A 72,089-nucleotide genomic window follows, 5' to 3' on the forward strand; every position below is an offset into this window, starting at 1 on the left:
TAGAAACATATTTCTCTTTTACAAAAGTATATGGTAAAATAAACTATTTGTGTTTCCACTGAAGTAGCGCATGTTATTTGTAAGTGAGAAGTTGCTTCTTTCTTATTAAGATTCTCTTTTTGCTTTTGGCTTTTATAGTTCAATCATGAGATGTCTAGGTACATATCTCTTCGAGTTTATCCAACTTGGAGTTTGTTGAGTTCAGTGTTCAACTATTGATTGGACAGAGATTTTGGGTATGAGATTTTGGAGGGCTCCAAACCCATTCTGGGCTTCCCAGATGACTCCGTGGGTAAAGAATCCACCTGCAGTGCAGAGATGCAGGTGACACAGGATCAATCCCTGGGTCAGGAAGATCCCCTGGAGGAAGGCATGGCAACCCTCTCCAGTATTCTGGCCTGGAGAATCCCTGGACAGAGAAACTACCGTCCATGGGGTCTCAGAGTTGGACATGTCTGAAGCAACTGCATGCACCCACGCACACAAACCCATTCTGCCTTCACTCCTGGGTGCTAAGCTGTGGTTTTCACAGTTATGAGATGATCCATTTTCAAGGTGATTGTCGATCTGGGGAGAGGGAGCTAGGAATAGGTCAAGTTAAAATGTCACAAAGCCTTAAGAGTCAGTTATTTTTCTTAAATAAATGCTCCTTGGATAGCTGCAATCCTTTGATTAATTTCTAGAGTACTGAAAAAGTGATTTTGACCCTTTTTGCTAGTGTTCTTGTTACTTTTACGAAGGAATGGACTTTTGATGGTCCTTACTCTGTTATTTCAGAAATGCTTCTCTTGTGTTATTTTTGATGTGACAACCGGTGAGAATGCAGATCCCTTCAGTTTTGCACCTGCCATGTGTTTTTAATTCTGTTCTCTCTTAGTTTATATAAACACAGAGAAGCAGAGCAGCAATCCCAATCCCATATGGCCACCAGACTGGGAAATGGCATGTCAAGTCCTCTGTCTTGGAAGTTCTCAGTCTCTGCAATCAGTACATGTGGGAGTCTCCTTCACTTAACTTCGGGTGAATGTGGAAAGTGAAAGTGAAAGTCACTCAGTCATGTCTGCCTCTTTGTGACCCCGTGGACTGTATAGTCCTGAATTCTCCAGGCCAGAATACTGGAGTGGGTAGCCTTTCCCTTCTCCAGGGGATCTTCCCAACCCAGGGATCGAGCCCAGGTCTCCCGCATTGCAGGTGGATTCTTTACCAGCTGAGCCACCAGCGAAGCTCTTGGGTAAATGTGGGAGGAAGTGTTAGTCTTCCTCCACTTAAAGGGAAGCAGGGAAGGAAAAGCTGAAGCATTCTCCATTAAGCCAATGATTAAGATGATCTTACAATTTATCATCTGAACTAGGGTACTTTTGATAGTGAGAAAGATTACTAAAATAATTTAATATATGTATGTGTATAAAAAGGGAGGGAGGGAGGGAGAGAGACATATACCCAACTGCTCATGTAAACACACACACACACACACACAAACATACACTGAGAATTATTGACCTCCAAACTAATTTTTACCACATTGTTGCATCTGAAGATGGTTCTATTAAAAAACAAATTTTGAAACTTTTGAAAGCAAGTTTTGTATAAAATAAAAAGTATCCACATACATTAAAGCAAACAGGGCTTTTTGATATAGATATCTGAACTAAGAAAAAGCCGAATAACCACTCTTGGTACATATTCATGTATGTTAATTGCCTTCCTAAAATTATATTTGTTTAATACCATGTCCCTGTATTTTCAAAAGATATCAGCATTTAATAAGGTCTAATTATTTCATCTTCTGTGTGTACTATTATATTTTTAATTCAGAAAATACTCTCTCTAGAGGTGCTGAGGGACCTGGTAAACTCAGAGCAAATTTTGCTAAGTGTGAAAATCCTCACTACTATTTAAAAAATATTGACATTAAAAATATTTCAGGCCAATATTTTTGTAGTTATTGCCCATTTCTTCCACTCAGGGGGCCTTTTGTTGACAAATACTTTTACAGAGCAAAACTCAGCAAAGAAGTTGTTTCTATTGATGATTTTTAAAAATATGTTTTGTTAAATTTTTATGCTGCAGAATCACAGAGCCTCTCAATTTTGTGTTATTGTGATAAAATATAAATTTATCCAATTAAAAAATAGATTCTTCATAAGCTTCCTACCAGTTGAGAAAATTCCATGAAAATTATGGAATTTCCAATCACATCCTCCACTTGAACTCTCATCATTCAATATGTTGAATGCTTCCTGTGCTTTCTTGGCTGCCCTGCATGGCATGTGGGATCCCAGACCATGGATGGAACTCTTGCCCCCTGCAGTGGAAGCTCAGAATCTTAACCACTGGACTGCTAGGGAAGTCCCATGCTTTGCCTTTTTAAGGATACATTTCAATGAACCTCCTGGTTTTAAGCTTTTTTCTCAATAATTTGAAGTTGCCAAAGCTTGCAATTATATAAAATATGGTTGCAATTATATAAAATAAGGTTAAACACTCTATTTGGCTCTGTTTGTGGAATAATCTGATCAAATCTTACAACTGGTTTTGAACAGACTATAACCAGAATTTAGAAAAATTTGAGAAGTGTTTATTCCAGTATTGATTAGAAACAAGATAGTAAAACGTGTTTTGTGGGCCATGCAAATCAAGAATACTGGAGACCGTGGGTAAGTGCTGGGGCTCTTGTCCATGGAAAATGCATGACTTTGAAGCACAAATGCTGTGCTGGTGACCCCAGCTTCCAGTGTCTTCTGCTTGCTTCCTGAGTCTCATATGAGTTCGGGTAGAGAGAGAAGTTGCCCACCTTTGTTCATTCTATAATCCCTTTAGTTGGCTCTCTGGTCATTTGCTGCAGCCCTTCTGTGGCTGTCCAAAGAGGCACCTTGTCTTCTCATGAAGTGTTAGTGATGTGGCCATCAATTCAAACAGATGGGTACAGGTTGTATCTGGAAATGGTATCTTGGCTGGACGAATGCTGCCTATCACCAAGATTATGGATTTCTTTTAAGCTGTATCTCTGCTTCTTATTTATAAGGTGAAGTGAAGTGAAAGTTGCTCAGTCGTGTCCGACTCCTTGTCACCCCATGGACTATACAGTCCATGGAATTCTCCAGGCCAGAATACTGGAGTGGGTAGCCTTTCCCTTCTCCAGGGGATCTTCCCAGCCCAGGGATCAAACCCAGGTCTCTCGCATTGCAGGTGGATTCTTTACCAGCTGAGCCACAAGGGAAGCCCAATTTATAAGGTGTGTCTAGTATTATTCACAGCTCATAACTCAACGAAACAATTGAAAAGAAAATTTAGAGAAAGCCCAACTTTAACTGCACATCATGGACTCATAGGTTGCTATGTTTATCCCTCAAGTTTACCACTTTAAATGCTGAAATAAAACACTTATAAAAGAATGTGAGATTTGACTGTAAATTTGGAGGTTTAGAGTGGCTCTGCCCAAAGAATTAAAAAATGTTGGGTGTAGTGTGTTGTTGGCATTGTTCACTGGCTACACTAACAGGCATTACTTTGAATAAAGTTTCCATTGTGTATTTTTCAGTGGTAAAACAAGTTTACATGCCCATGAAGATGAATTCACTCCTGAAAAAAATACACAAAGGATATTGAAAACTTAAAAAATTTTAAAGTCAATGAGCTTCATTTTTTTCTTATTCCTCAAGTGACATATTTTGATGTATTATTTCTGGAATTCTGCATAATGGATGAATTCCAGAGTGTGATGGAAGAGGATTCGGAGGATACCCACCTCTGTGGGATACACACTCTGGTGAGCTCGCCGGCAGATTGCAGTGCCTGGAAGCAATTCCTTCTTTTATTTTTATTGAAAAAGATATGACTGATGAAAACTCAGAATTTTTCAGGCAACACTGATTTGGGGCATGTTTTCATGTTTTCCCGGAAGTTTTTACAAAAGATGCTCTTCTGTGATGCTTCCCGCAGACCAGAGCACAGGCAACGAAGAGCCTGCGGCATCCTTTCCCAGGGCAGGATCCACTGCCTGTGCCCCCGAGGGGAGGATGCGGCCAGCCCATCACCTGATTGCTCCTGGTGCTCTGGTCCCCTGCCCTGGAGGGCATCCTCTCCGATGTCGATGTCGCAGGTGCGGAGCACACACCGTCATGCAGGTGTCACTCTGGTGTGCCTCTTTGCTTGAGGGGTTGAGGACACAGGGCAGAGTGTGAACCGGGCTTCTCTGGTGGGAAGGGGGTGGGGAGGAGAGCGGCCGTAGGGCTGAGCCAGACCTGGCGGGACTGCATCTCCACGCACTCTGACCTACTGGTTTCCCATGGTGCACCTCCACGCACTCTGACCTGCTGGTTTCCCATGGTGCACCTTCACGCACTCTGACCTGCTGGTTTCCCATGGTGCACCTCCACGCACTCTGACCTGCTGGTTTCCCATGGTGCACCTCCACGCACGCTGACCGGCTGGTTTCCCACGGTGCACCTTCACGCACTCTGACCTGCTGGTTTCCCACGGTGTGGATTCCCATTGTTTCCCATTGTTCTCGGTGAGGATTCCAGGTTGGCCCATCTCCCCCCATACTCTTGGGGTTCATGTGAGTTCACTCGAATTTTCGATGACTTTTTTCCTATCTAGCTTAGTGCCCAAGATTGCTAGTTCTGATGTTCAATCTGCCATTTGATACCAGAGGTGTGAGTTGTCAACACAAACAATAAATTGACAGGAGGAGGAGCTGGCTCACGTCTCTGGAGAAAGTTTTCAGACGTTTATTGCTGCATGAATCTGCATCCAGACTGAACAGCAGGTGACAGTAAATCCTGCTGTTCCGCCTAAGCTTTTCTACCTTCTTGCAGTGACTGCAGAGGCGGGGTAAAGAGTATTTCCAGAGGAAATAACTTACAAGAACAGTTCCCCATGATTTCCTAGGTGGGATTCGGAATTATGAGTCTCCCTGGGTTACTAAAGTATTGATTACTCTGAGCCTTCGTTGTGGTAGCAAGCTTCATACGGTGTTTCCTTGGATGTTGCCGTCCACTGCAGCAAGGAGGAAGCCAGAAAGATTCTCTGGTAGTGGCAAATCAGCCCTTTGTTATTGGTCATTGTAAAATATCACAATGTGCAAATAGTTATTCTGTGTTCAGTCGCTCAGTGGTGTCCAATTCTTTGCGACCCTATGGACTATAGCCTGCCAGGCTCCTCTGTCCATAGGAGTCTCCAGGCAAGAAATACTGGCGTGGGTTGCTATTTCCTTCTCCAGGGAGGAGGAATTTTCCCGACCCAGGGATTGAACCTATGTCTCTATGTCTCCGGCATTGGCAGGTGGCTCCCACCACTAGCACCATCTGGGAAGCCCAGTTAATCAATCTAGACCTTTAGGAAAGTCAGATCAGAAAGTCAAAGAAGTCTACAAATAAATCCATCCTTTAAGCTGTTCTGTACGCATGCCTAGTTTTGCTAATGGAAAGTATTCTGAAAAAATTTACCTCTGATAACTTACTGGCCATGGTCTGAAGTAGGTCATTTATGTCTATCTGCCCCTTCTCTTCCTTCCTTTGAGCGTTCACTGTATTTATAGTGAGGGGATGTGTTGAGATGCTCATGTTTAATGCCTAAAGGAGTGACCTTAGCCAGCCAGAAATGAAATCTCGCTTGTTGAGAGCAATCCAGAATGCTGGCATTCTCAGAGTCGGTGGCGGCTGTCTGGGTGCAGCTGAGGCTGATCAGTTTTGGATTTTCATGAGGTCAGAGTCATGTGGGCAGAGGCTACATTCAACTCTTGTTGTTGTTCAGTCCATAAGTCATGTCCGACTCTTTGTGACCCCATGGACTGCAGCACGTCAGGCTTCCCTGTCCTCCACTATCTCTTGGAGTTTGCTTAAATTCATGTCCATAGAGTCGGTGATGCCATCCAACCATCTCATCCTCTGTCATCCCCCTCTCCTTTTATCTTCAGTCTTTCCCAGCATCAGGGCCTTTCCCAATGACACGTTTCAACTCTATGTAGCACATAATACAAGAATCTCCATTCTCTCTGGCAGATCCCCCCGAGCTCCTTGTCATCAGACTCAGGTAGGGGACAGATTCCTTGACTGGTCTTTCTGAGGCCCTTGGGTGCATTCCCTGAGGCGGTACCTGCAGGGGAGATGCTGAGGCCGTGGTGAAGGAAGAATGCAGGTGATCACCCAAGGCATAGGGCGATGGACAGGAGAAAATCTAATTTAATCTGTATATATGGGAACCTCACATAGTCAAGAGGGTCAGACATGGAAAGGTAAAGTGGGGTTTGCACAGCATCCTGAGCTTAGGAATAGGCTGGGCCTAGGGCTGTCAGGGTTGGAGGGCCATTGCCTGGACAACACAGGGAACGGCAGGTGCTAGGTGATGAGATGCCAGCCGTGTCACACAAGCAGGGCCACGTGCACAGAATCAGACTGCAGCTGTCACTTCTCTTGGGAAAACCCACAACTGAAATTCTTTTAGGTAGTTAAGGGAGGGGCACACGAATTTTTCTTGAACCTGCAGGGTCTTGACTGCCTTAAGTTCAGAATAACACTCCTGCCCGAGGGCACATCTTGGGGAGGCCTGTTCTAAACCCTACGTGCTCCTCCAGCCAACTGGAGCATTTGAGCCAGCATTTTCTCATTTGAAGAGTGAGGACGATATTTTGTCTCTGAGATCCTCTGGCTGGTTAGTAAGTCTGTGTTAACAAAGACATATTTAAGTGTGAGATGAAGGTGGCACATGGCATGCGGGATAGTAAACTCGTCATTCCCAGGAGGAACCCCTGGGCTCCTCCCAGAGTCGCTGAAGCTTGGCCGCCGTCCAGCCCTGTCCGTCCTCTGGAGCGTGACCTCGGAGTCCACTGCTCATCTGGGGACGGGGTTCCAATGGGCCCTGCTGAGGTGCTGGGTTCCGATAAGCTGGGAATGCCAGTAGGCCTGGCACGTCCCTGGCTTTGCCGTGGTATTGCCAGAAGCAGCCAGAAGGGACCCTGGTGGGCTGTGCAGGTGGCCATGAAGGGTCTGTGACGCGATTCCAGGAACTGTGACAGCCAAGGAAACCAGTAGGGGTTCCCACGCCGTGCTTTATAGGCATCCTTTTGGATTCTCGATAGAGAAAAAAGCACGGTCACATGTGGGTAATGAAAGCAATGTCTCTCCCCTTTGCTGTCCACCTGAAACTATCATCACACTGTCAATCTGCTGTACTTCAGTGTAAGATAGAAAGTTTAAAAAAGAAAAGAAAAGAAAGAAATGCTTCTAAACACTCAAGGGCCCCCAATCCTCCGTTATATAAGGACATAGATGCATATAAATATACAGATACACTTTGAGTTGTAGGATAAAGGCGAGCTCAGAGTTCCCCGATATGCTGACTGGTCGGGAAATGACTGCCTGCCCTGGTAGGGGCAGTGGTCCCCTTGTGCGTACAGGTGCCTCCCTGCTGTCATACAGACACTGAAAATGGACCCTGCTCAGGTGAGAACAGAACAGGCTAGTCCTTTCAACTCCAGGGCAGAAGGAACTTCTCTCAAATCTGAAGACCTGCCCTCCTCTGCCGGCCTCCCATCCTCTGGTCCTCCTGGTCTCAGCGGCGGGTGCGGCCTCTCTGAGGTCTTGGATCTGAACTCTGGGTTTCTAGGAGTTGGTGGCGGCTGCCTGGGTGCAGCTGAGGCTGATCACAGGATGGCTACTGAGGAATGTAATGGAATATGAATGTTTATGCTAGAAATGGCCCATTTACTCAAACTTTTGAATTAAAGAATGCCAGAATATAAGACAAAAGGAGAACTGTTTTATGGGGAATTGGACTCGAATAACCAGGCACTTGTCCAGGTTTCAAAGTAGTTATACCAGTGGCCAAGTTAATTTGATAACTTGAGTTAAGTGGGTGTGGAGAGGGTTTCCCTTTGTAGATTATAAAAGTCATGGGCACGCAGTTTGGTTTCTAGAAAATGAATTAGGCAGCTGCTTTACCTTCTGGCACAATCGTGACCTGGACTGTGGGCACTGCGTGTCCATCCTGCTTGCTGGGGTCTGGCCTTGGCTGTGCGCAGCCCCACTCAGTCTTTCCTCCCGGCTCAGTAGGCCCCCCTGGCCTGGCCCACTGCACCCACTTTGTGTCTGTTTCAACCTTCCTGGACGTTCAGTTCGTCATCGCTTCCACCTGCACCCCATCAACTCTTCCTGCCCTACCCACTTCACCATCAGCAGCATGAGGAAGCAGGTGCTTAGGTTCCAGATGTGTTCTGAGTAATTGGAAAAGTGAGCTAAAGGTATCTCTCAGTGAGTTGAGGAATGTTTTCCAGGCTGAAAGTGGGGGTAAACTGACAGGAATACAGCTCTTCGTGTTGAAGCAACTGAGAAAAACACACGGAGAAGAAGTAAAACAATATAAAATATAGCCGGGACTTGCAAATGATAAGCAATTTATTTTCCTTTCACACCATATTGGATCACAGAGAAGAGTGATGTCATTATTTTATTATTTATAGCTACTGGGACTTAGCCATCTGAGACTTGGCTGGGGTATCTGGATTTCAGACCATTTGTTTTCTGCTTTTATCATTAATCATCCCTTCAGCCAAACACTGGAGCTACAGAAATGCAGAGATCCCGAGCTCCCAGCTGTTGTGAGTGTGGAAGACTTACTGTGAAACAGCGTGTTTGCACGTGCATCCTTCGGGCCAAAGACGGTGGAAATACACATCTGTGTGCAGTGCTAACATTACAAACACTGTCAGCGGTCACCCCCACCCGCCCATCCTCCCGAGTGGGCAGGGCAGCAGGATATGGTGAGGACCAGGAAAAAGAGCCCTGTGTCCTAAATGCCTGCCTTTGAGTAACACACAAGCTCCCAGCCTACTTCCTTGTTTGCAAAACCCTCCCCTCACCGTCCTCCCCCTCCCCATCACTGTGGTACCCCCTTTCTGACAGGTGCACTCTCAAGATGCACATGGTTACACGTACATCATTCCCTAGTGGTTGACCCGGCCACTCGGCCTCCCCAATCCTGGGTGTCCAGCCACTGATGTCCAAAGATGGCACGAGTCTCTCACCTCAAAAGAGCGTGACCTTCGATGGCTGCCGTGACACTGCAGTGCCCAGCGTGGCAGCCACTGGCCACACATCACCATCGGGAACCTGAAACACGGCTCTTCCAAACTGAGACCTGTAAACACAAAGCACACACTGGACTTGAAGTGAAGTGTCTCACTCATATCGGTTGACATGGAAGAGAGAATATTCTGGTCTATGAAGCTCAACACGATTCGAACTATTAAAATTAACTGTGTACCTGTTTTGTTTTACTTCCTTTAATGTGACTGCTGGAAGACTTGGAATTGTACACGTGGCTCCCATCCGTGGCTTCCACATTCTCTTCCCCTTGGACGGCGCTGTTCTAACTTCCTGCCCTGCCCAGCTGCTGGGTGGTGCGGGAGTTGCACTGCCGTGCTCACTGCGAGACAGCGGGCCTGGAGGAAGAGGTGGCCTGTCCAGAGCAGCTGCACTCTTGATTTCAGTCTTAGTGGCACCTTCATGTATCAGTAAGATCTCAGGGGACTTCCCTGGTGGCTCAGTGGTAAAGAATCTGCCTGCCAATGCAGCAGATGGGGGTTCAATCCCTGGTCCAGGAAGATCCCACATGCTGCAGAGCAATGAAACCCATGGGCCACAACAGATTGTAAAACTAGGAGGAGTTTCTGGTCATCAGAGCCCAGGAGGTGGGTACCCCTGTACTTCCAGATCTCTGGAAGGTGATCTAGGGATGAGATCTCTAGAAGGTGATCTGGGGATGAGGTCTCTGGAAGGTGATCTGGAGATGAGGTCTCTGAAAGGTGAGTCTGGGGATGGCACAGCTTAGCGTGGGAACTGTAGTCAGGTGGACTCCATCTCACTATCTACTTGAGTCTGGTTGAAACAGCTCATCAGACACAGGGGCTGTTTTAAAAAGGCCTTAATGTCCTCTGGATTCCTAAGTGCAATGCTCAGTCATTCCCCAATTCATGCGCACACCTGAGTTCGTTAAATACTCCCAAGTGCTGGGCTTGGGCCAGGTTTGGGGGAATCAGATACAAATAAGAAAGCGTTTTTTGTTTTTGTTTTTGTCTTCAAAGATGAATAATTCTTTTGGATGAAACGCACAATAAATACAACTGATAACCGACCACTGAACAATGAAGGAATTGTGGGGAAAACCAAGCTGGTCCTAAGTATCTGAGCTTCTGCATCTGTGGATTCAACCAGCTGCTTCCCTGATGAATGCACTGTAATAGCCACGTGTGAGTGGGCCCACGCCATTCAGTCCCTGTTATTCAAGGTCAACTGAACGTATTTTTGGACCTGACAGCCTAAGGGTGGTAGGAAAAGTGCAGGCACAGTGCAGAGCTCCGAGTGCGCTGGCTCTGGCCGTCTGCACGACGGCTGAGCCTGTCCAGCTCTCACACCCTCTCTAAGATGATGCGGGGGCCGCGTGTCCACCTGAAACCTGGGCCGCGGTCCCCTGCTCCTGGCGCCTTCCCTACCGCGGCGTGTGTCAGGGATGGAAAACACCCCTTCCTGGGCCACTTCTCAAGGCACTGAGAGGATACAGGGTTATAAAGAGGAGGTGACTTTCTGGGCTATGAAAACAACTTTCTGTTATTTTTTGTTAACCTCCATTGTTCTTAACTCTGAGGCAGTTAAAGTGAGTACCTCCCAGGCTTCCTGTGGGGGGTTGTGTGAGGGATTCAGACAAGCATAAGCCCACATCCCGGGGGTGGAGGACCCGCGTCTCCAGGATTCCCATCCCCTGTGGTGCCCACCAGAGCCCTGGTCCTTTGTTGGAGAGCAAATACTCTTTGCACGTGTAGGCAGAATCCTGAGAAACTCCCAAGCTGGGGGCAACTTTCCCAACCTTTTGTTGGTGGGATCCAGGTTTGATGGAAGAGACCTGGAGAAACAGAAGTTTTTGATAGAGGTAAAGGCTGGTGGGTCTTCCCAGGAGGCACTAGTGGTAAAGAATCCACTTGCTAGTGTCAGAGACAAAAGAGACTTGGGCTTGATCCTTGGGTCGGGAAGATCCCGGAGAAGGAAATGGCACCCCCCCCCCCCCACTCCAGCATTCGTGCCTGGAGAATTCCATCGACAGAGGAGGCTGGTGGGCTACAGTCCACAGGGTCACAAAGAATCGGACATGACTGAGTGACTGAGCATACGCTCACACGCACACACACACAAAGACTGATTCCTTACTTGATGAATTATTTTGAAATGAATCCCTGATCAGTGTTCCTAATACTTTGCCTGCTGTTTTGGTTTGATGTGAAATGGAGCAGGACCTCATGGTCCTTGCTCTCCACCCCTGTGTCCTCAGCCTGCCTTTTGCTTGTGGAAAAACTTTAGCCAAAGAATAAGTTTAGTCAAAGAACTGAGAACATGCAGAAACAAAGGGAAAGAGTCAAACAAGACCAAAGATGCCGCACGTCCACCTGAAATCCATGGCTAAATAATAACAGTTTAGTCATTACACAAAGATGCTGCGGGGGCCGCACGTCCACCTGAAATCCATGGCTAAATAATAACAGTTTAGTCATTACACAAAGTCAAGGACCTTTCGTTCCTCCTATAGATAATATTCAGGGCCGAGTTCCTGCTGGGAGGTGCCGACTGTAATGAGGGATTCAGACACAGTTTTACACCCTGTCTGATTCGGTCCCACAACCAGGGAGGGAGGTCTGCTGTGTTCATGGTGAGTGCTGTTTACTCGTGACCCAGGAGAGCAGCAGAATGGTTAGCTTATTATGTAAAGAATCAGAAATGCCAGAAGCTGTCATCTGAGTTCTTCTCAATATTGTATTTCTTAAATATAAGACTGTCCTTAAATACAACTCAGAACCACTACCTCTGCAATATTAGTGGCTGAGGCCTCTTCCTCTTTCTAGGCTGCTGCTGCTGCTGCTAAGTCGCTTCAGTTGTGTCCGACTCTGTGCGACCCCATAGACGGCAGCCCACTAGGCTCCCCCATCCCTGGGATTCTCCAGGCAAGAACACTGGAGTGGGTTTCCTTCTCCAGTGCATGAAAGTGAAAAGTGAAAGTGAAGCCGCTCAGTCGTGAGTCATGTAATTAAAAAAGAAAGTGCCCAGAGATTTCTGTGTATAAGTGTTATATTTTGCAACGTTGCTGAGTTCATTGCTGAGATCTAGTAATCTTCTGGCGGCATCTTTAGGATTTTCTCTGTATAGTATCATGTCTTCTGCAAACAGTGACGGTTTTACTTCTTTTCCGAGTTGGATTTCTTTTATTTCTTTTCTTTTCTGATTGCTGGGACTAGGACTTCCAAAACTATTTTGAATAAAAGTGGTGAGAATAGGCACCGCTGTCTTACTCCTGATCTCAGAGATAATGCTTTCAGCTTTCCGTGTGCTGTTAGCTGTGGGCTTGTCGTATATGTGGCCTTGATTATGTTGACGTATGTTCCCTCTATGTGCTCTTTCTGGAGAGTTTTTTTTTTTTTTTAAATCACAAATGGGTATCAGATGTTGTCAGAAGCCTTTTCTGCATCTATTGAGATGATGATATGGTTTTTATTCTTTAATTTGGTAATGTGGTGTATTGTATCACATTGACTGATGTGCAGATGCTGAAAAATCCTTGCACCCTTGGGGTAAACCCCACTTGACCATGGTGTGTGGTCTTTTTAATGTAATGTTGGATTCAGTTTGAGAGTATTTGTTGAGGGTGGGTGGGACTTGCAGCCTGCAGTGAGGCAGGTGATTAGCAGAGTACCCGCTCCTCCTTTGTCGTGTGTATTGGTCGTCTCTCCTTTCAGAGGGACGTGTCCAAAGGCCCTTCAGCGCTGAGGTTAGAACTTCTGCCGTCAGAACTTGCCTGCATTTGACTGCAAGGAGCTCCCCTCCACGAAGATGGAAGTTTGGTTAATCTTACTCGAGCTCTAAGTTCTTTGAGCAGAGCTAATGCTGTTGGAATTTAGGATATAGTGTCATTATTTCAGCGAGGGTTTTTAACACAAGAGCTTCACACTGTTGGCATCAGGCAGAGACAAAGCCGTGTGGGACTTACTGGCTTTCTTAGGAAAAAAGGAAGATAAATGAAACTCCCCAGGACTAGAAGGCATGGGGATCTGGTCCTGCGGCAAGGCAGGCCTGGGAGACAAAAGCCACTGTACCCGCAGACTTGTCCATCATGGGCCCTGGGAGAGACAGCAGACACTAATTAAATCAGCAAAGAGGAAAGATACATAAACCGAACCCCTTTACTGAGAGATGTTGTGAAGAAGCAGAAGAGAGCTGAGGAGGACCTCAGGGGTGTGTCTTACCCCAGCACATAGGAGGCCAGTCTTGAGAAGCTCTGCTCAGACTCTCAGGGACGAGCGGTCACCTCAGCCGCTCAGACACAGGCCTGAGTGAGTACGGGTCCTATCGCCCTGTGGTTAGGCAAAGAGGCAGCCTTTCACATTTCTAGTAAGATCTGTGATCCAGTTCAAATAGAGCCAGTATTACAGGTTCAGGAAAAAGGATTTTGTTCACGAAAAAGGAGATGGCTCAGCTCAGAAGCAGCACCTGGGTTTCATCTAACATGTCACGATTCTCCAGGGGTTTGCGTCCGGAGAGAGCCAAGACTCTGTCACCTGGGCTGGGCCCACGTGATCTCCAAGCGCATGGACGTGACTTTTCCTGACTGAGGGGCCACAAGTGAGAAACCCGTTGGGGTTCAAGACTTGTCGGGAGAAAGAGGTGTAAAGGAGCTGGTCAGTAATTTCTGCATTGACTTCATGTTTACATGACTGTGTTTCTATATGTATCAGGTTAAGCAAACCCTCCCGTCAAAGTGAACTCCACCTCTTACCCTGCTTTGCTCCTACGACACTAGGAAGGCACCTGCGGCTCACGGGGCGTCTCCACAGACGGCCGCTCCAGGGGCCCTCGCTGGTTTGGATGCAAAGCCTCGGGTCCTGGATGTGTCTCTCCTCCTCCTTCCCCCCACCATTCTCCTCCTCGCTTCTCCCTCCCTCCCCTCTTCCCTCCTTCTCTCTCTCATCCACCCTCCCCCACTTTCTTCTCTTCACCCTGGCTCTTAACTCATGCTAAGTGGACAGAACTGAATCAACGTCGTTGCTTATAAATCTCAACATTTCCCAGCAGGAGTGCTGCTGGGAGGACCTTCCCAGTGCTGGGACTTAGCCTGGTCTGATGGGAGGGGTGTGGAGAGGGCTGGGGGGGTTGGCAGGGGGCTGGCCAGCAGAAGAGCCCCCATCCTCATGGTCCACCTGCTCGCTTCTTCACAGGTGGTCTGCTCTCAGCTAACCCTCCTGGGTGTCACTGGACCCCGTATCAGACTTCCTTGTCACACACTTATTACAGAAGTTTTAGGAATTTCAAGGTAACAACGACAGCATTAGCTCCGTGCTTGTATCCTGGGTCAGCTGTTAACATTTTGCCTTTGAATTCAAACTGAATGAACACAAAACAGGGGCAGAAAGACTTGTGATTGACTGGGGAGGTGGGTTATTCCTCCACTGATCAGTTGACTTGAATTTTTTTTCATTTTCTTTTTTTAAATTTTATTTTTACTTTTTATTTATTATTATTTTTATTATTATTTAATAATAATATTATTATTATATTATTATTTAATAATAATATTATTATTATATTATTATTTAATAATAATATTATTATTGTATTATTATTTAATAATACAATAATAATATTATTATATTATTATTATTATTATTTTTTACAATATTGTATTGGTTTTGTCACAATCAACATGAAGCCTCCACAGCTGTACACGTGTTCCCAATCCCGAACCCCCCTCCAACCTCCCCCTGTTGTGTATCAAGCTGTCTGAAGTTTATGGAATCCTTCAGTTGGGGTTTTGATATTCTGGAATTCCCAAAATCTGTGTGAGAGTTGCATTGTGGGTCCAGGACTTACTGGCCCAGAAGACGGTAAACTCCTTACCAGCAAAGAGAATATACTTTCCCAGTGATGCTTGTAGCTCATAGCATTGTTCCTGGTGAGAGCTGGGTGCTGAGTGAATGTTGGTTGAAGTGCAACTGCAGTTCGATCTGAGTAGCTCATTACAGTAATGCACACACCTACGTCTCTTCTACTGTCGACTTCTCTGAAAGAGTCAGGGGTGATGGGCAGCATGTGACCCCAGCACTCCGTTTAAATGGCCATGCAGAATAGAAGCCAGCAGATTTGCATGTGATGTTTGATGAGACACCCCTGTGACTTCTTACCAGTTTTATCTGAGCATAATGTGCCCAGCAAAAGAACGCCTGGAAACAGACTCCTGCCTCATCATCGTATTGCAAACCACAGGCATGAAATCCCAGGAGGCGTCAGTAAGCAAGATGGATTGGGGAAATGAACCATGAGATGAAAACAGAAACCCAGAACCTCCTCTCACAGTGGAAATTTGCTATTTAGTGTGAAAACTGAAATCATAAAGCAAGCCCTGGTTACAGAGCCCACCTCTGGCTTTGGGAAAGCAGTCCCTGGGAGATGGTTTAATGTGCCTAACAGAGTCAGTTCTCTGCACAGGGAGCCTAGAGCCCTGCCTGCCCCCAACCCCGCGGCCCTGACGGAACGTCTGCCCTACTCACTGACCCAGCACGTTGGCGGCAGTGACCTCCTCCCCTTCTCTTCCGGGGCCCCTCTCCTCATAGTCCATCGGCCCAATTACATTTTCCAAAATATAAATGGGTTTCCATTCATTTCACTCAATACACAGCTGTTTATAAGTGGGGGCCGTTCTTCCAAAGGTCACGACCTCCTCGGTAGACCGCATGACCTTTGGCGTTCTGCTGTCATTCCGATGTTAAGACCCCTGGGAGCTCAATGCCCAGTAAAGCGTGGTGACTTTCTAATCCCTAGAGAAAGCTTGGCTCCTTCCTTTTTTCTTTTCTTTCCCACTTTCCTTTCAGGCAGGATCACTGCATTGGAAGGGATACTGTGCTTTCTAAGTATCATTCTCTTTTTCTCAACATGAGCTGATTTTTTTTTTTTTCCAGTCCTTAGATTGATGTTCCATTTGCCACAGACATTTCTTAAAAGCATTCAGGTGCATCTGTGTAGTGTTAATTTTTGAAAAGGCTTTGCCCTTCTAGAACGCCCTTTCCTGTTCAATCAATAGGGCGACCTTGGCTCGAAGGCTTGGAATATTTATTTCTTTGGGGTCTTTGTAGAGAGTCCATCACATAACATGAGCATTTTGAAATCCAGTGTCATAATTTACTCTCATGATATGAGGTCTGTTCCAAGTTTAAAGATTCATCAGGACAGTGGATGCCAGCTCATGATTTTATGAGCATTCTAAATTGTAGCTGAAGGAAACATTTGATCATAAAACATGTTTAACTTATTTTTTACCAGTTACATTGGGATTGTGGTAGAACCTGGATGAAAATTGTGGGTCTGGTGTTGAATTCCTTTTCCTTTGGCCTGATTTTCCTGATATATATTATGTTGGTAATTCCTTGTTTGTGAATGAGGGGGATAATTTTTTTTTTTCTTCACCCTTTCTTAGAGAGCAGTTTTCCAGCCTGGTGAAGTGAATTAATGAGGGTCTGACCTCCATCAAATCTGAATTTATGTGCACTCAAATGTAAAGATGTTGGAAAAAGATGTAACAATGATTCCGCACACCAAGGCATGCCAGAAAATCAAAAGGCTTGGGTTATTTCTTCTAAAAAAGATAGATCAGGACTCTGAAATTTAATCCCGTACAAACAGAGCATGACACTAATTTCCACTCTCTCTGCTTTTCCCAACTCGGTGGCTCCAAAAGTTACCTGTCAAAAACAGATTTTAAGTTGATTTTTCTTGTACCTCTGCTTCCATCAGATTAAAATATGGCACCTTCACTGCCAACATTCTAGCTTCTTTTGGGACCAAATCATGTATTGTCATTAGGGTCTCAGTTGAGAGCAAAGAGCAGAAACTTCTTGTCAAGCGTGATGTGGATCAAGGGTAAGGTTATTTAGCACTGGAAATCTTTTCGTAATCCAATCATTCCAGTTACTGGAAGGGTGGAAGAAAATGTGATCATGAAGTGGGCTACTTAATATCCAAGCATTAAAATGCCAGCTTGAAAAATTAGTATAAAAACTTGTTATATAGTTTAATTTCATGCTTGTAATGGCGTGAAAAATAAATCAGTGAGCGGTCGGTGATGCAATTGCAGGCGGGGTGCCTGGATGTAGACAGGGCATAAGGTGCTGCACTCTTTCCCCTCCGTCTCTCAAATGTCCCTTCGTATTTTGTTTATGGAATTAAAAGTGTTAGTCTGCACTGACATCTCCTCGTCTTGCAAATGCAATTACCAAGGCATTAGTGAGATTTTAGAGGAATGGAAATATTTGACTAGAGCAAGTCTGTTCTGCGATTTGCTTGTGTAGCTGTGTGTGCGTCTATAAACCTCTGAAGAGGTTTCCATGCAACTCTTACAACAAATGGCACAGTTCTGAGAAGAAAATAAGACTCTTCCCCTTTACACAATTCTTATCACCCTAGGCACTTGTGGGCCTTCACCTTTAATTAGAAGTGGCCATGAGCTTGTGAATGCAGCTGCCACTCATGATGACAAAATCACTTCACACACCCAGATCCTCGATGGTTTCAGACTGTGGTGCTGGAGAAGACTCTTGAGAGTCCCTTGGACTGCAAGGAGATCAAACCAGTCCATCCTAAAGAAAATCAGTCCTGAATATTCATTGGACGGACTGAGGCTGAAGCTGAAGCTCCAATGCTTTGGCCACCTGATGTGAAGAACTGACTCACTGGAAAAGACCCTGATGCTGGGAAAGACTGAGGGCAGGAGGAGAAGGGAGCGACAGAGGATGAGATGGTTGGATGGCATCACCGATTCAATGGACATGAACTTGAACAAACTCCAGGAGAGAGTAGAGGACATAGGAGCCTGGTGTGCTGCAGTTCTTGGGGTTGCAAAGAGTCTCACCCAACTTAGTGACTGAACAATGACAACAACTTACCCAATCCTGTTCACGCTTGTCTTTGTATCATCCCGTAGTTTATTCTTCATTGCTATTTTATTTATTAATTATTAATTTAACCTTTTTATTTTGTATTGGGGTATAGCTGATTAGCAATGTTGTGACAGTTTCAGGTGAATAGCAAAGTGCTTCAGCCATACACACCCTCCTGTTGGTTTTTAGATGAAACTGAGTGGTTCGCCTCACAAGGCTCCCATCATAATTAGTGTGGAGAAGAAGGAGTCTGCCGTGTCCCAGATTCACAGCACGGGAGTCGTGCAGTTATCTGCAGTTTCTTTAGTCGCTGAGTCTGCACACCTGCCCCTGCCAGGCAGGGCATCAGACACACCTGGGAGCAGGTGTGCCATGCCGGGCAGGACATCAGCCACGCACAGGGCCTGGTCTGGCCTGAGCTCCTGGGAGCGCAGGCTGGGTTAGCAGGATGAGGTGGGCTTATCTTGGAGAAACACACTAAATGTGTCTGGAGTCTGCCAGCCCTGGGAGGGGGAGGGAGGGCAGAGGCCAGAGCTGGATTTATGAATGGCTGGAGGGTGCCGGGGGGGATGAAGGGAAGCTGGGCTTTGCAGGGTTCCCTCTCCCCGGTTATCCCTCTCAGGGAACACCGTCTTGCATTGTCCAGTGCCGTAAATGCTCATTTCACACAGTTTGCTGGTTTTCCAGTTGTTTAGGACTGGAGTGTAGTTCTGGACCCTGCCGCTTTCTCATGATTGGAAGTGGGCATCTTGGTCTGGATCAAATAAAGGCATGCAGTTAAATTTGAATTTCGAATAAACAGCAAGTCATTTTTAGTATAAGTGTGTGTCCCATGTCGGCCATCTGTGTTCTCACCATGGGAAGTGCCAGGGGGCCCCGAGGGACCAACTCCTCGCTGTGCCTTTTCTGTACTGAAGGCTTTTTGGAGCAAATCAAAATCCCACAAAAAATTATTTTTCACATTAAGGGATTCTACATCCTTTGGGAAGACTTGGACAATTTCTAAAAGGAAAAGTAAGCAAATTGCTGAATGCTAGAATCAGAAGGGACATGGGTGACCCCTGGTTTCACCAGCAGGCTGGGGTCCAAAGATGAATTTTCAAGAAGCAGCTTGCCAACAGCACCCACCTTTGATGTCAGTGTCTCAAATGAGAGAATAATGAGGAAACAGCACCGAATAAGTGACATTTAAGCACTGGTTATAAAGTAATGCAAATTTGAGCTTGGAGTTGTTATTGTGATAATTCTGTAATTAGGAAAATGGCTAACAGCTTTTACTTAATGTGGGTATTATTGTAATTCTTTCAAACTTGACAAATTAAAAACGGGTTTTAATAGGAAAATTAATCTATGAAATGGAAATATGATACTTTTAATGATAGATTTTTGTTAAATGAAAATGTTTATTACCACCAATGGACATACAAGACAAAAATGCATCCCACAAGTGAAGATGAGAACTATTAATAGTCACTTTGTTTTGGGCCATCCCAACGAAAATTCCAGGGGGCTAGGGGAAATGCTCAACAAGAACTAAAGCAGTGCATGTGTGTTTGGGAGCCAGCGAAAAGGAAAACTTACCAGTGTGAAGGGTCCCAGAGAGTGAACTATGGTTGCAATAAGTTTCTTAATCAACATATTTAAATTTCCTTGCTTTATAAGTGTAGTGATTTGTTTTTAAAATGTCCTATAATACTGGGATGAAAGTGGCCAAAGTCAGGTTGACTTTTGATAGTTAAACCTTAAAACCAAAACAGAACGGATCAGATCAGGCACAGGCCCAGACACAGAAGAGTTACCCAAAGAAACTGCCCCAGCTGCCCCTGTTCTGCCCAGGGCGCTGGTGGCAGGACACTGCTGGCCCTCCGCTCCTGTGTCTGTGCATCCCCAGCTTTGTGGGCTGGTCCTCAGCAGCCCCTCCAGCATCTGCTCTGTTCTCCTGCCCACCTTTGGGTCTGGTTTTTACACTTCGAGATCCTGCCACCTTGAAATGGGAGGGGAGTTTGGGGGAGAATGTATACATGTGTGTGAACAGCTGGGTCCCTTCACTGTTCACCTGAAACTGTCACAACATTGCTTGTTAATCGGCTATACCCCCCCAAAAAATAAAAAGTTAAAAAGATTCTGTCATCTTAAGTTTGATCCTTAGGGGGGGTGGGGTGGTGTTTCATGCTTTTTGCACTGACTGAAGCTGGTCCCGAGGTTCCAGACCCTCAGTTCCAGAGATGGCGACGCTGAGCCCCTGGCCCAGGGTGTTTAGACTGTGATCACATTGGAATAGCTGATAAACAGGTGGCTGGTCACTGTGGAAACAGGAAAATAGGGCACACAGTTTTTTCTACTCTGTCTTCTAACTCTTTTACTGAATTTAAAAGTTTTCTGTTTTTATATTATTAATTAAAAGAGCTATTTTTGTTTTCCAAATCTTTCATTTGCCGCGTATTCCTAAAAAAAATTTCTTGAACGGCCTGCTTAATGAATGCACTCTCTTTTCATTTTCTCTGATACTGTTAATAAAACCATAGGGGATGTTTCCATATTAAAATATATATTTCATGTTAAAATATTTCTCAAACATTGGAGTGCCACTATGATGATGATAAGAGGCCTTTAGCTCCTGGGTGGCTTCACTGCAGGGTGGCCTTTGTGGCCAGTTTGGAGGGAACCCCACCATGGTGTTATGAAGTCGCCTTGGCTGGTCAGATTCTTCAGGCAGGTGTCTCCAGTCTGCTGCCCAGGGGGACGAAGATTAGATCTGAACACCTTTGGGAGGCTGAGCATAGAGACCATTATTCTATCACAGAAAATTTAGCGTTATTATAATGTAACTATTTAATGCATTTCTCCAGTTAATCCAATAATGTCCTTTAAGGCTGTCTGTAAAAAATCCAATTGAGGATCAGGTGCTATCATGTCTCTTTAAGTCTCTGTTAAGCTCGATAGCTTGTCTTTCCTGATGGACATTTTGAAGAGTGTGGGCTGGCTGATTGCAGAGTTCCCAACTTACTTTGAAAATTAAAAAATTGTTTTTAATAACCGATCCTATGATCAGAACTTAAGCCATGAAGCTGCTGGCATTTAAGTTTCAAGAGAAGACGGGCGTCATCCTAGAGGAACACGACCAGGCTGCACACAGTGCTCCCCGCCCCCCCAGGGTGGGAGATGTGAGCTCACGTGCAGGCGGTAGGTGAGTCAGGTGGGGGGCGGCTGCAGGCTGAGTCACAGCCCGGGTGCTTCTCCACGGGGGCTTCAGGGTCCCCTTGCCCCCTGAAACATTACATTGTCAAACAGCACTCCAACCACGGTTTTCAGGTCAGCCCCCGCCGCCACCCCACTACTATGCATTTTCACTGACAAACTAGTAATTTCTCCAAACTCACATGAAAAGCCGAGGAACCCATAAATTGACTGTTTTCACAATAATATCATGTTCTCTGTGTCTCCCTATTTCCCTATCTCCTTTTCTTGGCAACTTCTCCCGCTTTGGGGACTATCGGAGAGGATCATCCCTCTCTCATTTTCATTTCTGCGTATGGTTACAAGCATCATCCATGAACTCTTCATCTGGTTCCTTCAAACTGCAGACATATATATTAATATATATATCTGTAATATTTTGGTATGGGAAAATTATTTGTCCTCTTATGGTTGGGCCTCCCTTGTGGCTCAGTTGGTAAAGAATCCACCTGCAATGCAGGAGACCTGGGTTCTATCCCTGGGTTGGGAAGATCCCCTGGAGAAGGGAAAGGCTACCCCCTCCAGTATTCTGGCCTGAAGAATTCCATGACTGTATAGTCCATGGGGTCGCAAAGAGTCAGACCCGACTGAGTGACTTTCATTTCACTATGATTGTTTTTAACTTGTACTTTTCAGTGGCAAAGAGAGTGGAATTTTCCCATATTTTCCTTTCCAGGCTGTTTAGCTTAATAGACAATTAATGGTGAAGTGATCATTGGAATAGATTATTTAGATGAAAACTAGAAAGTGTAAATAATAGCTTATCTTCATTGCACCCCTACTCTGGAGCCAAGCACCGTGCTGGCATTTCACACGTTAATATCCTGTCCTTAGACTCTAAGAGGCTCCTGGTGAGTCCACCCATGAAACTTGTTTATTATGTGATAGAGCTGGCTTTCACAGGATTGATAACAACTGGCCTCTTCCCTTTTCAATCTGTTCATGGGGTTCTTGAGGCAAGAACACTGCGGTGGTTTGCCATTCCCTCCTCCAGGGCACCATGTTTTGTCAGAACTCTCCACTCTGACCCGTCTGTCTTGGGTGGCCCTGCACGGTATGGCTCGTAGTTTCATTGAGTTACTCAAGCCCTTTTGCCATGACAAGGCTGTGATCCATGAAGGCTGGGCCAAAGCAGAAAAGATGCTCAGCTTTGGATGTGTTTGGTGGTAAAAGTAGAGGCCCATGCTATAAAGATCAATATTGCATAGAAACCTGGAATGTTAGGTCCAGGTCTCGAGGTAAATAGGCTGGGAAAAATTGAGGACAGGAGGAGAAGGTGGCGACAGAGGATGAAATGGTTGGATGACATCACTGTCTAGATGGACGTGAGTTCGAGCAAACTCTGGGAGATGGTGGAGGACAGAGGAACCTGGCGTGCTACAATCCATGGAGTTGCAGTCAGACATGGCTTAGTGACTGAACAAAAACAGCAAGCCTCTTCCTTATGCCTGGAGGACCTGGGAGCTGTTTGAGTGTGAGGATGAAGAAGGCTGTGGTTCTAAGACGTCTTGTTTTCCTTTCGCAGTTGGGAGACGTTGCACCTGCTCAGACTCTGATGGAAGTGGTCTATTTGCAAACACGATGCTGTGTTTGAAGGAGAAAGGAGGGATAACTGAGTGTAAAGTTTAATTCTCCATAATTCTCATAGTTTCCTGGTGGATTTTTGAATATTGCTGTTTGGCAAAATTATTCCAATGACTAAATGAAAGTGCTTATTTTTGGCTCTTGCTATAATGTCTTATTTATAAGGTTAAAAATGACCATGGTGTTTGTCTCCTGCTTGAGCAAGTTCCTTCCAGGTTAGCGCCCGGGGCTCTGCGGCGCTTGCCAGGTACCCAGGGGAGCAGCACGCACGTACAGCCTTTGAAGTTGCGGTCAATGGTGCTTGAGTCAGATGCCAACACGCAGATTCTTAATCACTTGGTTATTCTGCAAACTCGTGGCCCCCGGACTTGAGGGCTCCTCTGCAAAGACGCTGGAGTGCTGGTTCTTCCCTTGTCCCTGCTGCCCCAGACACTTCTCTGGGGCGTCGGGTGGTGTAGACCAGCTGGATCTGATCAAATACAGTCGTAAGCTGTGAGCTGAGCTTCACGGCTTCAGAAAGGCAACTTTGATATTTGATTTAAAAAACCAAAAACTACAGGGCTTCCCTGGTGGCTCATTGGTAAAGAACACACATGTGTCAGTGCAGGAGACAGGGGTTCAATCCCTGGTCAGGGAAGATCCCATATGCCTCAGAGCAGTTAAGTCCATGCACCACAGCTACTGAGCCTATGCTCGAGAGCCCAGGAGCCACAAAACTGCTGAAACCCCCTAGAGCTTGTGCTCGGCAACAAGAGAAGCCATCTCAACGAGAAGCCCGCCTACCGCAACTGGAGAGCAGCCCCGGTCATGGCAGCTAGAGAAAGTCTACAATGCAACAAGGACCAGAAACCCCAAATAAATAAATGAAAGACATTAAAAGAGAATTTTCAAGGAACCAAAGAGTTACATTAAAAAAAAAAAAACAAACTCTCAATTGTAAAGAAAAAACCCCAAAACCATGGAAAAGAAAACATGTTATTCTTTATCTTGTGCCGTAGAAGTAGGAATATAGACATGTGTTCATAGGTTTTACCTTTAGAAAATGCACTTCAGCAAAAACACCTGATGGACACAGTATATTAACGTATATAGATAGAATTTAGAAAGATGGTAACGATGACCCTATATGCGAGACAGAAAAAGAGACACAGATATAAAGAACAGACTTTTGGACTCTGTGGGAGAAGGCGAGGGTGAGATGATAAAATGAGAGACTAGCATTGAAACACGTATATTACCATGTGTGAAATAGATCGCCAGTCCAGGTTTGATGCGTGAGACAGGGCGCTCAGGGCTGGTGCACTGGGATGACCAGCCCTGAGCTGATGGGATGGGATGTGGAGGTATATGTGTACCTTATATGCTCACACACCCACACACACCCCTGCTCATTCACATGCTATGCACTCTTACACACACACCACAACCCACAGCTGGGGACTCTTGAGAGATCACCTTCCGTGGGGAGAACCACCCGTCGGTCTTTACCGGCTCATCCACGTCCTCCCTGAGCCTCTGTGCTCCCAGGCCGAGAGCGGGGAATGCCTCCAACTCCTCCAGGAGGCGAGGTGTCCTCTCGTGGGGAGTCTGAAGAGGAAGGCTCAGTTGGCGGGTTGTACAGGTGTCACAGTAACTGTAGCAGAAACGAAAGCAGAGCTGAACCATTGCCGCTGGTCACGCCCAGGCTGCTCCAGCCTGTTTGATCCCATTCATGCTGAAGTTGTCACATGTCTTGAAACGGAGTGAAGGTTAACTGCTGATTTACGTGGACAAATAAAACAGACCAGGAGGGCTCAGACAAAACGGTTCTGCTCCGCTGGATGCATAATACACATTTACAAAAAAGATCCGACCCTCCATGTATACATGACAGACGGCAGTAATTTCAAGATCGCTGTTGCAGCCAGGCTCTCAGGTAGCTAATGTGCATTTTTAAAGTTTTGTAAATATGCACTCTGATGATGGATGGTCCCTGACACGTAAATAATCTCTGTTATGAAAGCCCTTAAATGCACTACATAAATTTGAAATTTGTGTTCTAGCATTCTGGAGCCAGCCCCGGGCACTTCCTGAGTCCTCTGCACTGAAACAATCGCCCCACTCAAACTTGTCAGAGCTGAGGTCCTGCGCTGTGGTGTTACAGGCTGGTTTATGACCTGCCTCTCAGAACAGACGCACCATTCTTCATGTGAATGCTGACTCACTCGGTGCTTCTATGAATAAAAGGCATATATCCGAACTCCATCCCTGTCAGATCAGGTTGTCCTGTGTGCACTGCAACAGGGCATCCAGAGGGCTGGCCAGGAGGAGGGGACGTTTTGTGTGTGCCTGGTTGCTCTGTGTGTCCGACCCTCTGCAACCCCATGGACTGTAGCCGGCTAGGCTCCTCTGTCTGTGGGATTTCCCAGGCAAGAATACTGTAAAGGGTTGTCATTTCCTTCCTGACTCAGGGGATCTTCCTGACCCAGGGATCAAACCCACATCTCTTGTGTCTCCTGCATTGGCAGGCAGATTCTTTTACCACTAACACCACCTGGGAAGCCCCTTGGGAGGTTTTGAAGCCCTTGTTGTTGTTGTTCAGGTGCTTAGTCGTGTCCACTTTTTGTGACCCCACGGACTGCAGCATGTCAGGCTTCCCTGTCCTTCACAATCTCCTGGAGATTGCTCAAACTTATGTCCATTGAGTTGGTGATGCCATCCAACCATCTTATCCTCTGGGGTCCTTTTCTCCTGCCTCTAATCTTTCCCAGCATCAGGGTCTTTTCTAATGAGTTGGCTTTTTGCATCAGGTGGCCAAAATATTGGAGCTTCAGCTTCAGTATCAGTCCTTCCAATTAATATTCAGGATTGATTCCCTTTAGGATTGACAGTTTTGATCTCCTTGCCATCCAAGGGACTCCCAAGAGTCTTCTGCAACACCACAGTTCAAAAGCACCAGTTCTTCTGCGTTCGCCTTCTTTATGGTCAAATTCTCACATCCATACATGACTCCTGGAAAAACCATAATTTTGACTATATGGACCTTTGTTGGCAAAGTATTGTCTCCGCTTTTTAATATGCTGTCTAGGTTGGTCATAGCTTTTCTTCCAAGGAGCAAACATCTTTTAATTTCATGACTGCAGTCATGACTTGCAGTGATTTTGGAGCCCAAGAAAATAAAGTCTGTCACTATTTCCATTTTTTCCCCATCTATTTGCCATGAAGTGATAGGACTGGATTCCTTGATCTTCATGTTTTGAATGTTGAGTTTTAAGCCAACTTTTTCACTCTCCTCTTTCACTTTCATCAAGAGGCTCTTTAGTTCTTCGCTTTCTGCCATAAGGGTGGTAACATTTGCATATCTGAGTTTATTGATGTTTCTCCCAGCAATCTTGATTCCAGCTTGTACTTCATCCAGCCCAGCATTTCACATGATGTACTCTACATATTAGTTAAATTTGAAGGCCTGGAAAAATAACATTCAATGATCTGATGTGGAAACAACCGTGGGAATAGCAACCAGGAAGTGTTTTATTGTGAATGCGTTTTCTTCTCTCACTCAAGACATACCCCAACCTCTCACCACAGCTCACCTCATGATGCCCTTACTGTGCGGAAAGCATCTGAAATACCGTCCAAAGGGCAGACCTCAGGGATTTTTTTTGTGATTTCTATCACATCTCATGGCAGAATCTAGCTTTCCCTCATGACAATGACAATGTGATTGCAGTCATCCGTTGTCCACGGTACCTCACACCTAACTTCATCTTTCCAATATTATGCTCATCACACCACACCTTTACCTAAAAGTTTCAGTGCAGATGAAGTTCACGCTCTTTCACTTGGCCTGCAAGACTTTCCAGAATTTGAGTCAACATGATTTTTCAAGCTCTTCTTTTTCTCCTCTTCCCTGAGCCATCTCACAGTCACACCCACCTGAGCCCTGGAAAAGAATTCATGTTTCCAGCATCCGGGTCTCAAAGCTTTTCTACATCCTCCAAGGGCTTGCCCAGATTCCTTTCTCCACTAATATTTATTTTGGACACCTGGGACGTCTATGATCTACCCAGCCACGCGGGGTGTATGGAAGACACATGGACAAGCATACACACACATGCGCCTCCATAGGGTTGAAAGGGAGGCAGACACAACCACTGCAGTTTAAATATGAAATATACTTGAGGCCTGGTGCGGACCCAGGGAGGAGTGGGCTAGTCTGTTTTCAGAGGTAAGGGATATTGTAGAGAGGGTTCTAAGGGATGAATAGAAGTTCGTGTGGAAGACAAAGGGAGTCACTCAAAGTGGGAGGGGAGGGATGAAGGTTTCCCCAGAAAAGCTGGGGCAGGGTCCCATCCTCAGGGCCTCTAGGCCAGGCTAAGTGGCTAGTCTCTATACATGACAAAAAAATGAGAGTGTTTGAGGTAGAAAAATGACCAGTTAGAACACCAGGTTATACAGCAGTGGGAGGGAGAATTGGGGGAGGGGGGGCTGGAAGCAAGGGTGGGTGAAATCCCAGTGACACAGGTCTTCCCATTCAACTCCCACACTGGGTTTTCCTTCCCTAAGTCCTAAGATCTGAGTGGCAGTACCGTTCACTTGGCAGTTAGTACTGCTCTCTCTGTCTTTATATATAGCAGTGAGATAATGAAGAACACGTGTTGGTCTCTGCCCCAACTCCTACACAAGCCTCCTGAGACTCTGGTGGCTTCCTGGGTGACAGGAGAGTCTTTTGTTCTAAAGAGCAGATCCTGGGTGGCTCCTGGATGGGAATGGTCACGGGAAACAACTGCCCACATTTAGAAGCTTGGCATCTTCATTTCTGCCCTCCACCTTCTCTTGAGAAGAGAGAGGGGCTGAAAATGGAGAGTTTATGATGGATCGTGCCTGTGTAGTGGAGCCTCCAGCCACCGCGCCCCCCCCCACCACCCCGCCCACTGCCCAGGGACAGGGTCTGGTACAGGAGCGCTTCAGAGCTGGTGGACCTGCGGAGGTGCTGAGAGAAAGGCCTGCCCGACAATGCAGGGGAGCTCGACTGCTCAGCCAGACCTCCCCAAGTGTCTCCTCCATCTGGGTGTTCATCTGTGTCCTTTGACACATGAGTAAACACAAGAAGCATTTCCCTGTGATCAGTGAGCTGCTCTTGCAAGTTAATGGAACCCGTGGCGGGGTTGTGGGAGCCTCTGATCTGTCGCTGGTTGGTCAGCAGTGTGGCCTGTACTTGCACTTGGCGTCCTGATTTGGAGGCGGCCGTTGAAACCTCCAAACTTGTAGCTGGTCAACCAGAAGCACAGGTGGTGACCCACATCTCAGGTGGTGAGAGGCAGTCCTGTATGGCTGAACCCCTAAGCCCTAGAATCTGGGGTCTGATGAAGTCTTTAGGATGACCACGTTAGAACTGAATTGAACGGCTGCATGCCCACTTGCTGTCCCAGAGAACTGACCACCTGGTGCCCAGACGTGTGGTGCTCTGGGTGAGGATGGTAGAAGGGAAGACGGGTTTTTTCCTGTGTAGGAGGGAAAAAGTTGAGTTTTCCCTTTATAATGGCTTTTTTTGTTTCACTTGTTTGATTAGTTCACAGTTATTAGTAGCAACAAAGACAGCCTTGGTGACAAATTCCATGAGGTTGAGCTTTGCTCACCCCTTGTATGGTGTCTTACACGGTTCTATGGCTTCCCTGGTGGCACAGAGGTTAAAGCGTCTGCCTGCAATGTGGGAGACCCAGGTTCGATCCCTGGGTCGGGAAGATCCCCTGGAGAAGAAAATGGCAACCCACTCCAGTATTCTTGCCTGGAGAATCCCATGGACAGAAGAGCTTGGTGGGCTACAGTCCACGGGTCGCAAAGAGTCGGACACGACTGAGCGACTTCACTTCACTTCACTTCACTTACACGGTTCTATGGAAACTGCGTATTCCAAAAATTATCTGCGGTTGAATCTAAAGTCAGGCTACTTTGGAGAACTCCCTACCAGGATGAAATGATATGGGATCATGTTCACTACCAAGGATTTTTTAAACGTGTATGCTATTTGCCAGTTCATGGTAAGGCTTCAGTCACATATGAAAAGAATGTGAAATAAAAATGTCACTGTGAAAAATAGAAATTGGTAGGATTCCTATGGAGGTGGCGATTCAGGGGGATATGTCATTATATCCTTGCACTTTGACATTTAAAATGAGTTGAAGTCTCTCGTTGTTGTTCAGTCACTCAGTCACGTCCAACTCTTTGCAACCCCAGACTGCAGCACACCAGGCTTCCCTGTCCTTCACCATCTCCTGGAGCTTGCTCAAACTCATGTCCATTGAGTTGGTGATGCCATCCAAGCATTTCATCCTCTGTTGTCCCCTTTCTCTAAATCTCTCTAATTCTTCATATCAGTATGAATTTTATGAAACAGCAGTGGAAGTCCCAGTACTGTAACTTTCTGAATTGTTTCCTAAACTAAGAGGCTTGTAGCTGAGTTCTCCTGGGTGATGACGCCCTTTTTATCTGTCTCTTGGTCACATCTTACAATTCCTGGGAGGAGAATGTGTTAAGAACTCAAGGTAGTTCATCGACAGATGAAGGGATAAAGACGTCGTGGTACATATACACAATGGAATATTAGTCAGCCATAAAAAGGAACACATTTGAGTCAGTTCTGATGAGGTGGATGAAACTAGAACCTATTATACAGAGTGAAGCGAGTCAGAAAGAGAAAGATAAATATTGTATTCTAAGGCACATATATGGAACATAGAAAAATGGTACTGAAGAATTTATTTACAGTGTAGCAATGGAGAAACAGACATAGGAAATAGACTTGTGGACATGGGGAGAGGGGAGGAGAGGGTGAGATGTATGGAAAGGGTGACTTACATTACCATATGTAAAATAGATAGCCAATGGGAATTTGCTTATGGCTCAGGACATTCAAATAGGGGCTCTGTATCAACCTAGAGAGGTGGGGTGGGGAGGGAGATGGGGGGGAGGTTCAAGAGGAAGGGGATATGTGTATACCTATGGCTGATTCATGTTGAGGTTTGACAGATATCAGCAAAATTCTTTAAAGCAATTATCCTTCAATAATAATAATAAAAAAAAGAACTCAAGGTATTAAGGTAGTCTGCAAAGAGACGATAGGATATGATTTGGTCCGGTGTGGAGAAGGCAATGGCATCCCACTCCAGTACTCCTGCCTGGAAACTCCCATGGACAGAGGAGCCTGGTAGGCTGCAGTCCTTGGGGTCGCTGAGGGTCGGACACGACGGAGCAACTTCACTTTCACTTTTCACTTTTATGCATTGGAGAAGGAAATGGCAACCCACTCCAGTGTTCTTGCCTGGAGAATCCCAGGGATGGGGGAGCCTGGTGAGCTGCCATCTATGGGGTCATGCAGAGTCAGACACGACTGAAGTGACTTAGCAGCAGCAGCAGCCGGGAGGCAGAGGAACATGGAAGTGACATGGAGGAGAAGGATGAGTTGAAGCTGGAGCTCTAAGATCCAGGCAAGTGTGCTTTTCCAGTCTTGAGTCGAGGATGATGGGCGTCTTCTGACCTCAGCTCCATCGACATCCAGGTGCCACGTCTGTGGGGTGTGCTGGTGTTACTCTGGTCGTTCGCCCTGCTTTGGGCCTTGGTCTCTCTTGGATGTTGCACACAGAGCTCTTCCAGTTGCCTGAGGTGCCACAGTCTTCATTTTAGGGGAGTGTATTCTTCCTCTCTCCAGGGGCTGTGCTTCACTCTGTTCCCAGGTATGTTCAGTTCTTTAAAGAATTTCCCCGAGGGGCGCCGCCTGCTCTGATGTGTTTTGTGCTCACGGCGGGGTCAAGAAGCCAGGAGGCCCTGCCTGCTCCCGGGTAGGCCTCTGGTGAAAACTGCGTCTCCATCTGCCTTTATCACGTTCCCAAATGTATGGATGTGGATGGCCTGACAATCGCATCCTGTTTCCTCTGGACCTGGCCTTAGAGTTCTTTATTTAGTTGGTGAACCACTGTGTTTGGCTTCTTTCCCTTAAACTTGTTTGTGAAGCCTCCATTTTCTGCATATCTTTTCTTTTGAGACAGAGGACAATTGCACGGTGTAGCCTGCTCCTCAGGAGGAAATGTATCCTGTGACAAGAATGAAGCTTCGCAACCTAGTGGAAAATAAAAGAAGCATCTTTGATCTTTGCCTTGTGAAGAGAGGGATAATAAAGGAACCGTCCTAGTACCACTGTGTGCAGTCTTGAGCATGCCTGTCCTGAGTGTTTCCTCGTCTGCAAAGTGGTGGTAACAACATCTGCTCTGTAGGATCGCTTCCATGAGAATTAAATAAGGTCATTTAAAAATGCCCCTCACATGTCCTGGCACACAGAGAGGGCTCAAGAAAGAGTTGATGTTAGACTGGATTTTTCAAGGGGGAAACAAAATTCACCTTTCTTCCAACACTTTTGCATAATTTCAAGGTGCAAGTTTCCAAATATATACTTGGTACAGTTTCCACCAACACCTAAGAAACCCACATGTCAGCACAATAGTGATTAGGAAAGTGCGGTGTGGGTGGACCTCCATACTTATCAGAGTCATTTGGAACGCGGGTGGAAAAGACACATTCCTTGGTTCTACCCCAGGCCTACAGCTCAATATCAGAAAACTAAACAGCCCCATCAGAAAATGGGCAGAAGACGTACATAGACATTCTCCAAGGACGACATACATATGGCCAAGAGGCACATGAAAGGATGCTTAACATCACTAATTATTAGAGAAATGCAAATCAAGACTACCATGAAGTACCACCACACACCAGTCAGTATGGCCATCGTCAAAACGTCTGCTACATATATACACATGCGTGTGTGTGCTCAGTCATGTTCAACTCTTTGAGAATACTGGAGTGGGCTGCCATTTCCTACTCTCTCTCTCTATGTATATATATATACGTGCATATACGTGCGTATATATATGTATATATAAAATGTCAACTAAATTTACAGAAAGCATTTGCTTTCTCCATGAAACTACACAGCCATGTTATTACTGAATATTCTGAAAAGACATCACAAGACCTCCTTCTTTCATGTCCTAATTCTGTTTCAGAGTCAGGCAAGAAATCTTTCTTAACTTTCTGGCTTTATGATGAGAACACAGAATTCTTTCACCCACTTCCTAATTCTCGGGAAGATGGTTGATGATAATTTCAAATACATTAACACTCACCATTTTGAAATGGCCTGTTGAGGATCTGTGCACGTCACTGACACTGTGACCCTGGCATTGGCCAGTCACCCTTCACAGGGAGGGCGGTGTGCCGTCCTGAGCTGGGCTGGTCTGGGTGAGACGGCATGTGGAGGGCCCTTTGCCAAAGCCCTGGAAATGACTCACTGACACATTTCAATTCAGAAATCCATGCTGTTCAGGAAACAGTAGTAAATTGGGAGAATTAAGCGGGCCATTCATAATTAAACACCTGGAGTGCAGCACTGATGTGTTTCCTTCCTGAAACGGCAGCCGGATGCCCTCAGCCACATGTTGCGTCTCCTCCCATTTTCTCTGGTATTTTTCTTTGCCTGCAGCCTGTTCTCGTCTTCTCAAACTGAGGTTACTCCGGCCCATTCCTGTTCGTTTCCTTGTACACCTTTTGATGGTTCTCCCGCAATAATAGATTTTCACCTGTTGACTAGAGAGGAATTCTTATTGCGCTTCTGTGGGTTTTTTTGTCAATTAGATTAGAAAACAGCAAGGAGGGAGTGAGAAAAGATTTGTCTTGCTTTTCACGTGTCATAGGTAATGACCCCAGCGCCCATGACATGGCTGGATTCAGCTACAGACGACACGGAGCACTCACTCAGCAGTCAGTCCTTGCCCCGAGAAGCTCCCAGATTTCTCAGCACTGTCTGATTGGTGGAGGTCAGCCTGCCCAGTGCTTTGAAGGGCTGCAATTTACCGCTGGTGGGTAGGGCTCTGGGTGACAACTTCTTTGAAAGCAGGCACTGGGTTCTTTTGATTAAATATAGAAAAGCTAGCTAGAAGCCTTGGCATGGAATTTGAAAGGAGACCTCCAAGAATTTTTCAACTCTCTAATGCTTTAATGTGTTGAACGGGTCGAATTAATGCAAAACCTGAAATGAGAAAACGAGAGGCGTGAAGTTTCCATGGACCGGGAGGAATGGCTGTGGCTTCAAGAACCAAATGAAGGAGAGGCTCAGCTTTTCTGCGTCATGAACACTAACTTTGCTTGATCTGGGAGGTGTGCCTGAGTTTGGGGGCGTGCTTTCCCTCTTATTGCTTGAAACTTCTTCCAGTCATGCTGGACAGAAGGCTCCCTCCCCTGATGTCCTTCCTATAAAACATATCATCTTTGCTCACAACATTTTTGCCAAGGATTTGCTTGGCAATGCAGGAGATACAAGAGACATGGGTTGCACCCCTGGGTCGGGAAGATTCCCTGGAGAAGGAAATGGCACCCCACTCCAGTATTCTTGCCTGGGAAATTCCATGGACAGAGGAGCCTGGCGGGCTACATACAGTCCATGGGGCTGCAGAAGCAGATGCGACTGAGCACAGAACGGCTGGCTCCTCCGCGTCCGCTCACATATCCACTGTCACTCAAATGACCGCCTCTGGCGTCCGCCTGTGTTTCGACTTCCACTGTGAACTGTTCTCAGCTCCATCTCTGTTTCTCCCTGTCTTTCTTGTCCTCCAGGCTCAGGACTGCAGCACATGAGTCAGATTCCTGCTTTTCCCGCTCAGGTCTCACCCCTATGAACCCCAAGGATGCTCACCAGGCTGGCCCAACAGGAAGCAGAGTCGCCCACCCTCGGGGCAGGACTGGCCAGTCTGACCCTCTTAGCTCTCAGCATAGGTATCTTAGGGCTCTTTTCCATTTTCTCGGTGTGAAAAGCTTTAAGTACTTAGTGACTACACTGGTCAGATCTCCGAAGACAGAGCATCTTATGACTCCCCTGCCCCAAGCCTCCATTTTCTCATCTGAAAAACAGAGCTAATAATACCTCCCTCTCTATCTGGTAGGCTTCAGGGAAAATTCAAGATGAGCAGGGGGTGGGGTGTGGGAGAACTTCCTGAATCGTAGGTCATACAAACATTAGGTGCTACTGTTGCTTTGCTTTCAGTATACTAAGTCCACTCAAGTGTTTGCCCTGGAATCATACTAAAAAAATCACAAGAGATTCCCTTGACAGGACTTTTTGTCTCAGAAAATAAATGTCATAGTTTCAATACTATTCATTGTTAGCTACAATTTTTTGAGGGCTCACAAGGGACACAAGGATTCCCCAAAATTCTTAGAGAAGAGTGTATTCTAAATTTACCTAATTTCTGGCTAACTGGCTAATGGGAAATCCTTTTCTTTGAACTTCATTCTTGAATATCTAAAGGTCTCCACTGATTTTTTTTTTTCCATTGGAATAAGTATAATATATAACATGAATCTTTAATGCTTCTCATCTTAGATAAAGAATTGCTGTCTTTAAAAATATTAACTGCATCTCCTGCAGTCCTAATCCAAGTTTAACTGAAAAATGTTGGTTGAAATTCAACAGTTATGGAGGCCTCAGATCTGCTCATCTCTGTTTTGAAAGGTAGGGTTTCCGTGATGTTTCTATTTAGAGTGAGGACGCGTCCACAGTGAAATGTCACATGTATTACTTTCGTGTTTTCTTACCTCCCAAATGGAATCAGCAAACACTCTCTGATTCTGAGGGCAGGCTCAGTGTGGTGAGGACAGAGGGCCCCCATGTTGCAAATGCCATACGCTCACTCTGCATACTGACTCCAGTCCAGTTCATTAAACCAGAGAAAAGAGCAGTGTGTATTGAGTTGGTTCCTGTTTTGGGTGAAGTTATTACAGAATTAATTTTGGGATAATTGTGGGTTCTTTGGCATAATAGTCTTGAACCAGGCATGCCTGATCTAAAATGGACGTAATGAAGTTCCATGCAGCACCAAGTTCATAAAGAAAGTCTAGGAACCACAGCATCTTGTGACTCGATTGATGCCTTGGGTCACGGGTATGATTCACATCCTTAAGTTTGAAACAGGCTTCTGGATATAATGGTAAATACTGGAAGTGACGTGTGCCCTTTACGGCCTCTTGGCTCTGCTCTAGCTGCAGCAGACGTGAGGGAGCTCTGGAGAGGCACAGCTGGTCCAGTTGGGGGACGTCTTACAGGGAGGCTGACTCTGAGCCAAGAGACTGGGGCATGGAGTGGACGAGCAGCATCATGCCTTGAGTGATGGCCTCACGGGCTGCTCAAAGCCAGGCGGCCACCCGGTCCCCGGGGGTGCTCCATGACTCCAGAAAAAGAGAGACAACTTCATCCAGTCCTCACAGCATGTGAAGTGAAGGGAATGACCCTTTTAAATAACGAAGAGCTTCAGCCTCACCGAGGTTAGCATCTTGCCTGAGGCTGCCAAGTTTGTGCCCACGGTGGATCCGTGATTCTGGGGTTTATTTTACTCCCGGGAATTAGCTCTAACGCAATTGTGAAAGTGATGGTTTTCTCATCCTGGAAGTGGAAGCTAATGCAACTCTACCAAGTTATGGAAAGACTGGTTGGGAAAATCAGGAGAACTAAGTCCACTTTTCCACATCCTGAGATTAATAATTAATAGTTGGCATGTGCACATGGCTATTATTTGAGTTGATGTGTTCAGGGTGGGTGGTGAACCCAGACAAAGCCTTTCAATTCCCTTGCGATTCACTGACCTCTCTGGCTAGGTCACCTTGGGCATTTGAAGAAGATTCAGGATTCCAAATTTCCTGTTTTTGCTTTAGGTCATCGGCTTAAAAAATATACAACGTGAGGGTTGTGAGTTAAGTTTCATTTGGGGCAAAATGAGGACTGCAGCCTGGGAGAACAGGAACTCAGATAGCTCCGAGAAACTACTCCAAAGTAGCAGTGGGAAAGGTCGGTACATATGTGATTTTGGTGAAAGGGGAGTCCATGCAATCAAGCACATATTTTTTTGTAGAAAGTTTCTGCTGGTCGTGTGAAGCTTCTGCTAGTCATGAGAAGCAATTGTCATCTTGGATTGTAGAGATTTTCTAGATTTGAGGAGATACAAGAAGTGGGCTCATGAAATCAGTTCCTGACAATATCTAACTATCTGAAGACCTGTCCTGCCAGTTTTCCCCAAGCACAGAGCACCTTATTTCTACTCTCCACCCTGAACTCCTAAAGGAGGTATTGAAAGTCAGCAGCTGCAGCAGTTCATAATTTAACTTTCATAGAGATAGATGGCAATGGCCCATGGCAAGTGGCAATTTGTAGCAAGGGGTCGGGTTTTTTTCCAACGTTTTTATTTTGTATTGAGATATAGCCGATTAACAATGCTGTGATGGTTTCAGGTGAATAGTGAACGGACTTAGTTGTACCTATACGTATATCCATTCTCCCACAAACTCCCCTCCCATCCAGGCTGTCACATAACATTAAGCAGATTTCCCTATGCCATACCTTGTTGGTTATCCATTTTAAATATAGCAGTGTGTTCAAATCCATCCCAATCTCCCTAACTATCCTACAAGGGGTTGGTTTTGGTTGAGGAAATTTCTATAGGCATGAGGAGTGTCATACAATGTCTCATAGCATCTTTCATCTTCTAGTTATTCTCTAAACATCTGTCAGATAACAAAATTGTTTTCCAGTCACCAAGTCCTGTCTGACACTTTGCGACCCCATGGACTGCACCATCTCTTGGAGTTTGCCCAAGTTCATTTCCACTGAATCTGTGATACCATCTGACCGTCTTATTCTCTGTTGCCCTCTTCTCCTTCTGCCTTCAGTCTTACCCAACATCAGGTTTTTCTTTTTTTTTTCCCAATGAGTCACCTGGTCACATCAGGTAGCCAAGGTGTTGGAGCTTCAGCTTCAGCATCAGTCCTTCCAGTGAGTATTCAGGGTTGATTTCCTTTAGGCTTGACTGGTTTGATCTCCAAGGGACTCTCACGAGTCTTCTCCAGCAACACGGTTTGAAAGAAACAATTCTTTGGCACTCTGCCTTCTTTATGGTGCAAATCTCACATCCATGCAGGACTACTGGAAAGACCATAGTCCTGACTCTACAGATGTTTACCTGTAATATGATGTCTTTGCTTTTAATACACTGTCTAGGTTTGTCATACCTTTCCTTCCAAGAAGAAATCATCTGATTTCTTGGCTGCAATCGCCATCCGCAGTGATTTTAGAGCCCAAGAAAAGGAAATCTATCACTGCTTCCACATTTTACCCTTCTATTTGCCTTGAACTGATGGGGCTGGATGCCTTGATATTATTTATTTTAATTTTGAGTTTTAAACCAACTTCTTCAGTTTTTTCTATGAAGTTGAATTAATTGCAAGAATGTGATTGGTAAATTTAATTGGCCACTGGATGTCGCTGTTTACCCACTAACAGAGGATCAGCTTTTTTTTTTCCCCCTCTTTTTTCCATCCACCACCTGGTCAGGACAAAGCCTGTGGAAGCAGCTCCAGGTGCAGAGATTTCAAGCTTATTTCTCATAAGTAACCTGCTTTCTCTTGGGAAAAGAGTGGGTCCTGAGTTATTCAATTCAGGATATTTTCTCCTCATAGCAATTTAGATCAAGAACTGGTGCATTTTTTTCTTTTATCCCCATAAAGAAAATTTCTTTTGCTAACACAAACAAGAGCTATCTTGAAATTCATCCTGGAAACAGCAACATTAGTTAATTCAAGACTGTGAACTTTCATATATAACTTTCATACGACACTGTTGGGCTTTCCTGGTGGCTCAGTCATAAAGAATCTGCCTGCAATGCAGGAAATGTGGGTTCGATCCCTGGGTCAGGAAGATCCTCTGGAGGAGGGCATGGCAACCCAAGCCAGTATTCTTGCCTGGGGAATCCCCTGGACAGAGGCGCCTAGCACAGAACCTAGAAAATGACAGTCTTAAAATGAGCAGGAGCCTCAGGTTTATGTAATTGACCCCCCCTTTTAATGCTTTTTACCCTAACTTTAGCATTCCTTGGAGAGCCATAAGATCTTGTAAATGGGAGTTCTTTCTTAAAATTTCCCCTAAGTGTAAGACCAAGGATGTGAATGAGAAGACGTGTGGAAAACAAGAGGCCAGTATGACAGTTCCTGGTCAGCATGGGCCCGGCCCTCTTTCCTCCCCACACCTCCTCTGTAAGGCCTGTGCTCACTCACACTGTCCCCAGATCCACGCAGTTTACACCGTCCACACCATGCACTCCACCCGCACTGTCTACACCATCCACAGATTTCACTCCATCCACACTGTCTACACCATCCACACCATCCCCACCACTCACTCCACCCTCAGTCTACACCATCCACAGATTTCACTCCACCCACACTGTCTACACCATCCTCATCATCCCCACCACTCACTCCACCTGCACCGTCTACACCATCCACATCATCCTCATGGCTCACACCACCCGCACCTTCCCCACCACTCACTCCACCCGCACTGTCTACACCATCCACAGATTTCACTCCGCCTGTACTGTCTACACCATCCTCATCATCCTCACCACTCACAGCACCCACGCTGTCTACACCATCCACATCATCCACTCCACCTGCACTGTCTACACCACCCACACTACCCTCTCCACTCACAGCACCCCCACTGTCTACACCACCCACACCATCCCCACCACTCACTCCACCTGCACTGTCTACACCATCCACACCATCCTCATGGCTCACACCACCCGCACCATCCCCACCACTCACTCCACCCGCACTGTCTACACCATCCACAGATTTCACTCCGCCTGTACTGTCTACACCATCCTCATCATCCTCACCACTCACTCCACCCACGCTGTCTACACCACCCACACCATCCCCACCACTCACTTCACCTGCACCGTCTACACCATCCACCCCATCCCCATCGCTCACAGCACCCACGCTGTCTACACCATCCACACCATCCCCATCGCTCACAGCACCCACGCTGTCTACACCATCCACACCATCCACTCCACCTGCACTGTCTACACCACCCACACTATCCTCTCCACTCACAGCACCCCCACTGTCTACACCATCCACACCATCCCCACGGCTCACACCACCCTCACTGTCTCCACCATCCACACCTTCCACATCATCCACGCCACCACATTGCCTTTAAAGTGAGGAGGAAACCGATCACTGTTTCCTGAGTCAGTGTATTCCAACAGGTTTACCAGAGTCGTTACCACTAATTGGACCCTTCCCCTGTGCAGGGCCTGTGCCAAGTCCATTTCCACAGTTTCATTGACCCCTCGCTGCAGCCCTGCGAGCTGCTCCAAGCAATCTCTATCTCCAGGTGAGAATATGGGCACCCAGGGAGGTTAAAGGGCCCACGGGGACCCCTCAGCTGGTTACCTGTACAGTCTGGTTGAGCTCCTATTGGCTCTGAGGCCTTTGTTTTACCCACTCGACTGCTCATAGGTGTGAGGGTCAGGTTTATTAAAGTGACCTGATAGAACTTGGTTAAACTTACGAACGGTAAAAGACAGAGCAATGATAGCCCACTTAGCTTATTGGTCGTTTAACCAAAGTCTCCAGTGTGTGGCAGGCTGGGTGTATTTGTGTTAGGGGTGTTGAGAGTGGTCCTCTGTGAGAATGACTACGTATGAAAAGATGGAAATCCTAATCATACGCTTTGAAGGTTTAACTCACGTCAAGGAAGAGGGTTTGTGAAAATCTGAGCTCCTTAGAGGTTGGGGGTGCCGCTGCTATTTGTAGCAGACGCTGCATTGCTCTAGCTTTCCCCTTTGTGTGTCGATTGCCTGAGGGCTTCCATTAATGTTGATTTAGGAAATGCCAATGGTGTTTACGCTGCTGAATATTCATCCTCGTCGTCATCGGAAATATGTCAGTCTGCATCGAGGTGGGGGCAGCACTGGGCTTTCAGGGACTTGGGGACAGGCAGGTCAGCAGCAACTTGAACTTTCCACTCGAGTCTTAACTGTTTTTGGAAGCCATCAGACTTTCACTTAACCTCCTATTTCCAGGAATTTTTAGATTTTTTTGACTTTACTATCTTTTGAACGGCCAAGAGGCAGGGGATTTTCATAAAGCTTAGGAGACGGGGCACGGGTTGGAAACACTGGAATTGCATCTGAGGGAGAGGGCTCTGGATTTAATCCCGAGGACTTACTCAGATCTTTAAAATGGAATATTTGAGTAATTTCAGAGTGGGGGAAGGAGGCATGGGCTATGGTGTAAGAACACTGGGCAGCATAACCTGCCGTCACACATATTCCGTCCCATCCTTCTTGGCGTGGGCGGCCGGAAGGCGGGCCTTTGGGGGCACAGTTCAATTCAGTTCATTTCCGTCACTTAGTCCTGTCGAGCCCTTTGTGACCCAATGGACTGCAGCATGCCAGGCTTCACTGTCCATCACCAATTCCTGGAACTTGCTCAAACTCATGTCCCTTGAGTTGGTGATATCATCCGACCATCTCATCCTCTGTCGTACCCTTTTCCACCTGCCTTCAATCTTTCCCAGCATCAGGGTCTTTAGCAAAGAGTCACTTCATCGCATCAGGTGTCCTAAATTTTAGAGCTTCTCCATCAGTCCTTTCAGTGAATATTTAGGGTTAATTTCCTTTAGGATTGACTGGTTTGATCTCCTTGTAGTTCAAGGGACTTTCAAGAGTCTTCTCCAACACCACAGCTCAAAAGCATCAGTTCTTCAGTGCTCAAATTTCTTTATGGTCCAACTTTCACATCCATACATGACTACTGGAAAAACCTTTATCCACCTTTGAAGATAAGTCTGCTATTGAACCAGTTTGTTGTTCCATGTCCAGTTCTAACTGTTGGTTCTTGACCTGCATACAGATTTCTCAAGAGGCAGGTCAAGTGGTCTGGTATTCCCATCTCTTGAAGAAGTTTCCACAATTTGTTGTGACCCACACAGTCAAAGGCTTTAGCTTAGTCAATAAATCAGAAGTAGATGCTTTTCTGGAACTCTCTTGCATTTCCTATGATCCAGTGGATGTTGGCAATTTGATCTCTGGTTCCTCTGTCTTTTCTAAATCAGCTTGAACACCTGGAGGTTCTCAGTACATGTACTGTTGAATCCTGGCTTGGAGAATTTTGAGCATTACTTTGCTAGCATGTGAGTACAATTGTGTGGTAGTTTGAACATTCTTTGGCATTGCCTTTCTTTGGGATTGGAATGAAAACTGAACTTTTCCAGTCCTGTAGCCACTGCTGAATTTTCCAAATTTGCTGGCATATTGAGTGCAGCACTTTCACGGGATCATCTTTTAAGACTTGAAATAGCTCAACTGAAATTCCATCACCTCCACTAGCTTTGCTTCCTAAGGCCCACTTGACTTCACATTCCAGGATGTCTGTCTCTAGGTGAGTGATCACACCATAGTGGTTATCTGGGTCATGAAGATCTTCTTCTGTGCATTCCTGCCACCTCTTCTTAATATCTTCTGCTTCTGTTAGGGCCATACCATTTCTGTCCTTTATTGTGCTCATCTTTGCAAGAAATGTTAACTCTCATTAATCTGTAGGACAGGTGTTTAGAACGTGAGCAGTATGATCACATCCTGAGGGTAGAAGATCTATGATCTGGTTCTGCTCTGCAACACAGGGCTGGACCCAGCCTGGGCACCTAAATCTCTTGACCCCAATTTCTTTATTCCCCAAATGGGCAAAACTTATGCTGATTACTACTCACAGTTACATCAGTCCTAGGGTACTAATAGAGGTAATAATAACATGATAGAGTCATTCACTGGAGGAATGAGACATTATAAAAATCTGAAAAATCTAGAACACTTGAAATTATTGTAGATTTGATGGGCACTGTGGAGTTTGCAGAGGAAATCACTTGTAGTTGGATGAAACATGGATGACTTCTTATGACTTCATGATGTTGGCCAAGTCACTTATTTCTGAGCTCAGTAAAATGATCTCATCTATAAAGTGAGAATGATGAAACCTACTCCCTAGAGTTACGACATGTGGATTACTGTACACACAGCGACTTTGTACACAGTGTATACTCACATCACAGTAATTCCCTTTCTTCTCCCTCCTCTGTCCTTCTTATTAACTGATCTATCTCATGAAGAGAGATGGATTAATTAATTAATTAATTAGAGAATCTGATGAAGCATGGGACTGTGGATCCTATATATAGATCATTAATTTGTTGGCCTTTGGGAAATTCTTTAATACTGTTTGTCAAATCTGTCTTTCCTCAATTTTAAAATGTAGCCTTCTCTTCCCAATATAATTTGTTACACATGTTTAGTTTGTGTTTTGACATGATCTGAAGAAACAAAGGGATTTATCACAACATTTGGATATACACCACGGCTTTTCTTGCCCAGCAGCTCTAAGATAATTTAAATATTTGTTCTGTTTTGATTATTAATTATTTATCTTTATTATCAAAAATAACTTGTGTCCATTTCCAGTGAATGTCAGTAGAGAATATAGTAGAAGTGATGTAAGGAAATAAATAGAAGGAAAGTGGCAAGAATATACCAAGAATTGGTGATTGGAGGATCACTAATATTGTATTCAAAATATTGAATATTGTATTTCAGTACAGTAGTCATGTATGGATGTGAGAGTTGGACCATAAAGAAGGCTGAGTCCTGAAGAACTGATGCCTTCAACTTGTGGTGTTGGAGAAGACTCTTGAGAATCCCTTGGATTGCAAGGAGATCCAACCATCCTAAAGGAAATCAACCCTGAATATTCACTGGAAGGACTAATGCTGAAGCTGAAACTCCAGTACTTTGGCCACCTGATGCGAAGAACTGCCTCACTGGAAAAGACCCTGGTGCTGGGAAAGATGGAAGGCTGGAGGAGAAGCGGGCAACAGAGGTTGAGATGATTGGATGACATCACCGACTCAATGGACACGAGTTTGAGCGAGATGGTGAAGGTCAGGGAAGCCTGATGTGCTGCAGTCCATGGGGTTGCAAAGAGTAGGCCATGACTGAAGTGACTTAGCTTCTAAGATGGAAATCCACAGGCATCAGAGCACAACGTGTAAACTTTCGGCTTGACTTCATCCAGTCCAGTTTAATTGCACACTGTTGAATTTCAGTCAGTTCAGCTGACCTCAGCTCCCGCCACCTGAAGGAGGACTAGCCGGGCCACAGGAGGGAGTGCTGAGGTGAGCGAGCCTGGCTTTGTCTTTGGGGCACAGCCTTCTCCTAGAAGAACAGAGGCACACATCACGCCTGCGTGGAGGAGAGAATGGAAGCAGGGCTTTCCAGGGACTCAGAGCAGCAGAGACTCTGTGGAAGTGTTCTTCTTAAGTTTACAGAGATAGAGTGCCCTTCTTTGGAATGATCCCTGCTCTCTTATTTATGATTGTGGAATTTTCAATTATACTACACTTCAAAAAATATTTTTCCTGAGGGTTAATGTTTACGTTTACAAATGTGTACAGCCTAACTAACAGTTTAAATGGAATTTTTAATGTATTCTATGAACCACTGGCTTGTTTGAATATTTTATCAATTTGCCCTCATATTGGGTTGTATTTAGTGTGATAATTAGAAATAGAATCAGAAAGGACTGTGCATTTTGAGATGTTCATTTCAGGATGCAAAATGCTAGTTGTTTAACTGCTGCCTTATCAATGATATGTTGTGCCAAGTGAGTGATTAGCGGGTGAGAGATTTCTAGAGACTTTAAATAAATATACACATTTAATAAAAGAATGGACAAGGTCCAGGGTTAGCTGACACCATAGAGAACATGCAGGTGTGGGGCCAGGGCAGCTGTGGTCTGTCCACTCTCTGCTCAGTTTCCTTACTTCTCTCATCAGCATCAATTCTTCTTGGGTCTTGGCCCAGGTTCAGAACTGCAGGCTTGATAAGCCAACAGCTGTGCAGCGTGGAACTGATTGAGAACATGAATCATGGTTGGGTGAGTGCTTCGTCCAGGTAGTTGGTTTCATTTCTGGTGAAGGTGTGCTCAGGCCTGGTCTGGGCACAGGAGATGACCCACACGGAGGAGTATCTCTAGACTGCACGTAAGAGCTGAGTCTAACAGGAGCCTTCCCCTCCTGCCTGTTCTGAGTCATTATTCTCCTCTTTGTGGATGGACTGGCCAGCGCACGTGCCATCCACACATCAGCAGTGAATGTGTAGTGTGTTGTCTGAGCAGCGTGACATGGAAAGGAAGCTGGGTTCTCTCTGCTGGCTGCACGTGGGTGCAGACGCTTTGTGACCCTAGCGCTCCAAGCCCAGTGTCTTGGGATGCCTCTTCCCCTTCCTTTAGTTCCTCAACCAGCCTCCAGAAAACCCCAGCTGCTGCTTTCTGTCCAGGGAGCCTTGCTTCTGTCTGACAACAGCTGGTCTAACCAGTTGCTTTGTTTACAGCTGCATCTCATGAGCCTAGAACTGTGCCTGGGACATGAAAGATATTCAGTGTATCAGCCAGACAGTCTGGATCATGCTGCATAACAAACACCCCCACTCCAACTCTCAGAGGTATATTTCTTGCTCAAGCTTATGTCCCAACACAGTGGGTGGTGGCTCTGGGGCATTCCCAGCTATGAGATGAAGGGGAAGGGGAAATGGTGAATCCGGTCTTCATTTTCAAAGATATCTGTCTGGAGGGAACACAGCTCCCTCTGTTCACAGTTCAGTGGCCGCAGTGAGTCAGGTGACCTTGTCTGGCTTCAGAGAGGAAGGAAGTGCCTCCCTACATTTGCAGAAAGGGGAGGGTTGGATGTGTAAGTAGCAGCATAGGTTTATAACACACTGGTACTGGAAGTCAAGTGGGATAGACAGTGAAATAAATGTTTGTTGATGATTTTGCTGATACTTATTGTGCTGTGAAAGACTGCAGTCAAAGGGAGAAGTGGGCAGCAGAGGATGAGATGGTTAGATAGCGTTACCGACTCAATGGACATGAATCTGAGAAAACTCCAGTAGAGAGTGGAGGACAGGGGAGCCTGGGGTTTTGCAATCCATGGGGTCACAGAGAGTTGGGCACAATTTAGCGACTGAACAACAATGCTGATACCTGTTTCTGCTTCAAGGGAAGACAGTGACATCTCATTTAGTGAAACTCTCTCCATGCAAAGTATAAGCCCCCAAAGACCTAGAAGCCTTACAAAAGTAAACAATGAAGCTTTTCTAGTGCAATTTCACTTTAGTAACAGGAGTGAACGACTTGCCCCAAACCTCAGGCCTTTTGTCCGGGCTGACGCCCAGATGGGGGTTGTTGTTTGTCACTTTCTTTTGCTCCCCTGAGAAAGCAGAGAGGGGGCCCGACTCAGACTGTCCTGTTCATGAGTGTCCTTTAGGGAAGCCACAAGCTGTGGCTACCCACCAGGGCACCCCCATCCTGGGGTTGCCCAGGCCAGCCTCTTCACAGTGAGGTTAAAGTAGATAATTCACATAAAGTGCTTTGTTCAGCCTGGGAATAGCTCGTGTGTGAAACCACTGGTTATTGGTCTCACTGTGCTTGCTGTCAGCGCTGGGATGCATTCTGCTGTGAGGCTCCCAGCCTGGTGGGAGCAGCCAGGGCTGAGCGATGCTTGTCTCCAGTGTGGCACTGAGTCATCTCACAGGTCGTGACGCACCTTCTTTCCTGTTTGATTCTGGCAGCACATGGTTTATGGCAACGATACCCTGGAGCAGGACACGACAGGGCTCAGTGGAGCACAAGAGGGTGAGGTGGTGGGAGAGGGCTCGGGGGCCCAGGGCACCTGAGAGGCGGAGGGCCAGGGAGGAGGGGGGGAGGCTTAGGGAGGACGGGAGGGAGGCTGGGAGAGGTCTTGGTGCCAAAGACACTGAATGGCTCATGGGCTCCAGGTCACATGAGGCCAGCAGAGCCCAGGAAGAGAGAGACCCAGACGGAGGGACAGCTTCCAGACAGTTCTCATGCCCAGGTGCGGGTGGCAGGAATTCTCCTTCCCAAGGAGCTAAAGCTGACCTAGTGGATGTTTCTGCCACATCTCCCCAGTACATTTGGCGGGTGGGGCTGGGGCTCCTGGGACGCTCTCTGTCCTGCTGGCTGCACACAACCTGGGCAGGAGGCATCCTTACCTCCCTCAGTTTGGGCTAATCTCACGAAAGAAAGATGAAGATGCTCCTGGAAGAGAAATGATACCGTGTTATGGAGGAAATCACACAATACTGGATGTAAATTAGATAATCAACAAGGACCTGTTGTATAGCACTGGGAACTGTGCTCAACACTCTGTGATAACCTACTTGGGAAAAGAATCTGAAAAAGAATAGAAACATGTATGTGCATAATCAGCCTCTTCAGTTATGTATGACTCTTGGTGACCCCATGGACTGTAGCCCACCAGGCTCCTCTGTCCACGGGATTTTCCAGGCAAGAGTACTGGAGTGGATTGCCATTGCCTTCTCCAAAACCAACTGTACTCCGATATAAAATAAAAATTAATAAAGAGGAAACCCCAGCTTCCGGACCGCTTAAGGTGGGCCTCCTGGAGAGGGGGATGGAGGCAGCATCACCACAGGAGCAGCAACAGGGTGCTAGCGAGCAGCTGTGGGTCCAGGAGGCGGGCTCAGTGTGCTTTTCCTTCTTTATGTCTCTGTTGTTTGAGTTTAATCATCATCATGGTAGCAGCGAAGATGCCAAGAAAATAACAAGCACCGTTGAATGAACTCTTTGTCACCTGTGTTTTTTCTTATCTCCACGGCAATGAGGTTGGGGATGGGGAGGCTCAGAAAGGCCACCTGAGTGACCTGCAGGTACATACATGGTACATCTTCTGATTTTACTGATATGCTGCTTCTGTCTTCTAGTTCAGCCTCTTGAAGCAATGTCTTACCATGTTGAATGGAGTCTTTACTGTTGAGAAGGATTCTTGAATTGCTAAAGGTTAAACTTCATGTAGGTAATACCTTGTGGAGTCATGATACTGTCTCTTCTCCATTAGCCTTTTCTGATTTTAGAAGCACTGGCTAATGGTAAAGAACCTGCCTGCCACTGCAGGAGATGTTAGAGACCTGGGTCTGATCCCTGGGTTGGGAAGATCCCCTGGAGAACAAAATGGCAACCCACTCCAGTATTCTTGTCTGGAGAATCCCATGGACAGAGGAGCCTGCTGGGCTACAGACTATAAGAGTTAGATGTAACTGAAGTGACTTAGCACTCATGCACCCCCATGTAAATTATATTTATTCAATCTTCATTTTGAAGAAAAGCAAAATTTCTGAAAAAAGAGAAATTTTGTTAAATCAAAAGTAACCAATGTAATGGCTTTATTTAATTTATTTTCTCATAGCAGGCATATATAGATATTACTTGCTTTAATCCCTTGAGCTTCTGCGAACATTTCTTAAATCCATCAGTCAATCTGTTTTCTGAGCAAAGCAAAAGTACCACAATTTAGACATGAAAATGCCTTTTTTCTCCAAATAAAGCTAATGCAACGTAGCAGGTACTCCCTGGTAAAAATATCACTCTTACTTACTTAGTCACAACAAATAGATTTCTGCTGGAGCCCGGCTGATCTCCACAAGATATGAAAGCTCTTTATATAAGTACATCATGACCAATAAGCAGTCTAATATATCTTAGAACCATTGGAAAGAGACAAATCAAAAGAAATAGGAAAAAATATTACAAAATGTTATGGAACAGTCTGTGCATTTCCTTTCTTTCTGTCTTCAATCTAGCAGCATGTTCTTGATCTAAAAGAAATATCACCTTTCAAGTTTCCACATTGTCAAATTATTTAAAACTCCACCGCTGGGAATGCAGAATGGTATGTAGGGTGGGGGTAGGTTTTTCCATTCCAGTGCAGTGACATGAGCTCGTGTGTAGATCACCGGGACAATGTTAAGATCATCTTTAGGACTTGTACAGACATGGGAGTTGGACCATAAAGAAGGCTGAGCACTGAAGACTTGATGCTTTCAAATTGTGCTAGAGAAGACCCTTGAGAGTCCTTTGGATTGCAAGGAGATCAAACCAATCAATCCTAAAGGAAATCAGTCATGAATATCCATTGGAAGGACTGATGCTGAAGCTGAAGCTCCAAAACTTTGGCCACCTGATGCAAAGAGCTTACTCATTAGAAAAGACTCTGATGCTGGGAAAGATTGAGGGCAAGAGGAGAAAGGGATGACAGAGGATGGGATGATTGGATGGCATCACTGACTCAGGGGACATGAATTTGAGAAAACTCGGGAGATAGTCGAGGACAGAGGAGCCTGTGCTGCAGTCCATGGGGTTGCAGAGTCGGATATGACTTAGCAATTGAACATAAACAGTAGACATGCAAAAGAGGGGGCTTCCATCATAGTTCAGTTGGTGAAGAATCTGCCTGAAATGCAGGAGACCTGGTTTTGATTCCTGGGTCGGAAAGATCCCCTGGAGAAGGAAATGGCAACCCACTCCACTATTCTTGCCTGGAGAATCCTGTGGACAGAGGAGTCTGGCAGGCTACAGTCCATGGGGTCACAAGAATAGGACACGATTTCATGACTAAACTACCACCATGCAAAAGAGATGGGAAAACCCACCTTTGCTGGGTAAGTCAGATGTCAACCAGAGGAACAGGATGTGAGTGCTCAAAATATGATGTTGTTCTTCCTTCATGGATATGTTCTCAGGAAAGCCATGGGCAGGTGCAGGCCCGGGAGTGGTAAGCACGGAGCTGGGGGCTGTGATTTCGGACAGAGAAGAGGAGGGGCCCAAACTGGATGCTAAAGGCAAGTGCAGACGGCCTGTTCATGGCTGGAAACTGTATCAACAGTCACAGAAATAAAGACGTTTCTCATGCTTTATAAGAAATACAAGCACGTCTGCTGGTGTACAGGCCAGAACTCAGACAGGCTGGCTCTCCGCACAGCTGACCGTCTCTTCTGCCACAGCTTTGCTGATGAGAATGGTCACCAGTCCACTGGTCCCGGGGAGACTCTGACCCAGACACGGGGGCCTCGGATCTGCCCTCAGCAGCAGCCATTCTGGAGGGACAAAGAAAGAGCCATTCTGGCTAGCTTACTATGTGACGTCTCCTTACGACCACTCCTGGGAACGAGCTGACGTCACCCTGTGCCTCCTTGCCATCCTGGCACGATGCACTCAGAGCTGCTGTAATGGCTGGAAAGTCAGCACCTGCACAGAGAGCTGCTCTCCAGGTCGCAGGCTGTGGCTCCTCCGGTCTGTGTCCTGCCTTCTTACCCGCCCAGGTGTGGCCAGGAAGGAGCCACGGCCACCTCTGGACCCTCTGCCAGGTCCCCCTGCCCCATGTGCATGACCCTGGCTCATCTTGGAAGCACAATCGAGGGGCTTGTTCAAATTGGACAAGTCTGATGGGGGGTTTTTTAATCTTCCCTCCCAGGCGGTGCAAGTGGTAATGAACCTGCCTGCCAGTGCAGGAATGTCAAGAGACGTGGGTTCAATCCCTGAGTCAGGAAGATCCCTTGGAGAAGAAACTGGCAACCCTCTCCAGTATTCTTGCCTGGGGAATCCCATGGACGGAGGAGCCTGGGGTTGAAAAGAATCAGATACGACAGAGCACACATTCATTTGCAAAAGAGCAAACTGGGGTCCGAGAAAAATGAGGTGACAGGTCCGCTCAATGGCAGGTCCTGAATCTCGTCCGGAGGGCGGTGTTGTTGGGGGTGCCGGAGCCGGGAGTCTGGCTTTGCATCCTGGCTCCATCGTTTCACACCAGCTCTGGGTGAGCCCCACAGCCTCTCGAGCTTTGCTGCATTGTCTGTGGAGCAGGGTGGATGGCACGCAGCCCGTGGGATGGCAGTGCCCTGTGGTCCAGTCCACATCAGAAACACAGCCCAGGATGGTAGGAGTGGCAGAAGGCTTAGATTGAGAGATGGCAGTTCCCACCTCCCCTTCACATTCCTCGTTCTGATGCTCCACACGTGCAGAGGTGGAGCGGATAAGTCACACTGCTGTTAGAACACTGAACCCACTTGGGGAGACTTCCCTAGTGGTCCAGTGGCTAACACTCAGCAGTCCCGATGCAGGGGGCACAGGTTCAATTCCAGGTCAGGGAGCTAGATCCCACATACTGCAACAAAGGCCCGGGGCAGCCAAATAAATAAACGTGTATTACGAAAAGAATATTGAATCAGCTCTGAGGTTTACCCCACAGATGATTTACTCATGGGAATAACACCTTTTGGAGAGAGAATGATTATTTGGAATTTATTCTGGAAGTGGTCCCAAACCTGGAAGAACCCAGAGGGACCCAGGACAAAAGCAGGTGCTACTCACAGCCGATGTCATCCTCGAGTTGGACGGACCTACATGGGGGCTCCTCGAGTTGGACGGACCTACATGGGGGCTCCTCGAGTCATTCTCCCACCCACACCCGGCCCATCTGTGTCTCAGTCGGCTGTGCCTTTGGACGCACTGAGAGCATGGAGACCCGTGGGGGCACCTGGGCCAACTTGAGTCAGCAGACACCCATCCCCCAGTCAGTCCATTCAGGCCTTCCTCCAGGACAGGGGCAGCCAGTGCGACCTCAGCCCCATGGACAGCTGGGTGAGTAAGAAGAAAAATGGGGCAGTTCATTTTACGTGCTCACTCTGACCTTGATGTCCTAGCAAAAAAAAAAAAAAAAAAAGATCATATACTAATCCCTCTTATGTACATAGACTGAACTGTAAGTAAAATATCAGCAAATCAATTCCAGAAGTGTACATAAAAGTACCTCTGACAGAGGGGGGATTATGGTAGGAATGCAAAGACATTTATCTTAGGAAAAAAATATATCCAATTCAGCACATTTCAGTGATTTCGTGGGAGGAAAATATATATTACTTCAATAGATGCAGAGAGAAGGATTTGGCGTGGTGCATGTCCTGATGGCAAGACTTGGTGTTGGAAAGATGTCCATGTTCATCCCCCATTCAAAGCATTTCTATTAAATGCTCTGCAAGGTTTTTTCCTGGAATGTACTAAGCTGATGAAAGCAAAAGGCTGAGAATGTCATTCTTGTTATAATGGCTGTGCTGCAAACCACCCCGAAGCTTGGTGGCTGCAAGCTTTATGTGTTTTACTCAGCAGTCTGTGATCTGGGTGGGTTCTGGTGGGGGTCATCTCCCCTTTCTTTGGTGTCAGCTCCAGGGCTCACCCAGGGCACCTAGGCTGGGCAGATGCAAACTGCTGAGTGCTTCTCCAGCTGGTGTTCCTGAGTTCCTCCCTCTACATAATCTTTCCACACAGTCTACACACCATCAGGGTGTTGTTATTCAGTTGCTAAGGCGTGTCTGCCCTTTTATGACCCCATGGCCTGGTGTGCTGCAGTCCATGGGGTCGCAAAGAGTCGGACATGACTGAGCGGCTGAACTGAACTGATGGACTGCAGCATGCCAGGCTTCCCTGTCCTTCGCTAACTCCTGGAGTTTGCTCAGATTCGTGTCCATTGAGTTGGTGATGCCATCCAACCATCTCATCCTCTGCTGCCCCCTTCTCCTTTTGCCTTTAATCAGGGTAGCGTGACTGTCTATATGTTGGTTCAGGGATCCAAAGCATGTGTCCCGAGAGAGCCAGCCTGAAGCTGCATCCTTCCACAGTCTAGCAATGGAAGTCATAAAAGCATCATTGTCATCATTCTCTATGGTGAGTCCATCGCAGGATGCCTTGTAGATTCAAGAGAGGGGAATGTGCCCTCACTTGTTGGTGGGAGTGGAGTTAACAACATATGGTGTCTGTGTGTAAAACACAACATGCCACAAATATTCAAGTCAACTTTGAAAAACAAGGAATTCCTTCACTAACCCCATTGGATACTCAAGCTGAGGCAATTAGAAGAAGGATCTGGGTTCACGGATAGAAAATCCTTCCAAGGAGCAGCAGGCAGAGCCCCGCTCACTGTTTATAACTGCTTTCCAGGTCTTCAAAAACCAGTTGGGATTTTGAGAGAGACTGTTTTGAAGAGAGGTAAATCAAGCAGAATTTATAACTTTATACGGTCAAGCCTTCCTATCCATGAATATGGACATTCTCCTTTCCTTATTAGGTGTTTTATGCGTTTAGAATATATGATTTCAAAAATGATATCTTTCTCAATAGCCACAAAAAGACTACAAAAAAGATGACCAAAGTCTTTCAATGGCATTTAATATTCTCCATAAAAACCTTATACATTTTTTGTTAAATTTTTTTTCTTTATGTGTTTTCTTTGCTATGGAGAATTATAGGTTTATATTTTCAAATGTTTACTGCTGGCTACAGAAATACTGCTGACATTTACATGGTGATTTCATGTCCAGCAAACCTTAACTTCTATTAATCCTAATAAATTAACTGGTTGTTCTTTTGGTCTTCCTAGGTACCATCTTCTTCCTTTTCCATCCTTTTATATATTTTCAGTTTTTTCTTTTCTTCCTTTCTTTATAGTTCAGTATTGAATAGGAATGGGGACTGTGAGTATTCTTACCTCATTCTTACTCCTAAAGAGAATGTTTTAAACATTTTCCTGTCGATTTTTCTTTGAAGCAATCATTTTTTGGCATTCTCTGTTAATTTATTCCGTGGTTGCTAAGAATATTTATCTTGAATAGATATTGAACTTTAATTTCATTGCATCTGTGGGGATAGTGAAGGGGTTTGTGATTTATTTTGCTATAAATTGAGTCATGTTATTAATTATTCTTTTTTAAAATTAATTTATTTATTTAATTGGAGGCTACTTTCATGTCATTAATTACTTAATAGCTTTTTAAATGATAGAGGAATGTTTTATTTCTGGGATAAGCCAAACTTCATCATAGTTTATTTTTATTTTCCTTTATTTCTGCTTCTTTGTTTCCTTTTACTGTCTTTTTGCACTAGTTAGGTCTTCCAGCATGATGTTAAACAGAAGTGATGAGAGAGAATACGCTTGGTTTGCTCCTAATTTTAGGGAGAAAGTGTTCGATTTCTCATCATTAAGCATGATGCAAAGTGTATTTTTTTGATAGATGTTTTAGCAAGTTGAAAAGATTCTCCCATACTATCATCGAGAAATTTTATCCTGAGTCCCGCTGGACTTCTGTCTGATGCTTTTCCTATGTTAATTGACACGTAACCCTATGATGTCTCTTCTTTAGCCTCTGGATGTGGTTACAGTGATTTGTTTTCAAAAATTGACCCAGTCTTGCAGACCTGGAGTAAATTCACTTGGTCTTAGTGTATAATTCTTTTTATACTTTGTTGAATTTGATGTGCTGATGTTTTATTGAGGTTTCTTTTATTTTGTCTTTGTTCATAAGGGTTTTGTGTGTGTGTGCTTAGTCCTGTCCAACTGTTTGTGACCTCATGGACTGTAGCCCACCAGGCTCCTCTGTCCATGGAATTCTCCAGGCAAGAATACTGGAGTGGGTTGCCATTTCCTTCTTCAGCGGTTCTTCCTGACCCAGGGATGGAACCTGTGTCTCCTGAGTCTCCTGCACTGGCAGGTGGATTCTTTGCCACTGGGCCACCTGGGAAGCTTAAGGATCTGAGTCTTGGTCTGCAATTTTTCTTTCTTGTAATGTCTTTATCAGATTTTAGTATTTGAGTAGTGTCAGTCTCACAGGCTGAGTTATGAATGATTCCTTTTCCTTCTCTTTTCTCGAATATATTGTTCAGTTCAATTCAGTCACTCAGTTGTGTCCGACTCTTTTGCGATCCCATGGATTGCAGCATGCCAGGATTCCCTGTCCATCACCAACTCCCAGAGTTTACTCAAACTCATGTCCATCGAGTTGGTGATGCCATCCAATCACCTCATCTTCTGTCATCCCCTTCTCCCGCCTTCAGTTTTTCCCAGCATCAGGGTCTTTTCCAATCAGTCAGTTCTTCACATCAGGTGGCCAATGTATTGGAGTTTCAGCTTCAGCATCAGGCCTTCCAATGAATATTCAGGACTGATTTCCTTTAGGATGGACTGGTTTGATCTCCTTGTAGTCCAAGGGACTCTCAAGAATCTTCTCCAACACCACAGTTCAAAAGCATCAGTTCTTCGGCGCTCAGCTTTCTTTATGGTCCAACTCTCACATCCATACAGGACTACTGGAAAAACCATAGCTTTGACTAGATGGACGACTGTTGACAAAGTAAATGCTCTGCTTTTTAACACGCTGTCTAGGTTTGTCGTAGCCTTTCTGCCAAGGGGCAAGTGTCTTTAAATTTCATGGCTGCAGTCACCATCTGTAGTGATTTTGGAGCCAAGAAAATGGAGTCTATTACTGTTTCCATTGCTTCCCCATCTACTTGCCATGAAGTGATGGGACTGGATGCTGTGATCATTGTATTTTTTGAATATTGAGTTTTAAGCCAGGTTTTTCACTCTCCTCTTTCACTTTCATCAAGAGGCTCTTCAGTTCCTCTTCACTTCCTGCGATAAGGGTGATGTCATCTGCATATCTGAGGTTATTGATATTTCTCCCAGCAATCTTGATTCCAACTTGTGCTTCATCCAGTCCAACATTTCGCATGATGTACTTTGCATATAAGTTAAATAAGCAGGGTGATAATATCTAGCCTTGACCTACTCCTTTTCCTATTTGGAACCAGTCTGTTGCTCCATGTCCAGTTCTAACTGTTGCTTCTTGACCTGCATACAGATTTCTTAGGAGGCAGGTCAGGTGGTCTGGTATTCCCACCTCTTTCAGAATTTTCCACAGTTTGTTGTGATCCACACAATCAAAAGCTTTAGCATAGTCAATAAATCAGAAGTAGATGTTTTTCTGGACCTCTCTTGCTTTTCTATGATCCAACGGATGTTGGTAATTTGATCTCTGGTTCCTCTGCCTTTTCTAAATCCAGCTTGAGTATCTGGAAATTCTCAGTTCACATACCGTTGAAGCCTTGCTTGGAGAATTTTGAACATTACTTTGCTAGTGTGTGAGATGAGTGCAATTGTGCTGTAGTTTGAGCATTCTTTGGCACTGCCTTTCTTTGGGATTGGAATGAAAACTGACCTTTTAGTCCTGTGGCCACTGCTGAGTTTTCCAAATGTGCTGGCATATTGAGTGTAGCACTTTCACAGCATCATCTTTTAGAATTTGGAATAGCTTAGCTGGAATTCCATCACCTCCACTAGTTTGTTCATAGCGATGTTTCCTAAGGCCTATTTGAATTCGCATTCCAGGATATCTGGCTCTAGGTGAGTGATCATACTATCATGGTTATCTGGGTAATGAAAATCTTTTTTGTACAGTTCTGTGTATTCTTGCCACCTTTTCTTAATATCTTCTGCTTCTGTTATATCCATACTGTTTCTGTCCTTTATTGTGCCCATTTTTGCATGAAATGTGAAAATACTGTAGAAGATATTGTGAAGACAGTATAATTTCTTCCTGAAATGTTTGGTAGAATTTACCAGTGAATTTACTTAGTAGATAATAGACCTATCCAGATGGTCTATTTCACCTTCGTGGACTTGGTCATTTGTGTTTATCAATTAATTGAAAGTTAACGAATTTGGGGGCATAAAGTTTCTCAGAGCATTTCTTTGTTATTTCTTTTTTAAAAAATATTTTGTTTATTTATTTGGCTGCACTGGGTCTTGTAGTTGCAGGATGTGAGCTCTTAGTTGTGGCACATGGGAACTAGTTCTCTGACCAGGGATAGAACCCAGGACCCCTGTATTGGGAGCACACAGCATTAGCCACTGGACCACCAAGGAAGTCCTTTTGTTATTCTTTTAATGCCATAGGATCCATAGTAATGGCCCCTTTTTCATTTTTGGTACTGGTAATTTATGTCTTTTCTTCTTTTTCTCCATTCGTTTGGCTAGAGTTTTATCAATTTTATTTATCTTTTCAAGGAACCATCTTTTGATTTTTGTCGACTATTTTTCCCATTTCCCATTTCATTGGTTTATACTCCAATTTTTATGATTTATTTTCTTTTTGTTTAAACTGCTTTTCTTTCTCTAGTTTCTTAAGTTAGACCCTTAAGTTATTGATTTTTGAACTGTTTTTTCCCCTAATATATGCACTTAATGCTATCAAATTTCCTCTAGCCTTTGCTTTTGCTACATTATAGAAGTTTTTGATAATTTATATAATCATTTTTGTTTAGTTCAAATGTTTTAAAATTTCTTGTGAAACTTCCTTTTAGACCTGTGTGACCTGAGATTTTCCAGCTGTCTCTCTGGTATTGATTTCTAACAAGTCCACTGTGATCTCTGAACTTATTTCATGTGATTTCTATTTGTTAATGTGTGTTTTATGGCTCAGAATGTGGTCTGTCTAGGAGAATGTTCCAAAGTGAGCTTGAGAAGAATGTGTGTTGTAATTGAACTGAGGATTCTATACATGTCAGTAGATCGAAGTGACTGGTGGTGTTGCTTAGGTCAGCCTTATCTTACTGATTTTCTGCTGGTTTGGTTTATCAGTTACTGAAAGTGAAAGTGAAGTCGCTCAGTTGTGTCTGTCTCTTTGCGACCCCATGCACTGTAGCACACCAGGCTCCGCTGTCCATGGGATTTTCCAGGAGTGGGTTGCCATTTCCTTCTCCAGGGAATCTTCCTGACCCAGGAATTGAAACTGGGTCACCTGCATTGCAGGCAGATGCTTTACCCTCTGAACCACCAGGGAAGCCCCAATTACTGAAAGAGGAGTGTTGAAGTTTCCAACTAGATTGCGGATTTGTCTAGTTTCCTTGTTCTATCAGCTTGTACCTTGCATATTTTCATGCTCTCTTGTTTTGTGCCCATTTCTTTGGCATTGTTATGTTTATCACAGAATTGTTCCCTTTTTCATTATTAAATACCACCTTTTATTCCTTAGAGTTTTTCTTTCCCTGAAGTCTACTTGCAACTTCCATGTGATGTTCTAACTTGATGAACATCCTCTAAGAGGTAAATGTGTTTTTCTTCACTCGTTACTGGGGAGGTTCAGAACTGCCCCATTTTAGTAATTGTGAGGCATCATAAACATACATTTTAGTACATCAATCTTTCCCTCCAAACTGACTATGGTAAATACATGTGCAGTTAGCAAAGCTTCTTTGCCAAATAAAATCTCATTATTCTGTATTTCTTAAGAGCTGTTTCACTTTTCCCTGGTGGCTCAGTGGTAAATATTCTGCCTGCCTTGCAGGAGACACACCTAGACACAGGTTTGATGCTTGGGTTGGGAAAATCCCCTGGAAGAGGGCAAGGCAACCCACTCCAGTATTTTTGCCTGGAGAATCTCATGGGCAGAGGAGCCTGGTGGGTTATAGTCCATGGCGTTGCAAAGAGTTGGATGTGACTGAAGGGACTGGGGATGCATACATGCAAGCTGTTTCGAGCCACCTACTTCCCTTGTGACTCATATGGTAAAGAATCTGCCTACAATGTAGGAGACCCAGATTTGACCCCTGGATAGAGAAGATCTCCTGGAGTAGGAAATGGCAGCCCCCTCTAGTATTTTTGACTAGATAATTCCGTGGACAGAGGGGCCTGGGGGGCTACAGCCTATCAGGTTGCAAAGAGCTGGACATGACTGAGTGACTAACACTTTTCTCTTTTAAGCTGTTTCAAAAGCTTCTATGGAATAAGGCAAGGATTTAAATAAAAATCAATCGACTAACAAATGGACATGAATTTGAGAAAACTCCGAGAGATAGTGGAGGACAGAAGAGGCTGGTGTCTTGTAGTCCATTGGGTTGCAAAGAGTTGGACATGGCTTAGTAAACAACAACAAACAACATGTACCCACACTTCCCAAAATATGATGGTGTGAAAGTGCTACACTTTATATGCCAGCAAATTTGGAAAACTCAGCAGTGGCCACAAGACTGGAAACGGTCAGTTATCATTACAATCCCAAAGAAAGGCAATGTCAAAGGATGTTCAAACTATCGTATAATTGCACTCATTTCACACACTAGCAAAGCAATGCTCAAAATTTCAGAGAAACATCTACTTGTGCTTTATTGACTATGCTAAAGCCTTCACTGTGTGGATGACAACAAACTGGAAAATTCTTCAAGAGGTGGGAATACCAGACCACCTGACCTGCCTCTTGAGAAATCTGTATGCAGGTCAAGAAACAATAGTTAGAACTGGACATGGAGCAACAGACTGGTTCCAAATCAGGAAAGGAGTACATCAAGGCTGTATATTGTCACCCTGCTTATTTAACTTGTCTGCAGAGTACATCATGCAAAATGGCGGGCTGGATGAAGCACAAGCTAGAATTAAGATTGGCGAAGAAATATCAATAACCTCAGATATGCAAATGATACCACCCTTATGGAAGAAATAGAAGAGGAACTGAAGAGCCTCTTGATGAAAGTGAAAGAGGAGAGTGAAAAGGCTGGCTTAAAACGCAACATTCAAAAAACGTGAAGATCATGGCATCTGGTCCCATCAGTTCAGTTCAGTTCAGTCGTTCAGTCATGTCTGACTCTTCATGAAGCCACGGACTGCAACACGCTTTGCTTCCCTTCCATCACCAGTTCTCAGAGCTTGCTCAGACTCACGTCCATTGCGTTGGTGATGCCATCCAACCATCTCATCCTCTGTTGTCCCTCTTTCATCCTGTGTTCAATATTTCCCAGCATCAGGGTCTTTTCCAATGAATCAGTTCTTTGCATCAGGTGGCCAAAGTATTGGAGTTTCAGCTTCAGCATCAGTCCTTCCAGTGAGTATTCAGTACTGATTTCCTTTAGGATGGACTAGTTGGATCTCCTTGCAGTCCAAAGGATTCTCAAGAGTCTTCTCCAACACCACAGTTCAAAAGCATCAGTCCTTCCGTGTTCAAGTTTCTTTATGGTCCAACTCTCATATCCATACATGATTACTGGAAAAACCATAGCTTTGACTAGATGGAACTTTATTGGCAAAGTAATGTCTCTGCTGTTAATGTACTGTCTATGTTGGTAATAGCTTTTCTTCTAAAGAGCAAGTGTCCTTTAATGTCATGGCTGCAGTCACCATCTGCAGTGATTTTGGAGCCCAAGAATATGAAGTCTCTCACTGTTTCCATTCTTTCCCCATCTGTTTCCCATGAAGTGATGGTACCAGATGCCATGATCTTAGTTTTCTGAATGACAAATTTTAAGGCAACTTTTTTTCACTCTCCTCTTTCACTTTCATCAAGAGGCTCTTCAGTTCCTCTTCAATTTCTGCCATAAGGGTGGTGTCATCTGTGTATCTGAGGTTATTGATATTTCTCCAGGCAATCTTGATTCAGCTTTTGCTTCAGCCAGCCTGGCATTTCACACGATGTACTTTGCAGACAAGTTGAATAAGCAGGGTGACAATATACAGCCTTGACGTACTCCTTGCCTGATTTGGAACCAGTCTGTTGTTCCACGTCCTGTTCTAACTGTTGCTTCTTGACCTGCATACAGATCTCTCAGGAGGGAAGTCAGGTCATATGGTATTCCCATCTCTTGAAGAATTTTCCACAGTTTGCTGTGATTCACACAGTTAAAGGCTTTGGAGTAGTCAATAAAGCAGAAGAAGATGTTTTTCTGGAACTCTCTTGCTTTTTCTATGATCCAGTGAAGAAGTGAAGTGAAGTGAAGTCACTCAGTCATGTCCAACTCTTTGCAACCCCATGGACTGTAGCCTACCAGGCTTCTCCATCCATGGGATTCTCCAGGCAAGAATACTGGAATGGGTTACCATTTCCTTCTCCAGGGGATCTTCCCGACCCAGGGATCGAACCCGGGTCTCCTGCATTGGAGACAGACACTTTAATGTCTGTTGGCAATTTGATCTCTGGTTCCTCTGCCTTTTCTAAATCCAGCTTGAACATCTGGAAGTTCACGGCTCATGTACTATTGAAGCCTTGCTTGGAGAATTTTGAGTATTACTTTGCTAGCATGTGAGATGAGTACAATTGTGTGGTAGTTTGAGCATTCTTTGGCATTGCCTTTCTTTGGGATTAGGGGCTTCCCTTGTAGCTCAGTTGGTATAGAATCTGCTTGCAGTGCCAGAGACCAGGTTCAGTTCCTGGGTTGGGAAGATCCGCTGGAGAAGGAAATGGCAACCCACTCCAGTATCCTTGCCTGGAAAATCTCATGGACAGAGGGCCGCAGTCCATGGGGTTGCAAAGAGTCAGACATGACTGAGCAACTAACACCAACACTTCTTTGGGGTTGGAATGAAAACTGACCTTTTCCAGTCCAGTGACCACTGCTGAGTTCAAAATTTGCTGGCATTTTGAGTGCAGCACTTACACACCATCATTTTTTGGGATTTGGAATAGCTCTACTGGAATTCCATCACCTCCACTAGCTTTGTTCATAGTGATGCTTCCTATGAAGGCCCACTTGACTTCACACTGCAGGCTGTCTGTCTGTAGGTGAGTGATCACAGCATTGTGGTTATCTGGGTCATGAAGATCTTTTTTGTACAGTTTTTCTGTGTATTCTTGCCACCTGTTCTTAATCAAGATTGCTGGGAGAAATATCAATAACCTCAGATATGCAGATGACACCACTCTTACGGCAGAAAGTGAAGAAGAACTGAAGGCCCTCTTGATGAAAGTGAAAGAGGAGAGTGAAAAAGCTGGCTTAAAACTCAACATTCAAATAATATGAAGATCATGGTGTCTGATCCCATCACTTCATGGCAAATAGATGGGGAAACCATGGAAACAGTGACAGACTTTATCTTCTTGGGCTCCAAATTCACTGCTAATGGTGACTGCACATGAAATTAAAAGATGCTTGCTCCTTGGAAGAAAAGCTATGACAAACCTAGACAGTGTGTTAAAGAGCAGAGACATTATTTTGCTGACAATCATCTGTCTAGTCAAAGCTACGGTTTTTCCAGTAGTCATGTATGGATGTGAGGGTTGGACCATAAAGAAAGCTGAAGAATTGCTGTTTCTGAACTGTGGTCCTGGAGGAGACTCTTGAGAGTCCCTTGGATTGCAAGGAGATCAAACCTGTCAATCCTAAAGGAAATTAATCTTGAATATTCATCAGAAGGATTGATGCTGAAGCTGAGGCTCCAATGCTTTGGCCACCTGATGGGAAGAACTGCACATTGGAAAAGACCCTGATGCTGGGAAGGATTGAAGGCAGGAGGAGAAGGGGGCAACAGAGGATGAGATGGTAGGATGGCATCACCAATTAAACGTACATGAGTTTGAGCATACTCTGGGCGATGGTAAAGGACAGGGAAGCCTGGCGCATTGCCGTCCATGGGGTAGCAAAGAGTCAGACAAGACTGAGTGACTGAACAACCACCACCACAGTTCCCTCTGGACCTTTCCACTCACCCTATTGGCTAACATTTGCTTTTTCAGCCCTCTTGGGACCTATGAGAAGTGCTTATTTTTATTAATAACTCCAGTGATAAGAATATAGTTGCTCCTTGAACAAGAAGAGTTTTGAATTGATGAGTCCACTTATATGCATATTTTTTCAATAAATATATTCTCTTTATTTTCATATTATAAATCTTAACTTACCTAAGTGTGGGGGAAAGCTTGTGTTCTATTAGAGGCCACAGTCTGTGGGATCTAAAGCACTAAGGTCTGAGTCCTGATTCTGTCCAGATTGTTTCAGTTCCCTGCCCTCGAGTGAGTCATGTGTCAATTCTTTTCTTTTTGAGGCAGAAATAGCAGAATTGGAATTTTCATCTGTGTGGGATTTCCCTGGTGGGTCAGCGGTAAAGAATCACCCTGCCAATGCAGGAGACACAGGAGACATGGGTTTGATCCCTGGGTCTTGAAGATCCCCTGGAGGAGGAAATGGCAACCCACTCCAGTATTCTTGCCTGAGAAATCCCATGGACAGAGAGCCTTGCAGGGTACAGTCCAGGGGATCTCAAAGAGTCAGACACGACTGAAGTGGCTTAGCATGCATGGAGGTCAGTGCCCCTAACCTGAGCTATTTACGGATCAAATAAAGAATGACAAGAGAAATGAGTAAAGTCATTGAGTATTTGGTGTTTAAACTGATGAAATTATTTTCTTGAAACTCTGTGGCAATTTTTCCTCCGTGTGTGGTATCTAAGGATTTAAGCATCTTAATAAGCTGCACATGTCATAAGTGTTTTATTAAACCATAAATGCCATAAACCAGTTAGCAAAGATGCATACAAAAATGGGTTCACTGTTGTTCATTATTGGCAGAAGTGACTTTTCAATTAGGAGGCAGATGGAAAGCTGACCAAGGGATATTTGACGTCATCGGTTAACGTGAAGGGAAGTGTCCCGTAAATGGTCTAGATTATTATGGAGCACTGGAGAAGGGGGAAGGCATTTTAATAACAAAGGAAACTTGTGTCTGGCAGGATAGCATCTGAAAAGGAGCCAAACTCTGGCTAGTAATGTTCTCACCAGTAACATAGGAGAGCAAGCTTTTCAGTCATTTACTGACAAAAGAGATATGACTCCAACAATACAAAGCCAATTGTTTTGAAACAAGCATAGCCAACCTGCTACCTCCTCTGGGCGGCTTCTGGCCGCCCCCGCCCTCCCCTCCCCCCCACCCCATCACTCGGAGTTCTCCCCTCCCTGCAGCCCTTGCCTGCTCCTTTCTTCAGGCTGCTTGTCTCTCTCTGGGCTGCTCTCCGGCCATTCCACCCGCTGTGATTGCCACATATTGATACACGCATCACTGCTTCTCTCACGTCCCTAAACTCCCTGAGTTGTCACTTCACTGCGAGCATCTCAGGCCCCGCTTGCTGCCTTCCTTGCCCACACCTCCAGTCCAGTCCTCTGTCTTCCTGCACACGTTAGATGCCTCTGTGGTTGTCCTTATGATCCACAGGACATGGGTTTTTAATGTCCGCCTCCTCCATTCGGTTTCTCTGAAGACATGGTCGTGCCTTTTTCATTTCCATATTTGCAGCCATGAGAATTGCCCAGTCATATGAAATGCCTGAAATGCTGGTGAATGAATGAATGAATGTAACCAGTTCTCTCCAAGGGCTGAAGCCAAAGGCTGCTGAAGCCATCCTTCATCTTCATCCGCTTTCCTGTCCCCAAAGACTTCAGATGAAGTGGCATCCAGGAAGCCAGAGGAGCATCTAAGCAAATGAACAGCATTAACTAAGCGAATGCATCCTGAAGACACGTCTCATGGCCCTCTGTTCCACCATGACTGTAAAATAACCCTGTCCTTCTGGACTTCTCAAGAGTTGTCATTGTTTCGCAGGAACCACACCAGTGAAGGTTCCACAGCTCAGGATGTGGGAGCCCGTCTTTTGAAATATCTGAGTCTATTCATGAGTTGTCTCTCTCTCTGTCTCTTAAACACACACACACACACACACACACACACACACACACACACACACACACCAGTCTCCTTAGTTTTTCTTAATTCTAGGCCATATATTCTGATTTGGACAAGTTAATTCAATAGAGGTGACTTTGGTTTTTAACGTAACTTTTTAGAGCAATTTTGGGTTCATAGCAAAGCTGAGAAGAAAATACAGATTTCCCATCTACCTGAGTCCATAAATGCCCAGCTTCCCCTCACTCTCCATCTGGGGATCACCAGATATACACTTGTCACAGTCAGTGAACCTGCACTGACGTGCAGGGGGGACATTATCACCCCATGTCCACCGTCTACATCACGTTCACCATTGGTGTTGCTGAGTGGTGTGTGTTCTCCGAGTCTGGACCAATGTTAACGACACGGATCCACTGTTACAGTGTCACACAGAGTGCTTTCTTGACTTACGCTTCAGTCTTCTTAAAACTTCTCAACTTGCCCTTGAAGAAAGACTCTTTCCGAAACGGGAAGAATATGCTAGAGACAGGAGTGCGTTCTCTGCGCCAAGCGCTGTTCTCAGTGTTTTACAGACATTGATACGGTTCTTAAAAGGCAGGTACTCTATCGCCCAGTTTTTCACACAGGGAAACTAAGGCCTGGTGGAGTCTGATGCCAGCTCAGGACACACGTTGAAAGCACTTTCAGAACAGCTCCTCTGTGACTGCTTGCTCCCATGGAAACATCTCTTGCAGACTGTCCAGCCGCCGGGTTTCAGAGATGCCTTGCTGAACACCTATGGAAGCTCTACTCGGGGTGGAGACCAACCCAGAAACACGCTTTGTGAAGATGTTCTGTTGTGGAGCTTCTTCACCATATTTCAGGATTGATTTGTTTCATTCTGTTTTTGCATTTTCTGGGCTTTTGCTCTCAGAGGACTGAGCCACCTGGGTGTTTATTCTGTTTAAATTGTTTGCTAATGTTTTCCGCCTGCACAGTCTCCATGTGGGGGCAGGGGAGGTGTTCCTCAGGTGGGCAGAGCACTGTTGGCTTCCGTAATGATGATGTTTCTGTAATCTAGTCTTTCTGTTGCACAAAAGTCAGTAATGATGAAAAAGGGGGTTCTCAACAGGGGTTCCCCCCAAACATGTCAGCTCCATCTTGTCCCTGAGAGGGGTTCTGTTTCTCCCTTTTCCCCTTTAAAATTCGTTCTTTTGGTTGATATGACTGACATAATACGTTCTGTTTTACATAAATATTTCCACTGGTGGTGTTGCGAGAAGTTGAATGCAGGGGTGGGGAGAGCAGACTGTGAGCTCTGGTGTCTCCAATGTTCATGTGTGTGCATGTCTGTGCACACTTCCAGGGTTCCCTACTCCACCAGACATGATGCGCTTGTTGGCTGTCTACCTGGCTTCTTCCCAAGGCAAGTACACACTCACCAGCCTGCTTTTCTCTGATCCGTTCTTTCATTCAGTGAGATCCTGGAGAATTTTTAAACTTTGTCCCTGATTCTGATTTATGATACTTGAAGTCTACTTATGTCTAGTTCTCATTAGGACAATTTTCTGGTGAACTGGCTCACCAAAAAAGGAAATGGATCTCACATTTAGAAGGTGAATGAAAGCACCTCAAAGAAAATGTGGCTCCTCGGTTGGGCTCCTTGACCTGTATTTCTTATCTGGCAGAAATGCCTCATCCTCTGGGCCTCAAGTTCATGGTTCTCATCCTTGTCATTTCACTGGTTCCTGTGATTTCAGATGAGTCTCTCTTTTCTCAAAGGAAGGCTAATCATACTGCCTTCACCTTAGATGAAAGTTAAGTAAAAGTGCCAGCAAAGTGTTGATAGTTAGACCTTGGAACTATCAACTGTGTTCACCTGAGGCAATGAGTGATGGGTAAGGATTTCAACAAGGGGACTTCATATATTCATATACATCAGTACTTTTGTCCTTGTACACCTAAAAGTAATTTAGAAAAATTATGAGTCCATACATTTTTAGGTTGAAATCTAAAAATTTTCATCATAATTTAAAACATTTACAAAGGAATTAGTGCCAGAGTCTGCAAATATCAGCCTTTAAAAATGTAACTATGGTTATTACTTTCCTTCAGTGGAATCTAGATTCTAGAGAGATTCGATGGCACTAGACGATTCCTCCTTTCATCCTCCTCAGGCGTCACAGCTCTCTCCATCCTCAGCCGGACTTCATGCCCCTCACTTGGACCACCTCCTCCCAGACATCCTGAACGTCTTTGCTGCTCTTTTATTTGGCTTCAGGACACAATCTCTTCCTAAGATAATATTATGCATCTGCTATTATTCACTTGTTTGTTTATAAATGTCTCTCCAGCTAAAATGTAAGTGCCACAGGTGGGTGGGGAACCTTAATTTGTTCATTGTTGAGCATCAGATGTGGGGTGGGTGCTCCGACGGAGTGGGTGAGGGGGCGGGGAGGAGGCAGGGAGAGGGCTGTGGGCTCTGTGGGGGCCCAGGTGTGGTCCTGGGGGGCTGGGCCTCTGCAGGACCATTTTAGAGGAATTTTTAAGAACAAACTTTTTTTTTCCTTAGGGTTCCTGGCCCCTCCTGGACTCCTGGGGTCAGGGGCATCCATGCTGGCCTTCCTCAGCGCAGGAGCCAGCAGGAGGGAGCAGGCGGGGCCCCAGCGCCTCCCCGAGGTGAGGTTTCCTCGTCTGCTGGCGCTTCTGTTCCTTGGTCTCCTCCTGCCACGACCTCCCCTCCCTCTTTGCCGTGGGAATGCTCAACTCTGGACTCAGCCATAGGGCTCACTGAGCTCAGCTAGATGAACTCCTGTTGTGTGGCAAGGACGCTCTGCAAGTTTGTCACCGTCATATTCTTGAAATCCACTAGGAAATCTGGCTCCGGAAGAATGACTTGTTGTGACTTTATAACCAAGGAAGAAAGATCAGGATGCAAAACCTAGCAGCTTAGGGGCTTCCCCGGCCCAGTGATAAAGAACCCACCCGCCAGTGCAGGAGGTGCAAGAGATGCAGGTTCGATCCCTGGGTCAGGAATTTCCCCTGGAGGAGGGGATGGCAACCACTCAGGTATTCTTGCCTGGAGAATCCCATGGACAGAGGAGCCTGGTGGGCTATAGTCCATGGGGTCACAGAGTCGGACACGACTGAAGAGACAGCACAGTGACCCCCGCTAGGGGTTCTGTGGTGGAGGGGGTTTCCTCTACTCTATCACGGTCTGCAGGTATTTGCACGTGCAAACCATTGTTCCTGCGGTTGGTGACGCTGCTGCACACCTGGGACCTGTGAAGCAGAGACCAGGGATCCACAGCCGGGTGGAGAGACTAGGAAGCCAGCCTTGGAGACTGGGAAGTCTGGTCATGCGCTGTTTCTTGGGAACCACCCACCTGACTCCCAAACACTCTTTTTTCTCCAAACAGGCCCCTGAGGATGCTCCGACCTGCTTATTCCTTTCTTGCTGCTGCTGCTCTCTTTGGGTGAATGGAGGGGAGGAGGGTGCCGCCGCTGCCCTCTAGACGCTGCCCTGTGTCCACCCTGGGAGCTGCCCTGCTCCCTCCCTGTCTGTCCCCACCAGCGGTGTTGCTGCATTTGATCTGAGTTTTCGGCCATCAGCTCATGTTGGTGTGGCCGCCCCCCGTAGGCGTCCATCCTGGCTGAACCAGTTTGGTGAGCCTGTGAGGCTCCATCAGTGTCACTGAGACTCACCTACCTCCTGCTTCCCTGGGGGTGGTGATTCCACAGCGCCCCACGACTCCCTAGACCTTCAGCCCGGAGTTGACAGGCTGGGTTTGCCTCTTCACCCAGTGCCCACCCAGACTGGCACACCTGTAGCTTCCCCACCGTATCTGAGAGTCTTTCTACAACCTGCCCCGAGCCTGCTTGCAGGTAGGACGAAGAGCCACCCAGATAAGACCGAGGACACCTCCATCACAGGGGATTTGCACTAGCAGGGTGCAGAAGTATGTAATGAGATGAAACGAGCTGCTTGGAGGGCCAGGAACTGTGTTCTGGATCCAGCAGCAGCTCACCAACAGCACTGGCAGTGGACAGGTCATTTAACCTGTGTGACCTCAGCTTATCCTTCTGTGAAATGGAAGGTATGGCTTACTTATCAGGGTCGGTTTAAGGATTTAAAATATATTCCAAAAAAATAATAAAATATATTCCAGAAGTGACAATAAATGACATGTCCTTCCCCTCTGCATCCTCAGTGGATGTGTGTGTATGTGTGTTTGTGTGTGTGTGTGGTTTTGTGTTTCTGTGTGTGGTTTTGTGTATATGAGTATGTGTGTGTTTGTGCGTGTGTGGTGGTTTTGTGTTTGTGTGTGTGCATATGTATGTGTGGTTTTGTGTATGTGAGTATGTGTGTGTTTGTGTGTGTGTGTGGTTTTGTGTATGTATGTGTGTGTTTGTGTGTTGTGTGTGTTTGTATGTGTGTGTGGTTTTCTGTGCAAAGAGAAAACAGGACGATTCATGTGAAAGAGCTGAGGCCCCGCAGAGCACTGTTGCATCATCACCGCTCGTCCTGATCCTGAGGTCTGCACACCTGGATGCTTACGGAGCCCAGGGCCGTTTCTCCTGAGGGAGGCGGTACTGGCCCACGTGCAGGGAGCCTGGAGAAGACAGCAGGTCAGGGTCTGTTAAGAGGTGTGGATTTTCACGCTCAGCAAGCTCCTGGGGCTGTCTGAAATGCTGAAGTTGGTCTTATGGACCGAGGGTTGGCGTGATGACCCCCTTGCGTGCTCAGCAGCTCCTGCCCACGCTGGTTGAACTCAGCATGGCTGCGTGGACTGCCGAGGTCATGAGAGGCCCCAGGGTGGTGATAGACAGCTGACTGCGTCATTGTTTCAGCCTCTGTGGGCAGGGAAATAAAGTAAGGCAAGAAAGAGAAGCTTGGAAACAAGAGCTTGTGCCAGCTGAGTCTGGGAGTCCCCTGGGGCGGGCTGACCCCCCAGGATGCCTGAGCTATCTCACTGCAGGACGGGGACACGGGCCGCCCACTCTCCGCTCCTCTCCTCCCGAGGAGGCCCATATGGAGCCATCACCCATCTGGGGACAATGGTGTCTATCTTCGTACACCTTCCAGGGAGCTCAGCAGAGCAGAGCCGCAGGGTGAGGCCAGGAGGTGGTCAGACAGTGACCTTTGACTGATGAGGGCAGAGGCCATTCAAGCCTGTACTGCGCTGGAGACACTAATTATATTTTCCAGTTTAGTTTTCAGTCAAAATCCATTTTTCACTCTAATTTTCATCTTACGCAGGTTACCATAAATGGAAGAGAGAAAAAGACTGCTTTGTCAGAATGACTGACTCTTCTCTAAATGGAAAGCTCTTTCCTGAGACAGAGTCCACACGGAGAACAAAGGAAGGGCACAATTTCTTGGCAGCCTTGGGACCGTGGGCCGGCCTGCCCTCAACATGGTGGCAATGGGGGCACTTTAACCAAGCCACGTGTTTCCTTATTTTAAAAACTTAGTGAGTAATTTAAGACTGGTGAAAATTTCTTGCAAATCTCTTACACCCTGATGAATTTCTGTTCCAATGAGTTATCAGGAACCAGAGAAACCCTACCCATAACTTAGATCATCAAAGCTATACAACAAATTCTCAACATGGAGACAATTTAGAGACTAATAAAAATAACTTTTAAGGTATGTATTACTTTGAGCTCTATGTTTCTGGTTTTTTTAAGCTTAAAAATGCTCTTTTCTCTTGGCAGTTATGTGAACAGGTCAAATATTTAAATACTTGGTTGCTTATATTAAGTATCTGGGCAGGCAGCATTCACTTGGACACTTAAAACAATAAAAAGATGAATAATTTAGTCATGGACTGTGTATATCATCATTTAATGAATACAGAGCACATTGCATTTTCTTTGGATGAATATCAACTGATGAAAATAACCCCATTCACAGCTGTAATTTTGGAAGGTGCCAGGTGATCATTAAACTCTATTCTGATTGCATGAAACCACTTGAACACTTTCTCCCAGCCTCTCATGCTTGGCTTCAAGGGAGTAATTAAACACTCATACTTTCATTTCAGCCTGTGTAGCCCTCAAATAGTCTCTGACCAAAGTTCCCTCTCCCCTGTATCATCAATCCAAACTCTTCTTCATGCAGATCTCCTGCGAATATGGCCCTTTTATATGATATCAGAATCACAGAGTGCAGACTCTGGAAGGACGCTTGCATATCACCGACACCAGGGATTTTGAAAGCACTTCACGAGAAGTCAGCTCCAGGTTACACGCTTGTCAGTAGAGCTGATGATACAGAGGGAACCTGGGATTCCACTCCTCAGATGAGCCTCCTTCTCTAACTGAGCACTGAATGAGGTCTGCAGAGAACATGATTTGAAAACCAGCGCCTCAGACACACTCCCTGAGGCCCAGAAAGAGGAAATGAGTATTTTTGTATGTATTGCACAAGAGAGGGTGTTTGATTTTTAATGAAGCGGTTCACCATAGATTTGTTCAAGTGGGTCGAGTTGGAGAAGATTAGTTGTAGAGCTCTTTTTATTGAAATATAGTTGATGCACAATATTACATAAGTTTCAGGTGATTTGACATTTGCTGCTGCTGCTAAGTTGCTTCAGTCATGTCCAACTCTGTGCGACCCCATAGATGGCAGCCCACTAGGCTCCCCCATCCCTGGGATTCTTCAGGCAAGAACACTGGAGTGGGTTGCCATTTCCTTCTCCAATGCATGAAAGTGAAAAGTGAAAGTGAAGTCGCTCAGTCGTGTCCGACTCTGTGCGACCCCATAGATGGCAGCCCACTAGGCTCCCCCATCCCTGGGATTCTTCAGGCAGGATCACTGGAGTGGGTTGCCATTTCCTTCTCCAATGCATGAAGGTGAAAAGTGAAAGTGAAGTCGCTCAGTCGTGTCCGATTCTTAGCGACGCCATGGACTGCAGCCTACCAGGCTCCTCCGTCCGTGGGATTTTCCAGGCAAGAGCACTGGAGTGGGTGCCATTGCCTTCTTCACTGGCATTTGCATATGCCATGAAATAATCAGCACAATAACTCTAGTAACCCCCATACAACTTATTACTATATATCAGCCACATTCATATGTTGTATTTTGAATCCTCTTGACTTATCTATTTTCCACAGTTTATTGTGGTCCACACAGTCAAAGGCTTTGGCATAGTCAATAAAACAGAAATAGATGTTTTTCTGGAACTCTCTTGCTTTTTCTGTGATTCAGCGGATGTTGGCAATTTGATCTCTGGTTCCTCTGCCTTTTCTAAAACCACCTGGGGACATCTGGAAGTTCACGGTTCATGTATTGCTGAAGCCTGGCTTGGAGACTTTTGAGCATTACTTTACTAGCATGTGAGATGAGTGCAATTGTGCGGTAGTTTGAGCATTCTTTGGCATTGCCTTTCTTTGGAATTGGAATGAAAACTGACCTTTTCCAGTCCTGTGGCCACTGCTGAGTTTTCCAAATTTGCTGGCATATTGAGTGCAGCACTTTCACAGCATCATCTTTCAGGATTTGAAAGAGCTCAACTGGAATTCCATCACCTCTACTAGCTTTGTTCGTAACGATGCTTTCCAAGGCCCACTTGACTTCACATTCCAGGATGTCTGGCTCTAGATTAGTGATCACACCATCATGATTATCTGGGTCGTGAAGATATTTTTTGTACAGCTCTTGTGTGTATTCTTGCCATCTCTTCTTAATATCTTCTGCTTCTGTTAGGTCCAGACCATTTCTGTCTTTTATCAAGCCCATCTTTGCATGAAATGTTCCCTTGGTATCTCTAATTTTCTTGAAGAGATCTCTAGTCTTTCCCATTCTGTTCTTTTCCTCTATTTCTTTGCATTGATCGTGGAAGAAGGCTTTCATATCTCTTCTTGCTATTCTCTGGAACTCTGCATTCAGATGCTTATATCTTTCCTTTTCTCCTTTGCTTTTCACTTCTCTTCTTTTCACAGCTATTTGTAAGGCCTCCCCAGACAGCCATTTTGCTTTTTTGCATTTCTTTTCCATGGGGATGGTCTTGATCCCTGTCTCCTGTACAATGTCATGAACCTCCTTCCATAGTTCATCTGGCACTCTGTCTATCAGATCTAGGCCCTTAAATTTATTTCTCACTTCCACTGTATAATCATAAGGGATTTGATTTAGGTCATACCTGAATGGTCCAGTGGTTTTCCCTACTTAAATCTGTATGCAGGTCAGGAAGCAGCAGTTAGAACTGGACATGGAACAATAGACTGGCTCCAAATAGGAAAAGGAGTACGTCAAGGCTGTATATTGTCACCCTGCTTATTTAACTTTTATGCAGAGTACGTCATGAGAAATGCTGGACTGGAAGAAACATAGGTTGGAATCAAGATCTCCAGGAGAAATATCAATAATCTCAGATATGCAGATGACACCACCCTTATGGCAGAAAGTGAAGAGGAACTAAAAAGCCTCTTGATGAAAGTGGAAGTGGAGAGTGAAAAAGCTGACCTAAAGCTCAACATTCAGAAAAAAAAAGATCATGGCATCCAGTCCCATCACTTCATGGGAAATAGATGGGGAAACAGTGGAAACAGTGTCAGACTTTATTTGTTTGGGCTCCAAAATCACTGCAGATGGTGATTGCAACCATGAAATTAAAAGTCACTTACTCCTTGGAAGAAAAGTTATGACCAGCCTAGGTAGTATATTCAAAAGCAGAGACATTACTTTGCCGACTAAGGTCCGTCTAGTCAAGGCTATGGTTTTTCCTGTGGTCATGTATGGATGTGAGAGTTGGACTGTGAAGAAGGCTGAGTGCCAAAGAACTGATGCTTTTGAACTGTGGTGTTGGAGAAGGCTCTTGAGAGTCCCTTGGACTGCAAGGAGATCCAACCAGTCCATTCTGAAGGAGATCAGCCCTGGGATTTCTTTGGAAGGAATGATGCTAAAGCTGAAATTCCAGTACTTTGGCCACTTCATGGGAAGAGTTGACTCATTGGAAAAGACCCTGATGCTGGGAGGGATTGGGGGCAGGAGGAGGAGGGGCCGACAGAGGATGAGATGGCTGGATGGCATCACTGACTTGATGGACGTGAGTCTGAGTGAACTCTGGGAGTTGGTGATGGACAGGGAGGCCTGGTGTGCTGCGATTCATGGAGTCGCAAAGATTCGGACACAAGTGAGTAACTGAACTGAACTGAACTGACTTATCTATTATATAACTGAAGGTTTGTACCTCTTAATCCTTTGCACATATTTTACTCACAAACCTCCATCTCTTCTGGCAATCACTCTTTTTTT

Source organism: Capricornis sumatraensis, chromosome 1, assembly GCF_032405125.1.
Source record: "Capricornis sumatraensis isolate serow.1 chromosome 1, serow.2, whole genome shotgun sequence".
Classification (NCBI taxonomy): Eukaryota; Metazoa; Chordata; class Mammalia; order Artiodactyla; family Bovidae; genus Capricornis; species Capricornis sumatraensis.